We start from the raw sequence: 72,089 nt of genomic DNA on the forward strand, positions 1-72,089 counted from the left end.
ATTCGGAGTTGGGGAGCCCAAGATATCTCAAGTTGAAGTTGGACTGTCCAAAGCCTTCCAAAAGGAATCTTTCGGGTACAGTAAAGTAACTTTTGATAATTGCATTAAGGCCCCTGAAATATAAACTTCTGCTTCACTTTGTCCCCGTCTGACTGTTAATAATTATAAATAAACCCCTATAGACCATTTTCGCGCGTCGTTACGGAAATAGCCATAACTTCTTCGTTTCAATTCGGAATCAAGTGTCGTTTGAACCGTTGCGAAGCTGACTCGATGGGCTATGCATCCATACTATTAACACCTCAAAAAAGCTTTAAAACATCTCCTTGCTATCATCTCCTCCATTTTCACAATAATTCACCTAAACCCTGAAAAGCACAAGAAAGCACCGAGTAACTCTGTCCAATGTGGTAAAATGTATGCTTTATGCCCTAAGATTTCACACATAAATGTGCTCATCATATGCCATGGATGGGTCTTCTTCCGGGTCATTCTTGTTACACCCGCATCCAAAATACACCCTAATATCCTGGGCCAAATTAAATTTTTGCTGACGGGAATTGCTAGGATGCCAACGGTCAACTCCTGTGACTTGGACCATGACAGTCAAAGGGAAAGCTTAAACACGAGGATTGTATTCACACCGGGTGAGTGGACCACGCAATGGGTAAGCTTTAAACCCTAAATTCTTGGTATACATACTCCCCCTGAAGTCCTGAAAGTGCGGGTCAAAGCCCCACATCCCCTACTGTTGATTTTAGCCTTGACAAAAGAAACGGAACCACGAGCGGATCCACTGCTGGTGAATCCGTCCATGCTGTCATACTGGTTTTATGTGATTTCTTATGTGGGGCCCACGTGCCTGTGCTCCGAAAACCATGGTTAGGTCCCCGGACATGGTGGACCCCCACCCTTACCCTCTTTTGCATTTTTGGATCTTATATGTGGGCCCACAAGGCCCAAATATAATTTTAATGAGTTTTAGTATTAAAAGCCTAAACCAAACAAGACTTAAGACCTTAGCACTTGAGGTTTTAATGAGAAACCAAACGGACCTTAAGGCCCATGTTTTATTCTAAAATTACTTTAGATGTGTTTCTTGTTAAATGAATTTTTAAGCTACCCTATCCAAACAGGTCTTAAGTTACAACTAAGAGACCCTAGCCAAACAAGCCCTAGACTAAAACACATTTTGGGCCTTAAACTAAGCCAAACATACCCTAACTAATTAGACCTAAGAACCTAAACCAAACTTACCCTAAGGCCCAACTTGAATTAAAGGGATTCTTAAGTCTGAGGACCTAGGCAAACAGGCCCTAAGGCTCATTGTGGTTATATATGGGCATGAGCTCTTTAGCTCATTCCCATTTCTCCAATTGCTGAAATCGTAGAAGAGAAAAAGGAAGGAAAAGAAGAAGAAGGAAGAAGGAGGTCAAGGGGGCTCACCTAGCCTTGGGTTTTGCTTTTCCATTGGAGGTGAGTGAATCTTCCAACTCTCCCTCTCCATTTCATTATTTACTAGCTTAGGATTTTTTATTTTGAGATTGGGAGTAGCTTGGGTTCCACTTGGGACTCAATACTCTTATGTTGGGGCTTGTTCCTAGTCCCTTTGGGTGCCATTGCACACCCTTAATCCTCCCAATGGTGTGCTATACAACCCAAGCCATGAAAACCTAGGGATTTCATCCAAAAACCCAAGTTTGGGTTGAGGAATTGGGTATGGATCATAAATGCCTTGATTCATAGTGCCATTAGGGTTATTAGGACCCTAATGAACCTTGGAAGTCATCCCTATAAACCCTTGAGGCCATTGATGGCCTTGGGAACCAATTAGGATGCAATTCGGAGTTGAAAAACTCATTCCTGCTGCGAACGGACTAAGCAGTGGAATCACCATCATGCATCCTCCTGTGGATCCACCCCCTCTCGGGTGTGTCTCAGGGTTCGAACGGATGCATGAGCGGATTCACACAAGTAGATCCGTTCATGAATCTGCCCACAGTTAACAGCATGACCACTGCTCAGTGTTTTGGCCATAACTTTGTCTATACATTTTGTATCAATGCGATTCAAGTTGCCTTATAACATAGATTCAAAGGGCAACATTTTTTATGAAGAAACCGTGGATCCAATCTAAATAAAAGACCCTCAAAAGTGGCCCCAAACCTAGCTAATATGTTTTGACAGCAACTTTAGAACATAACTCTAATCTGGTGACCTCACCACATTGTGGCTACTTGTGTAAGACTTAATAAATCTTATTGGGAATTTATTACCATCTAAATTATCCCCAAACATATTAATTAATTGACCTATCGAGGTGCCAAGGTCTAACCTTAATACCTTTAAAATCCCCCTTGCTGTCCTAAGGGACTTGTGACCTCAACCTATAAATGGAAAATCCTAAGGAGAGACCAATCCATGGGATCTTCCAAGACCAATGAATGATATGAGACATTATGCCCTTAGGAAGATTTAGGATACCCTTCCCTAGCTCATGAGGCTGTTGGATCTCAAGAAGAAGGCTGGGAATCCGACTGACTTAAGGATTTTATGTTTAGAATTTCTTATCTATAATACTTGGGGCTCCTCTTGGGACCCATCCACACTTTTTAACTTTATGTTTCACGTATCCCTAGGCTACGTAACCAGTGCGGAGAGCATTTATCAAGGCAATCCATATCAAACACATCGAACGATATCCGAATTATTGTGAGTGGGCTTTGGGTGATGTTTGGGCTTGTTATATATATAATTATATATAGATCATATGATTATGCTTATGCTTGCATCCATTCTTACCATGTTGCATCTTTGCATATAAAACCATGTTGGATACGAATTGATGAAATGTGGATATGTTTACTTTGCTTCATTATATCAGGTTATGGTGCAAGAACCCCAAAAATTCTTATTATATTTATTGCTTGCCATCCTGGTCTGTATGCGCCATGTCGTGCTGGTACCCTGATACTAGATGGCAAGGTACTAAAACTCGGGTCTCGGTACCAACACGGCTCTTGGAAAAATCAAGATGAGTCAAGATCTCACTGAGATCTCGCCGAGTTGGTGCATTTTTTTTTCCAACTTGAAGCCTCAATTTTGGGTCAACACGAGATCTAGACCCGAGATCCGAGATCTTGCCGAGATATGTCAAGCTTTGTCCAGTTAGGTAAGGTATTTAAGTGGTAGGTTGGTTAAAATAATGGGTCAAAACCGATATCCAAAACGAGATCCAAGATCTCACCAAAATATTACACTTTTGAGACTCGCAGGCAGTCTCATCTCGACTTTTTCAAAAATCGAGAAACTCGACGAGATCTCGCGAGTTCTTGAACTATGGAATGGGACGTTGATGCACATGGAATACCTCTCGGGATGATAGGAATTGCATGTAGTATACCTGTGGCTAGGATTTATGCTCCCTTATGCTACGACCCTTGCCAACAGGGGTTTATGTGTTGGATAGTTTAATCACTTGTTGCCTATAGAGGTGAGAGAGACCAGACCAGGGGTAGTGATGACTATCGGGGTCTACCATTGGGTGGTCTATGACTTCTACAAGTGTAGGCTCCCACGTGATAATTGAGGTTGCACTGGGGCGATAGGTTAAGTGACCCTCAATGTCTCCCGAGTTATCATAGTAGCATATAACATGACTTAGATTGTTTGCTAGGTGAAAAATCTATTTAGCATTACATGCATCATGGACTATGTGTGATTGTATGTTTGTGTATTCCCCATCCCCTCACTGGGCTTAGTGGAGCTTACCCCCGTTGTGCAACCCTTTTTAGTTGTATGCAGGTGATGTATATTGGTGATCCTTTTGATGTGGACTGATTGGAGCCTGTGATTTTTGACTTTGATGATAGCGTACACTCACGGGCTGTGCCATTGGGGCACAATTATATCTTTTGTTACTTTGTTTATCAAGAACATTATATATATTTGGTAGTATTCTACTGTTACAGTTTCTAGTTAATCTTTTGGGTCGAGACGTAAAACATTACACTATTTATAACGTAGACTTTGAATCCTTTGTATTCGTAATGCTTCCGCTTATTTCTGATCTCTTGGAATATAATATTCCTTTACTTTTCGCACTCTGATATTACTGTAACTTAATATTAGTTTAAGACTGTGAGTTGACCACTGCGTCAAGATCCTGGTAATGGTTAGGATGTTGGTAAGCATCTTAGTCATACCCTCTTTTATAGTATTTTATCCTTGCCGGGATGGGGGCGTGACAAAGTGGTATCAGAGTCGTGATGCTCTGCACCAACCACATTCTAGGGAAGACCCTCACTCTACACAATTAGGTTCAAAATTTAAAAGCTTGCAAGACAACAAGTTTATGAGTATACAACCTAGGTAGAAGACTAGTTAGGAGTGAAAGCCGATAACATCGATAATAAACAAAGTAACAAGGCATAGTAATGAAGAAACAACTATTCAATCATAATTTCATCTGAATTTCTTGAGCTCTTACATAAATGGGAAAAGAAATAAACTACTACTACCTGAACTAAAATAATGTAAAGAGCATAAAACATAAGAAAACATAAAAGAACTATAGACCCTAAGCTTAGGATTCCATATCACTGTTACTGTCAGTCTTTGTGTTTGAATGTAGATTTTTCTGGGTGGTTGATCAGGCGATTGTATGACCTATTTGCAACTTGCACTTTAACCGTCCAAGCCAACTGTGGAATTTTCAACTAGCTTTCTTTGGCCAGTCCAATTCTAACTCATATTATATTTTTCCCATCACTTACGACTTGTCATGCATGCTTATGTGTGTAGGAACTCAATGACTTAAACTCTTCTTTTATGCTTTATTGTTTTGGCATATTTATGTTGAGGGTGACAAATGAGCAGGTACTTGAAATGGTCCGTACCTGTTCTAGTGGGAATCGTTCCCCTCCCCATAATGAGGCTGCAAACTCCTCGGGTGCTGTTCTATTAGAGATGCCTCCAGTTCAAAATGATGCGGAGGTTACCGCAATGCTGGGGAACACATTGCAAGCTATACTACAGGATCAGCGGGCTATACAACAAGAACAACACTTATTCATGCAAACCCTGAATGCCCAGCTTCAAGCAATAGCAAGGGAAAGGCAGCTAGTGCCCTCATCGCAGGTACCACCACCTATACCTCCCCCGGAACCTACTACCACTAGTGCGTAGGGCAACCCACCCCTTGCACCTGCTGCACAACCCTCCCTCATTGCTCATGATGTCTCCACTATAGTGAATGATATCATGAGAAGTTTCCTACGATGCCAAGATGAAATGTCAAAGGACATGTTCTTGAATATGCTAAAAGACCTTCAACAACGTCAAGAATTATTTATGAATGAGGTAACTACTGTACTGCAACATTAGCAGCAGCAGTTCATGGCTAGTCTGAATACACAATTTCATACTGCGCAGCGGGCACAGGCTGTGCCGGGGACTCCTCCAGTGCCCGATACACACCTTGTATCTGATAAGTCTGGGAAGGATGGACACGAGGAGGAATACATAACTTAACCAAGATCCAGAAAGAGACCTACAAGTCCACAGGAACTCGTGGGACCTAATAAGAATTTTAAAGGGGCCTACTTTGGTTCAACTCCAGTGCAGCCTGGGAGACGGAATGCAACTTCACATGACCGGTCGTCAAGATCCACCCATACCCCTCAGGCTTGTGATTCGAATATTACTTGCTACAGATGCAATGAGCGGGGGCATATGATCAGGAATTACCCATACCATAAGGCCGAGTACGTGTTGTATCTGAATGTCTTATATCCCGAGGAGTCACAGTGGGACAGTGGATCCCAAGGCAACATCTCATCATAATTCTAGAGTGGACAAAGTCACCTTCGAGCGCAGTAACAGGTATCTTATTCCTAATGCCTGGCATGCATTGTTTTCTTCACATTACTAACATGACTTTAAGATGAAGTTCATTGTGTCAGGTACCACATGTTCATACCTATTACATGCATATGCTCTATTTTTTTTTAACCTTGAACTTAATTTTTGGTTGTCGATCGTTGCTGTAGGAATCCCTTAGTGCATAGCCTACTATCGGTGAGGGACTCACCAAAGGACTTATTATGTAGTCTAATGATTAGAAGAGGGGTTGTTCTTTCTTTTCTTTTGTTTTTCTCGTGGCCTCAGTGATTGGCCCGGGCTTCTGTGGGAGATATTTATAGTGCTGAGATTGGCCCCGAATACTCTTGGGTGTGCCTATCCTTGGCCTTGTTCGACCCTGAGTACCACTTAGGAGTATTAGATGGAGATTTCGGTATCAGCCCTGAGCGATCCTTAGGAGAGTGGCTTGGATCTTGCCTGAGCCTGAGTACCACTCGAGAGTGTTAGATGGAGATTTCGGTATCAGCCCTGAGCAATCCTTGGGAGAGCGGCTTGGATCTTGCCTAAGCCTGAGTACCACTCGGGAGTATCAGATGGAGATCTCGGTATCGGCCCCCGAGCATCCTCATAAGAGCTGATTCTTAAATCTTGTCTGACCCCGAGTATTGCTTAAGATTGTTAGATGGAGATTTTGGTATTGGCCCTGGGTGTACCCCAGGAGAGCTGATTCTTAAATCTTGCCTGACCTTGAGCATCACTTAGGTGAGTCGATTGAGTTTAAGCATCGGCCCCATGCGTCCCTTTGGGAGTGCTATTCTTAGAACTCATTAGTGATCATACTGGAAGTATTGAGAGTGGTCCTGAGTGCTCTTGGCTGAGCCTATGGCACCCGTTCCACTTGGGAGTGTCATTCCTAGGACTTGTCAATAATCCTACCAAAAATGCTGGGAATGACTTGGTATATGGGCCCAGTCCATGGACCTTGTCCTGTAGGATCCCAGATGTGAGTCTAAATTCTGGAGGGGCAGTGAAAGACTATAAGGCATGTAGTGGAGAGTTAATATGGCTGTTCACCCACAGCTGAAGGATGGTTAGAAGAGGTAGTCTAGACCAGAGGTAAAGAAGCCGGTAACAGCTCTTGGGATGGAAGTCGGTGTAGGATGTTCTGTCGGGAGTTGGTCTTGTAGTCTTGTGTGGTTGAATGGCTTTGAAAACTAGAAGTGAAGGATTTGACAGAACTTTACTCAACAATAGGTATGAGTGGAGTAATGGGTCACCAATGCGTTCCCTCCATATTGGGAGTGAACAAATAGGAGATTCCATCAATATTCCAATTCATTCTAAAGTTGAGTTAAGTATTGGAGAATCAGAAGTAAGAGTCTTCAGAGCAAAAGCCTTGTAAAAAAAGGGTAGTACAGACTTATACCATACAACCCAAAACCTCAAGAATATAGTCATTAGGCGTGTTATATAGAGATAGTTAGTCGGTTGATTCTCGAGGATTATTCGAAGTCGATCTTCCCAGAGCCCTGGATATGTTGAACATAGATCAATCAAACTCGGAGAATTTTAGGCCATCGGTGTAAGGGTGTAAGGATGGATACTATTAAAGAGAGGATTTTGGACTGTTGATAGAAGGTACCGCTAGGTCATTTACAACATTAGTGGTACAATCGTCATTGATGGAGAAGATCAGAGAAGCCTGACCTACTGATGCAGCGTTACTAAAGTCGATAGATACATTCGAGAAGAGAAATAGTAGGAGTGAAGCCAAAGTGTACGGGTTGGTACTGTCACCATCCTTGATAGGTAATTATGATGTGTTCCATGTATCAATGTCAAGAGAGTACACTCCTAGCCCAACGCTTGTCTTGACTCGCAAGCCGCATTAGCTTGTTGTGGACTTGACAATGAAGAGTTATATCCCTACGGAAAGGGAGGACCTGGAGTTTGTCGTAGGGGACGATGTGTTACTTCGAGTATCGCCAACCAAATGGATGATGAGGTTTAGTAAGAATGAGAATTGAGAAGATCACTAACCAAAGGCGTAAAGGTTGGCACTACCTTTAATTGGCAAGAGTCCATGATGTATTCCATACATTGATATTGCGGAGGTACATCCCAGACTCAGCTAATGTTTCAATTTGGGAACAACCTGAATTTATTGCTGTCTTGACCTATAGTGAGGACCTAAAGAGAACCTAGGGTGCAACAAGCTCAATCTCCACAACCATACTATCTCATTATGAAGGTATCGTGGAGTAAGCATTTTGGTCAAGGAGCACCTGGGTGATGAGAAGATGAAATGCAGTCGAAGTATCCTCATCTATTCGGAACCCCAGACATGTCAAATTTCGGGGATGAAATTTCTTATAAGGTTGGGGGAATGTTACACTAGCACCCAAAATACACCCTAATATCTTGAGCCAAATTGAATTTTTACTGATGGGTGTCGCTACGATGCCAACGGTCAACTCCTGTGACCTTGGACCATGACAGTCAAAGGGAAAGCTCAAACATGAGGATTGTATTTATACCTTGATGGGCAAGTGGATCACGCAGTGGGTAAGCTTTAAACCCTAAATTCTTGGTATACATACTCCCCTTGAAGTCCTTGAAGTGAGGGTCAAAGCCCCACATCCCCTATTGTTGATTTCAGCCTTGACAGCAGGAACGGAACCATGAACGGATCCACTACTGGTGAATCCGTCCGATAATCCGTCTGTGCTGTCATGCTGGTTTTATATGTTTTCTTGTGTGGGGCCCACGTGCCTATGCTTCAGACACCGTGGTTAGGTCTCCGAACATGATGGACCCCCACCCTTACCCTCTTTTGCATTTTTTGACCTTATATGTGGGCCCACAAGGCCCAAATATAATTTTAATGAGTTTTAGTATTAAAGGCCTAAACCAAACAAGACTTAAGACCTTAACGCTTAAGGTTTTAATGAGAAACCAAACGGACCTTAAGGCCCATGTTTTATTCTAAAATTAGCTTTAGATGTGTTTCTTGTTAAATGAACTTTTAAGCTACCCTATCCAAACAGGTCTTAAGGTACAACTAAGAGACCCTAGCCAAACAAGCCCTAGAGTAAAACGCATTTTGGGCCTTAAGCAAAGCTAAACAAGCCCTAACTAATTGGACCTAAGAACCTAAACCAAACTGATCCTAAGGCCCAACTTGAATTAAAGGGATTCTTAAGTTTGAGGACCTAGGCAAAAAGGCCCTAAGGCTCATTGTGGTTATATATGGGCATGAGCTCTTTAGCTCATTCCCATTTCTCCAATTGCTGAAATCGTAGAAGAGAGAAAGGAAGGAAAAGAAGAAGAAGGAGAAGTAGAAGGAGGTCAAGGGGGCTCACCTAGCCTTGGGTTTTGCTTCTCCATTGGAGGTGAGTGGATCTTCCAACTCTCCCTCTTCATTTCATTATTTACTAGCTTGGGGTTTTGGATTTTGAGATTGGGAGTAGATTGGGTTCCACTTGGGACTCAATGCTCTTATGTTGGGGCTTGTTCCTAGTCCCTTTGGGTGCCATTCCACACCCTTAATCCCCCCAATGGTGTACTATACAACCAAAGCCATGAAAACCTAGGGATTTCATCCAAAAACCCAAGTTTGGGTTGAGGAATTGGGTATGGATCATAGATGCCTTGATTCATAGTGCCATTAGGGTTATTAGGACCCTAATGAACCTTGGAAGTCATCCCTACAAACCCTTGAGGCCATTGATGGCCTTGGGAACCAGTTAGGATGCAATTTGGAGTTGAAAAACTCATTCCTGGTACTAACGGACTAAGCGGCGGACTCACCATCGTGCATCCTCCCGTGGATACGCCCCCTCTCGGCTATCTCAGGTTCGAACGGATGCATGGGCGAATTCACACAAGTGGATCCGTTCGTGAATCCGCCTGCAGTTAACAGCATGACCACTGCTCTATGTAAATAAAAGACCCTCAAAAGTGGGCCCAAACCTAGATGATGTGTTTTGACAGCTACTTTAGAACATAACTCTAATCCGGTGACCTCGCCCACATTGTGGTTGCTTGTGTAAGACTTAATAAATCTTATTGGGAATTTATTACCACCTGAATTGTCCCCAAATATATTAATTAATTGACCTATCGAGGTGCCAAGGTCTAACCTTGATACCTTCAAAATCCCCCTTGCTGTCCTAAGGGACTTGTGACCTCAACCTAGAAATGGAAAATCCTAAGGAGAGACCAATCCATGGGATCTCCCAAGACCAACGAATGATATGAGACATTATGCCCTTAGGAAGGTTTAGGACACCCTCCCCTAGCTCATGAGGCTGTTGGATCTCAAGAAGAAGGCTGGGAATTAGATTGACTTAAGGATTTCATGTTTAGAATTACTTGTCTATAACACTTGGGGCTCCTCTTGGGACCTGTCCACACTTTCTAACTTTATGTTTCACGTATCCCTAGGCTACCTAACCAGTGCGGGAGAGCATATATCAAGGCAATCCATACCAAACACATCAAACGATATCTGAATTATTGTGAGTGGGTTTTGGGTGATGTTTGGGCTAGTTATATATATTGCATCTTGGCATATAAAACCATGTTGGATACGAATTGATGAAATGTGGATATGTTTACTTTGCTTCATTGTATTGGGTTACGGTGCCGGGTATGCCGGTATCGGAACCCTAGAAATTCTTATTATATTTATTGCTTGCCATCCTGGTCTGTATGCGCCATGCCGTGCTGGTACCTAGGTACTAGATGGAATGGGACGTTGATGCACTCGAAATACCTCTCGAGACGATAGGAATTGCATGTAGTATACATGTGGCTAGGATTTATGCTCCCTTATGCTACGACCCTTGCCAATAGGGGTTTATGTGTTGGATAGTTTAAGCACCTGTTGCCTGTGGGGGTGAGAGAGACCAGGTCAGGGGTAGTGATGACTATCTGGGTCTGCCACTAGGCGGTCTATGGCTTCTACCAGCGTAGGTTCCCACGTAATAATTGAGGTTGCACTGGGGCGATAGGTTAAGTGACCCTTAGTGTTTCCCGAGTTATCACAATAGCATATACCATGACTTAGATTATTTGCTAGGTGGAAAATCTATTTAACATTACATGCATCATGGACTATGTGTGATTATATGTTTGTGCATTCCCCATCCCCTCACTGGGCTCAGTGGAGCTTACCCCCGTTGCGCAACCCTTTTTAGTTGTATACAGGTGATGTATGTTGGTGATCCTTTTGATGTGGACTGATTGGAGCCTGTGATTTTGGACCTTGATGATAGCGTACACTCACGGGTTGTGCCATTGGGGCACAATTATATCTTTTATTATTTTGTTTATCAAGAATATTGTATATATTTGGAAGTATTCTACTGTTACAGTTTCTAGTTAATCTTTTGGGTCGAGATGTAAAACATTACACTATTTATAACGTAGATTTTGAATCCATTGAATTCGTAATGCTTCCGCTTATTTCTGATCTCTTGAAATGTAATATTCCTTTACTTTCTGCACTCTGATATTATTGTAACTTAATATTAGTTTAAGACTGTGAGTTGGCCACTGCGTCGAGATCCTAGTAGTGGTTAGGATGTTGGTAAGCATCTTAGTCATACCCCCTTTTATAGTGTTTTATCCTTGCCAGGATGGGGGTGTGACAGTTCTCGTCTATAGATACCCCCCCGATTGCCTTCTCCTAGGGCCATTGTTAGTGATGAGGAGGAGGGGGCCTCTGGTGACTCTGGTCCCAAAGGGTGTCCTGGTGTTTTTGGGGTGATGCCCCCAGCTGTAGACCCCAGTAGTAGGATGGGGCGGTTCCTTGGTGTTATGACTACTTCAGACCTGGAATCCCTACACCGGCAGTACCATATACATTCTGAGGTCATCCTCCGCGCCCCTGGGGGCGATGATCGTGCCTTCTCCCACCGAGCGAATGATGTTTGTCTTTATACGGTCTTCTTTAGTTATGGCCTTTGTTGCCCCATTCCCCTCTTCGTTGAGTTGGTCTTGGACCACTGGCACCTTACTCCCGAGCAGATATTGCCCAACTCCTAGAGAGTCATCTAGGGCTTTTATGTGTTTTTTGCCAGGATGGGGCGTGCCGCCACTGTTCCCCTGTTCCCCTGTTCTCGCACTTCTACGCATTGAGGAAGGGGGATGATGAGTGGTACCATTCGTTCATCACTCCCTCAAGGGGCCCTTCACCGACTTTTACTTCTTCGAGGGGCTCACCAACTGGGTGAAATATTGGAGGGATCAGTTTCTCTTTGCTATAATCCACCAATGGCTGCTGTGGACCACCTGGGAGCCTATCGACATCAAGAGTGTGAACCGTTCTCTCAAGCTAAACGACTCCCTCAATCAGTGCCTGGGACGCAGTAAGTTTGATGTTCGAGAGTTAGACTCGGAGGCCTTCCTGTTCCTTTAGAAGTTGAGTCCTAGTAAGATCTTTGTCCTCATGCCCGTACTTGGTACTTGTGCCTAAAGTTTTTTTTTGTTTATCTGCTGCTGACTTGTTATCTTTCTCTGTCTGTTGTTGTTGTTTAATGGACCTCCGACCGGACCTCGAGCTTTTTTGCCCCAACTCTAGGAGGAGGGCGGCTGCCCAAGCCACGCTTCCTTCGGATGCCCTTTCTGCTGGGGCAGGGGATGCCAGCGCCCCTTCAGTCCCTACTCCTCCTCCCACCATTGTTCTGGCTGTGGGCGCTAAGAGGAAGGGGGTCCCAACCCTCCTAGTATCGGGAGGAGCTCTCCGAGGGTCAAGCTTTCGTGGCTGACCCCTGCTGTTCCCTCTGTACCTGGTGCTTCTGCTTCACCCTCCTCCAGGGGCAAGGGGGTGGTCTCTTCTTTGGGTACCACTGTGGACCCGCTAGCTCCCTCTCCTCTGGTTCTTCCCTGGGATATCCAAGAGGGTGCTTCTCTTTCTGCCAATAGCAACGTTCCACGGGAGTGGTTGGACAAGGGTCGGCTTCCTTCAAACCATTCGACATTGCAAGAGATGAGCCACACGGAGCTGCTAAAGTCCTTTTACGGGGACATTGCTTCTGTAAGTCAGTACCCTCCAATTTTTATTCCTTGGTACCTTCTGATTTTTGTTCCTTGGTGCTAGTACGTTAGAGGTTTGTTGACAACAACTTTGGTTGCAGGTCCAACACCGTACTACCGAGGCGGTACTTCGTTTGAGAGATTCATCTTCCAGGATATCCAACATGCTAGGTCTCTACGGAGTTTGGAAAGGGACCTTCTGGAGTAGAAGGCCGCTCGCAAGGAGGGTGCCGCCCGGGAGAGAAGGATGGTTGAGGAGATTCAGGAGTGTAACTTTGGAGGCCCAGAGCTCGGGTTTGACTACCAGGGTTCGAGCATTGGAGGAGGAGCTCCAGACCTTGAGGCGGGATCGTGATGCTGACTTGGTCCAGGCCCGTGAGTCGACTGTGGTAGAGTTTTAGAGATCCCAAGCTTTGACAGACCTGTTCTACGAGTACAACGAGGAGGTTTTCGATATGGGGATCCATGACATAGTGGCTTATGTCCTTGGGGAGACTCCCAACTACGAATTCTCTTAGTTCCCAGGCTATGTGCCATCGGTTACTGCAGGTGCTAGGGTGGCTGTAGCTCCCCTTGAGGAGGGGGTTGCTCCCCCCGAGGAGGGCACGGCTCTTCCCCCTAAGGGTGATGTGGCTTCTCCCCCTATGGAGGATGTGACTCCCCCAGAGGAGGGTGCGGGTCTCCCTTAACTTCGTTCCCTTTTTTCTTTGATGTTGAACTTGAAACTCAGCTTTGTACTTATTGTGGCTTCTTTGACGTTATGTACTTTTTCTTGGATTTTTATGGTTGGGTCCTCGCCTCCCTTGTGTATTGCTTTTTATCGTTTCATGTGCATGACCTACAAGCCTCGATGGCATTCGTCTCGTGGTCAATAAACCCTGGTGGCCTTGTGCCTCGGTGGTCATCAGACCTTGATGGCCTTATGCCTCGGTGGTCATTAGACCTTGTGGCCTTACGCCTCGGTGGTCATCAGACCTTGTGGCCTTACGCCTCGGTGGTCATTAGACCTTGGTGGCCTTACGCCTTGGTGGCCTTACACCTCGTGGTCATTAGACCTTGGTGGCCTTACGCCTTGTGGTCATTAGACCTTGGTGGCATTCGCCTTGTGGTCATTGGACCTTGGTGGCCTTATTCCTCATGGTCAATAGGCCTTGATGCTTGAAAGTGCTCGACCGATAACTGAGAGGTAGACAAATGTAGCCCGGAACAAATTCTTAATAGTACTTCAAAACTTCAAAACATTTCAAATAATCCTTGAAAATGGAATACTACTACTACAATACAAACTACTGTGGCTGAAAGCCGTAACTACTGCTACTTCTATTGGTGGTACTTCTTCAGGTGCTCTGAGTTCCAAGCTTGATCTACCTTCCTGCCTCTTGGAGTTTTCAAGCGATATGTCCTTGGTCGTATCTGCTTGAAAGCTATGTAGGGTCCTTCCCCATTTGTCCTAGGTCTCCCTGGTGGAACCATCTCAAACCATCTCTATCTCCTCGAACTTCTCGAGCTTGTGTCAAGTATGGTGCCATGCGTTCATCCTTTGTCTCATACTCCCCATTTATTTGGTTTACCACAGGCTGGGAGTCACTTCGTACGACTAGGTGGGTAACCTGGATGGCCCTTGTAACTCGTAGTCCAGTATGTAGTTCCTCGTACTCTGCATCATTGTTAAGTGCGTGGAAACCTTTAGGGCTGATGGTCATGAATCTGGTCCTGCTCCCTGCTGCATTACTCGATCCATCCACGAACATCTCCCATGATCCTCGATCATGCTCCTCACTCGACTCGTCCACGGACATCTCCATATTGTGCTCGATCTGTTCCTCGAACATCCTGTTGGCCATTCTCTAATAGGTCGCCCCCGCGTTCTTTAGCCCGAACGGCATGACTCGGTAACAGTAGTTCTCCTTGAGGAATCCCCCAAGCTTATTTTTCTGTTCTTCACCTAGTACCGATCCAACCTATACTACCTTGGTGGGGTCGTCCTTGCTAAGGGGATATGGGACAAGGTCCTCCACTGGCCTTCCTCTTTGTTCCATTAGCTCATCTCTCTGGATGCTGATGAGGTTCTCTACACACAGTGCCATCCCCCGAGCGTTGCCATTATTTTTCTTGACGAACATCGTGTAGCACTCCCTGGCCTTCTTCTAGTCTCCGCTGATCTCACCCACTCCATTCTCTGTGGAAACTTCACCTTCAGGTGGATTGGCGAGACTATTCCCTTGAGGGCGGTTAGGGATGGTCATCCTAGAATGCCGTTGAAGGACACTATGGACCTCATAACCATAAAGTTGACCATGATCGTGGTTTGTCGAGGGTGCTCTCCGATGGTGACAGATAATTCCATTGTCCCTCTGATGGAGGCAGTGGCGCCCGAGAACCTGTGGAGATGGGTTAGTTCTGACTTAAGTTGGTCGTCGCTGAATCCAAACTGTCTATAAGCTTCTAATGAGAGCACGTCCACGAATGCCCCAGTGTCTACCAGCATCCTATGCACCGATCGATTGGCTATCTCTACCTGTACCACTAGGGCATCCTCATGTGGCAAGCTCAATCCTTCTAGGTCAACATCTGAGAAGGAGATGATCGTCTCGGTCTTGGCTACTTTGCTTGGCATCTCTGCTACTCCCACGAACCTAGCATGGGCTTTGGCTTTTCTTGTGGACTCCTACCCCGGTCCTCCCAGTATGGTAAGGATCGGGGCTCCTCTAGAGTTGCTTGGTCCCACTCCATCCTTCCTTTCCTCCGGGCAGTCTCTCACTCTCTCTCTCTCTCTCTCTCTCTCCCCCGATCTATTCCCCTTTCTTTACGCCGTGGTTCCTCTTATTGTTGGTCACGGTCCCTGCCTCCTTGGCCCAAACGGCCCTCTCGCCTTCCTCTCACAAATCTGTTTAGGCTCCCCGCCTTTACAAGTTGTTCTATCTCCCTCTTCAGTTGGATGCAGTCTTCCGTGTCATGTCTTGTGTCCTTGTGGAAGAGACAATACTTGTGTGGGTTTAGCTTCTCAGGTCCTATAAGCATGGGTCGTGGCCAATTGAGCAAGCCACAATCTTAGATTTGTATGAGGATCTATGACCTTGTGGTGTTCAGGGGAGTGTAGTTGGGGCTTCTAGCTTGATCAGTCCTCTCTGGGCAGCGCTCAGTCTTCTCTGGTTATCGATTACCTTTCTCCTGTCGGCTCTCGATCCTCGATCTCTTGCCCTCTTGACGATCCTCCGGCGTCGATCTCTTATTGTCCTGCAGTTTGGCCTCGATCACCTTCTTCCGAGCTTGTAGTACCTCGGCCATGTTGGTAAACTCATTACACCGCTCTAAAAGCTCTTTCACTGTCCTGGTCTCATGTCGTGCCAAGTCCTTGATCAAATCTAGGTCCCTGATGCCCCCAGCCAAGGTTGCATGCTGGGTTTGATTGTCTAGGTCTCGGATCTCCAGGGACTCCTTCGTGAACCTAGTGATGTATTCCCTGAGGGACTCCCTAGGGTTTTGTACCACATTCAGCAAATTGACCATGGTCTTCTTCTGCTTGACGCTACTCTGGAAGCGGGTGACAAATTGCTCGCAGAGTTCATGAATTTATTGATCTAGGTCGGAGCCTTAAAAACTATGAAGTGGTTGCACCCTTGAGGGATGTAGGGAATGGTCGGCAAGAGATCACGCCCGATCCCCCATATAGGGTCATCATCCCATTGAAGTAGTTGATGTGATCATTGAAGTCCGTGGTACCACTATAGAGTTTGAAGGTGGGTAACCTGAACTGGTAGGGGAGTGATGCTGCCATGATCTCTGCCAAGAATGGGTGTTGGCCTGGTACCGAGTGTGTTTCACCCTTCGTCTGCTTCTTTAGCCCTTCCAGCTTCTCGTCCAATTCTCAGAGTCTTTTGTCTAAGTCCTCCTCTTGTGACTGTCTGTCATGCCTGGATGCACGTTCGCTGCGAACCCACTCTTGACCCCTCCTTGATGTTCCCTCCCGCCGTGAGTTTTGACGTGATGGTGAGTGGTCACGACGTGATGAGCCTTGATGTGAACGTGATGGACTTTCTTCACGATAGGTCCGACTTCGCCTTAGTGTGTGACTTCCTCCTATTTGCCCTTGGAATACTGACTTTTTGATTGAACCATCCGGACTAGGTACCACCAACTTGTGTGTCAGTGACACCCCAAGTTCCGATTGGATTGGCAAATTCGCCATTCCCTTGGGATGATGCAAAGGGTCTCTTTGATGGTGAGTTGGACTTGCATGCCTCGCGAGTCTCTCCGATCTTTCACCCCCAGGGGGTGACCTCCTAGGGTTTGGCTCTTGTCGAGAGATGGGCTCTGTCCTTGTGGTGAAAACGACGTCACCCACTGCCTCAGATGGGCTCAAAAGAGTCTTTGGTCCTGAAGGATCTGTCACTGCAAGTCATTGATCTGACCTACAGTTGCTGGCGCATTAGGGTCAGGTACTGTCTCCACGATTACTTCGTTATTGAAGTCGATTACGTCGACGTGCTCATTCTCTGGGTTCTCCATCTCCTGGAATTCATGATCATTGGCTCTCCGACAAGAGCTCTCCGGTGGAGGTGACCCATTCCTCTCCCTCGCAGCGTTGGTGGAGGGAGCGGCCTTCTTACCCCGTGGTGCCATTGAATGCTTGAGGAAGCGAGCTAGTAGATACGTTTGGCTAGCGTCGTTCCCAAAGACGGCGCCAATCTGTTGGGTCAAGAAATCACCGGTGGGTCCTTCGGGTCCCGCAACCTGCAAAAAGGCCTTAGTGACAAGGGAGAACCAGTGTGGTTCCGGCCTAGGACTCTCCGATGCCTAAGTTAGATCTCTCTGAGCAACAAATGAATAGTTAGAATTCAAAATGGGTTAATGGGGTAGAGTACCTCAGAATTTATAGTGAAGTGTGGCGGTGTGGATAGTCCCAGTTGGTAACGAGTAGTCCTCGTAGTAGATAGGTGTTCCTCGTTAGTAGGATTTATCACTTAGTTGGTTGTTTCCCCACGAGAGGTAGAGTCCCAGTAGGGAAGATGTTCTCGGTAGATAGACATGCATGCGCCCTTGTATGTTGGATAAGATCCTTGGTGCATGAGTCCATATGAGATTATGCCTTTTGTAGATGGTACCTTCAAGTGGTGAGGTGATGTATATCTCAGCGATGATGCTAGTGGCTTGCATGTAGTACTTGATCTTGAACCTTGGGTGACCTTGTTGGTTCTTTTCCTTCTGGGCCAACGAGTGAGACTTAAAGTGGCCGGGCTTGGGTGGTCTTCCCTCTTGTGCCAGGACACGTGATGGCTCACGATTGGCTTGTATAATTTTGGTTTATAAGCCTCCATGTTGAATATCCACTCCTCCCCTTGCTAAGTGAGATCAACCCATGTAACCTAACTCTTCCTCCCCGCTAAGTGAGGTACACAATAAAGCCACTATTCATCACGTACAATCACTCCTCCTTTGTTGCTAAATGAGTACGCCATAATCAATCTCGTACACTCAGTCCTCCTCCCCCGCTAAGTGAGGTACACTATACTCCATCACGTACACCCAATCCTCCCTCAGTGAGGTTTTAAAGCCACTATTCATGCGAATCACTCCTCCTTTTCTGCGAAATGAGTCGATAATCATGCGCTAAGTGAGGTTATACTCCATCTTCCCCCCACACACACACACACACACACACACACACACACACACACACACACACACACACACACACACACAGAGGAGGTAAACCACAAACGCTATTTTACCCAGACAAGTACATACATAACATAAAGCTCAATAATTACAATTCATGCAAACATTTTCATGATTCATGATTTCTCATTTTTTCCAGTGTCACATCATTTCACATGTTAGCATTCATAAACACATTTCACTGCACATCATAACAATTCCAATCATCATAGCATCTCATTCACATACGGCACATCAACACACAATTCGAGGAGTAATTAAAGTAAATCCCACTCACCTTAATTCAACGATTTATCGTTAATAGCCGAGCAATTTGAAGTTTTGAATCACTCACCACCTATCACCAAATAATCATCAAACACGTGTCATAACATTTTAAGAAACCAATGATTTCATTCCCATTGAATATCAATATGTACACATACTGTACATCACTGTATCACAATAGAAGCACGTTTGATTGATTTCAATGGCCAAGATTTAATGATTCTAATCTGAGGCCTACCCAAAAAGTGGCAAAATTGAAGCTCTGCTGACTGTGGGTGGAGGAAAACTCGGTCCAAAAGGGCAAAAATGTCTTAAGGTTTTGTTTGTTTGATAAAAAATGAATAAAAAAGGGAAGGGGTTCAAGTTAGGGCTGCAATAGGATTGTGTTGGGTCAATCTTTATAAAAACCCTAGCCCAACCCTGAGTCCCCTTAATTGGGCCAAAGCCCGACCTAACCCTGACTCAGGGTCTGAAAAATCCAACCATAACCCACCCTCAGGGTTGGGCTAGGCTGACCCTGATTGGACCTAATCATGGGGAGGAGGAAGGAAATGCATGGATTGGACTGGGTGGAGGAGAAAATTATAAATTTTACGTAAAATAACATTATAATAAAATCTAGGGTAAATTATACATCACCCCCTATTTTTCAAACGAAACTCAGATCACCCCCCTGGTTTTTGAAAAAACTCAAATCACCCCTGGTTTAGACCCCAATATGACAGATTAGTCCCTACCATTGGTTTTTTATTGTTAAGTGATTATGCCAGCCAGTTAAATAAATTTAAATTCCTAAACTACCCTTGACTAATGTTGAAGATGAAGGATAGTATTGTAAATTTAATTCTGCTATTTTAGTACAAGGGTAAAATAGTCATTTCACACCAATAACTAACAGCAGACTAACACAGTTACTGTAGAGGGGGTGATTTACGTTTTTTCAAAAATCAGGGGGTGATCTGGGTTTCGTTTGAAAATCAGGAGGTGACGTGTAATTTACCTTAAAATCTATTATATCACTTATTATCTTCATATAGAATATATTATACACCAAAAATGTGGATCGCATTTAAAGTTTATAATATAATATTATATCAATATATATTTTATAGTATAACTTAAAACAGGGTCGGGTCGATCCGAGCCAGGCTCAGCCCCAGGCCTCAACCTTGGCCCAACCCGACCCTGACTCAGGGCCAGAAATTTCTAGCCTTGACCTGCCCTCAGGGTCAAATATCTCAGCCCAGCCAGGGCGGGTTCGGGCCGATAGCGCCAAATTTGCACCCCTAGTTCAAGCAAGGTCGACTTGGGGATCCAACGATTCTTTAAATAGGGCGGGCGGGGGGGTTTGGGAATTTTTTTCACTTGCGGTTCCCCTGCCCGGTACGGTTCCCTAGTGCCTCTAATAAAATGGGGTGGACCCCACTCGGGCAGTGTGTTCGATCAAAGGGTGGAATGGTCATTTCAGCCCCCCTCTGAGAGGAACCGCACAACCGTACCGATCAATGAAAACCCCTGGACCTTTATCCCCTCAATTTGCCTACCCCTCAATTTCCTCAATTCCATGTAATAGAGGGGGTGAAAATGACCACCCTACACCCTACCCGAACACACTGCCCAAATAGGGTCCACCTCCGTCTATTACATGGAATTGAGGAAATTGACGGGTAGGCAAATTGAGGTGATAATTTTCCTTTCGAACCCCCTATTGTTTTGTGCAGGGGTACCTTCGAAAATAAAAAACAACTAAAATCTAAAATTCTTAAAAGAAAATTCGAGGGAACAAAAAAAAAAAAAAAAAAAAAAAAAAAAAAAAAAAAAAAATAAAATAAAATTTCATCATTCTATTATTTTAAATTTAAACGAAAACGAAGAATATTTCTTAACAAAACAGAATATTCGTATTTTTATTTTCGTTTCTATCCACAACTACTAATCTTCGGCAAACATGATTCTTTATCCAGAAGAAAAAAGGAGAGCGATTGGAGTTCTTAATTTCTTACTAGACGAGTACAATTCAAGACAAAATGTAAGTGGCGACCCGCCGAACCCAATGACAGGCAAGCAGCTGCCTTGCATCGGCCACGTATATGTTCATCGTATATGCTGACTGTCTCGAAGGCTATGCCATCCCGCATCGAAGGCTATTGACTATGGTGATGACCAGCAACAACAACGGTGACAATCAACGCCTGAGATGACGACGATGGTTGTCCGCACGGACGGATGACAATGCCGTCTGGAATACCTCACCTGCGTATTCTGGTCAGAAAGGCTCCCCGTGATAGCATTCACCATGTCAAGGTTGGTATCTTAATTTGGTAGTGCAAGCTGCAAGAGCTTCTGCAGTTCTGCTTCTTCATTCTTCTTTAAGGGATTTTTTCCCCTTCTTGTTTGCGTCGTAAGATTTTAGCTTCTGCTCCCCCTGCCACCACCATCACTTCTTCATTTCTCCTAATTTTGTGTGATCAAGTTCTCATTTTTCGTGCTGTTATCAGTTTTGTCTTCCGATGGTTGTGTTTGGACGAGTTTTAGTTAGGGTTTGGAAGAAATTAACGTTCTCTTGTGTCTCATTGTGAAATTCCTCTTCTCCTGAGCTGAATTTGATAAATATTCCATGAGAGTTTGTTTGACGAGCTGCGAATCAGGTTCGGTATCTGCTGTTTTTCCACGGATATTGGGTTTAGTTCCGTGAACTTGCTTGAATTAAGTTTTCTGTTGAATTAATTTTAACCATGAACAACTGCTTTATCTCGTTGTAGTATTTATTTATATATATTTTTTATGTTTGTAATTTTCTCGCGTGTAGTACTGTAGTATGAATGTCTGTACAAATCCTTATATGCACACGTTTGGGGTATTGAACACACTCCAGACATGGTTCCTACACATCTGAGATGTGATTGAATTGTTAACAGCAGATAAGAGGTTCTTCGTTGACTGAACAGGAGATGGTGGTATTGTTTTTGGTTGCTTTGAAGAAATGAAATAATCTCTTTTACTCCAATTCCTGCTCATGTAGCTCAGAATTAGTTATATTTTAGTTTCACAGCATTTTGCTTGGTCAAAGACTAATGTGTTTGTTGGAAGTGTAGGCTTCTTTCCCTTGGCAACATTACTACGGTTGCACATTTCCTTCTAGCAAACCAGAGGACCAGCTTTGCAGAGATCAAGAAGCATGGAATACTTTTCACCCCCATTCTACCTTCCTCCATGAGCAGATCATATTCACAGTGTAGTTTTTCTAGTCAAGGGCATGTGTTGTTTAAATTATTCAAATTGAAGGAGAATTTATACAAGAGCGGTTATTCCAAGAACTTCTCTTTTGTCTCCGCAAGTGATAACATGACACACCATGCCCAACTTGCTTGGAAAAGGCTTTCGCAAATATGTTCATACGGAGGCTCCGCTTTCCCTCCAATAAGTAGGATTGCTTGTGCTGTCAGCTTGGCATTGGCCAGATCACACATGGTGGCTCCTAGCATTTTTGCCTTTATTATCGGAGAGTTGGCATGGACTCAGAGAACTTGGGCAGATGCTGAATACTTCCCAAAAGGGAACAATCTATACATTCATGCGCAAGATGGAAATGCCTATCTAACTTCATTCGTGTTCTCCATCTTGGAGGGTCTTATTTTGTTAGTGAGATTGATCTATTTGGCAATTTTGTTTTCCCCTGCAACCATTGTGGCTCCATTTGCAGATTGGTTCAGTGGTCGTTTTAGGAAAGCATGGCTTAACCTGGTCCATCGTACTCTAGAAATGGCAGGCCCAGCATTCATAAAGTGGGGTCAATGGGCAGCCACCAGACCAGATCTCTTCCCTAGCGATCTATGCACTGAGCTTGCAAAGCTTCACTCAAAAGTACCAGCACATAGCTTTGCCTACACAAAGAGGACTATTGAGAAAGCATTTGGCCGCAAGCTTCATGAAATTTTTGAAAATTTTGAGGAGGAACCTGTAGCATCTGGAAGTATTGCCCAAGTGCATCGAGCTTCTTTAAGATTTTGCTACCCTGGTCAACAGGTCAAGCCCATGGTAGTTGCTGTGAAAGTTAGACATCCTGGTGTTGGTGAAATAATTAGGCGGGATTTTGTGATTATTAATGTGATTGCCAAAATATCAAATTTCATCCCGACCTTGAAATGGTTGAGGTTGGATGAAAGTGTCCAACAATTTGCTGTTTTCATGATGTCTCAAGTTGATCTTGCGAGGGAAGCTGCTCATTTGAATCGGTTTATTTACAATTTCCGCCAATGGAAAGATGTCTCCTTTCCTAAACCTTTGTATCCACTTGTGCATCCTGCTGTCTTGGTGGAAACCTACGAGCAAGGGAAAAGTATTTCCTACTATGTTGACGAGCTTGAAGGAAATAATAGATTTAAAAGTGCACTTTCTCATATTGGGTCTCATGCACTTCTGAAGATGCTTCTGGTACAGTTTCTTATATTTTATTTTGTTGTATAGGCAATTCTTTTTTCTTTTCTTTTTCTCCCATTCCTCTGTTTCAGCTAGTAATTACTCTTGTTTTTCATCTATTCAATTTTTTTTTGTGGACACCGTAAGGCCTCATTTTCATTGGGTGATATCAAATTAATTTAGTGCTTTATATGCAATTTTGGTCTTATATTATTATTATTGTTGTCGTCGTCTCTGTCGTTGTTATTGTCGATAAATAAACCTTTGTATTTATAAATCAGGGATGCATGCCCATAAACCAATTTTAAGATCTTGCACCTAGCAACTGGTTGGACGTTAATGATGCATATCTTGTTGATAGTTTCAAAACCTGTTTGTAATTGAATGTTGACTGGCTATGAAAGGAATTCTGTTTTTCTCTATACCTATCTGACGCCATTGAGTTGGAGTAAGTTTTGAGTTGAGTTGTCATTGTCTATAATTACTAATACTATAATTTCTACCTTACTGTTGTAATATGGGTATAAGGGTAAATCTGTCCATAGGGGCATTCTTGTACTTGTACCTATTATTCACTTATTATAAATAAAGTAGTAGGGCTGTCAATGAAAGTCAATCATTCCTCCCAATCAAACATGGTATCAGAGCTGAGATCCACCTTGGGATCCCAGCCCTAGCCTCAGACCCTCCCGGTCTCGGTTTTCATCCCCGCCTCCTCCACCTTCTCTCTCTCTCTCTCTCTCTCTTGTTTTTCATCTACCGCCTCCCACTCTCTCCTTTCTCTCGTCGTCTACCTACCGCCAACTCTCAGTGGTGGTCTCTTAAACCACCGAGTGTCTCTTCTCTCCTCCCTTATTTTGGTCTCTTAGATTCACCGTGATATGATCTGAGAGACCCCTTTCCAAGCATCGATTTTTCCTTTCAGGGTTTTATCCCTGATCAATTTTTTCCAGGTTTTGTTCCTTGCTGTTGTTTTGTGATGATGATGGTTTCTTCGATCGTGGTTGCTGCTCTTCTAGATTGTGGCATGTTCTAGGTTGGTAGCCTTCCTTCTTCAACCTGTGTGAACATCTTGATTGGTAACTATGTTAGATCTTACCACCGCATCAACTGGAACTAAGGGGAAGAGTCGTGGGACTCATAATGATTTCCCCACTTTCTCTGTGAGCTCTGTTCAACTAGATGAGAGCAATTATTTGATGTGGTCGCATTCCTGTTACCTTTCCATCGATTCATGTGGATGTTGAATATATTACAGGAGAAACTGAGAAGCCTACTACAGCTGGTGCATCACAGAAGAAGTGGAGTTCTGATAATTCTTTGGCGATGTCCTTCTCATCAACTCTATGCAGCCCTAGATTGCTCGGGGTTACCTCCTGTTGGATACTGCGACCAAAATTTGAAAAGCTGCTCAAGATACATATTCCCAGGTTGGGAATGATGCACAGGTCTATGAACTCCGGAAGAAACTTCATGAGACCAAACAGAAGGACCTAACTCTGTCACAATATTATTCTGAGTTACGCAATCTGTGGCAGGAGTTAGACTTCTATGATAACTTCCAGGCTACTTACACTGTCACTGCCACTAGTTTTAAGAAGCAGGAAAATAAGTTCCGGGTGTATGATTTTTTGGCTCCTAGCATTTTTGTCTCTATTAGTTTGACTCCTATTAATTACAAGTGTGCCAGTACTTCTTGTTCTTGGATCTTAATTGTCTAAGTGGGCCTATAAGCAATCAAAAATGGGTTTTCGGAACCCTGGATCTGCATCAGTAACATATTGATCTCCAAAATAAGCCTAATCTAGTCATTCATCTTGTAAATTGTGATTCATTTGTAGGCTATGAAATCCCAAATAACGTATGGCTCCATGGATCTCGGAACAGCCTTTTCAACAATAGGTATAGATCACCTTCAATCGGAATCTTCAAAATGTTACAGTTGCCAGATGTTGACTGCAGTAGTAGAATCTGACTTGATAGGACCTGTATTTGAGTTTTAGTATGAGAGATGATTACTTTGAGAATGTTTGATAAAATATAATCTTCAATCATATTTATGATGTAGGTCAATGATGCCCCATGGTTTCCTCTTGACTTCAGGTACATAGTTTGATCAACTTAATGATTATGCACTTTGACCGTAATGATCCTGCCAAGTTATGCACCGTCACAAATGATCTATTCAACTCATTCTTAGATGACGGGTATATTTTGAAAATAATAATGTTTCCAACTAAGTGGTATGGTAATTATCAAAGCGTTTGATCTGAATCTTCCTCATAGGATATTTTTCACAACTATTGTTGATGGGATCATTACCATAGTTTGAAAACTTGTTTTGTTTCGGTGTTTCGGGTTGACCGAAATATCCGAAATTTCGGTCGAAATTTTGCATTTTTCTGTTATGTTTCGGTAGGTCATTTCGGTGGGTTTTAGGCCAAGTTAAGGCCTGAAACTTCATGGAAACCCTATTTTAGGCTATATAAACACATTCAAATGTTCAAATTACAAAAATAGTCACCCAAAGTGGTGTTTTGGATTTACACCATTGATAGGTATTATACGATCGAATCCTAATGTATAACTTAGTTAATTACACACATTGTTTAAGACTTTAAGTACTAGAGGACATAATAAATTAATGATTAATAAGCAATTTAAACAAGTAAATTGACTTGGAAGTTGGAAACATAAAGTGACTGACTCATAAGTCATAACTTAAGTCATAATATTAAGTACAATAAGTAAATAACAAGTTAAGAAGATGATATCAATATGACAATATCCCCAATAGTCCAATTCAAGTCAAGTAGTCATCTAGCGACTCAAATGTTTACAAATATTCTAATAATAATTACTCCAACGTCCAAGATCGACCTCACTCATAGTCCGATGGAGCCGACATGCATTGTTCTCTGATTGTAGGACAAATGAATGCCACGTCATAGTATGGGAAAAGAAACGAGTGTAGTCATCCATAGTAGCCATGTAAATTGCATCAACAACATGCTAAAGGTAACCTATCCTAGGATATGGGTCACGATATGACGCCTCTGGGAGCATGTACGGGTACAGCTGGTGGGTTGGGTAGGAAAAAATGTCATCTACAAAAGATGATCCACTACGTCCCTGCGAGTGGGAGTCGTACTCAAAACTGGGAATGGATGGAGAAGATATTTAATTGATCACCATACAATGTACATAACCCCTATTTTTTTTACGTTCTTGTTGTAAGAAAAGCGAATTTTTGAAGAAGAAAAATAAAAAAATAATATATATAAAGGAAAAAAATTTCGACACTGTGAGGTTGTAGATCGGCCTCCGGTGTCTAACATATATTAATTTCATCACAAACAAACAAGTATTGATCATGCTTCTTTCAAAAAAGCATTTTTAGAGAAATTGGTTTTACCTGAAATAGTGGAAAAGCTTCACAAATGTGCTAATGGTGTGTTCTCCAACGTAGATGCGGCGAAGATTTGAAGGCCGGTGCAAGAATTAGTAAGGGGAAGTTGAAGGATGAAGAACAAGGAGAAAAAAACCCAAAATACCAAAGCTTGTTAAGTCTCAGTCGAAATTTCGACCGAGACTAACGAGTTTTGGTATTTATAAAGCTACTTTTGAAAAAGGAATCTCGATATCTCACGAGATTTTGATTTTGTCTCAAGATATCGCGAGATGGTCGAAATTTCGATCGAGTTTTTGCATTTTTTGATTCGAGCTGCTGTTTTATTTCGGTCAGGTTGAGATACTCGAAATATTCGAGATCTTGACCGAGATTTCGCGAGATTTAGTACTATGATCATTACAATGATGATGTGGTGATATAGAATTGGATCAGAAAATCTTAAATCTTGTGAGCAACAAGCACAATAGAGCTACTAGTGTTTGTAAATAACAAACAAATCATAACTTCCAAGTCTCAACAAATGAGAAAAACTGAAACTGAGAGCTGCTAGTTGATTTAGATTTATCATGAAACTGAGCTTCTTTTATTAGGAATAAGTCTAGGGTTGGGTTATATACATGTTGGGCTTTTGATTCTATGGGTTTTCAATGTAATAGGCAACTTTTATGGGCCTAAACTATGAGTAATAAAGTTACATACGGGATTGGTTAGTAGATTTCATTTTATTTGGTTAGTGGTCATGTGATCACTTAAGTGATCATGTGACTATTTAATTATTATTGAAGTTGGGCTGGATTAAGACTCTATAAGTTCAACCATGTTTTGAGTCTATTTCTTTTAGTATTGGGTTAAGGATTGGGTTAGGCTTTTCCTTTTTAGTGTAGGAGTCTATTTTTGAGTCTTTTATACAAGGTTGTAAGGCGGGCAAGTATGGAACATGAATTTTGATCAATGAAAAGCTTTTTGCTGCTCTTCTTCTTCATTGAAGATTTTTGTCTTGTGTTTGATCAAGGTTGGTGGGATTGGTGTTTGATCCAATCGACACCTTGCGGTGTGAAGTCTGGGTGGATCGTTTGAAGGAATCGGTGTTTGATCCGATTGACACCTTGCGGTGTGAAGCCCGGGTGGTTCGAATTGGTTATTTGTTTTCTCAATTGCTGTTACATTCAAGTTCTGATTTCATGAGTGATTCTGCATCATCAAGCACTGTTCAAGTCTAATACATCACCCCAAGTCTGATCCAATCTTTCTTCATCCACAAGTAAGTCTAGAACTGAAAACCTGCAACTATTCTTCTTCCCTTCTAGAAGGTCACATACAAGGTGATTTTCGCGAGAATTCTGCCCAACCAAATCTAACCGTTAGAACATGTTAAAATTTTTATCGAATCTGCCTCAAACCTTAAGAGAGACTCGATCCAAATTTCATTACCATCCACTGAGACGGTTGTCTGAAATTATACTTTTACCCCTCCTATCTCTTCTAGGAAATCTCCATAACTCCAGATTTAACTATCTGATTTAGCCGTAACTTTCAGCATATATTCACCTCCATCCTACCCACACTCAACCTGAATATTAAGCCCATTCAACCACCTGATTTCCTGTTATTATAAACCCTAGATTCCATCATCTTCCACCTTTCAAAACCCAAAACCCTAATCCTAACTTGCTGCCAATTCATTCCAGCACACATTCCTCCATCAAAACTTAACATAACCATCATTGATAGACTCCCCGCACCTGCCTAGCATAACCAACACCCCAAATCATAACTTCCAAGACTCAACAAATGAGAAAAACTGAAACTGAGAGCTGCTAGTGTTTGTAGATAACATCCAAGATTCAATATAGCCGAAATTCTGAAACTGACTGGGCTTCAATTAAACTGATCCCAAGACTCCAATATATAATGAGCCACTTGAAACTTAAAAGAGAATCACTAGACTTTGGAACAATTAAGACCAATTGTAATATGTTGATTTGTCCTCCAAATAATCAGTCATTTGGGCTTTAAAATCCCATCATAGAACTGAGTATAAAAATTGGCTAAAGTTTGAGAAAGAATCAAATGAAGCCTGTTTAGTCTGGAATTTTAGGGTATGATAGTGCCCTTTTGTAAGCTTAGCACACCAAATTTTGAGCCCAAACTAATTATTGTAGGTCTTTTTTGTTTCTGCAATATCTATCAGGCTGTAGCAATTTCAGTTTCTAGAAAGCTGCCTAAATTTTGAATAACAACAACAACAACAACAACAGCAACTCAGTCTTATCCCAACTAAATGGGGTTGGCTACATGGACCCTTGCCCTTCAATCAGCTCTATTCGAGGTCATGCTTGATACAAGGCCTCAGCTATTCATTTCTTTCCTCACCACTTCTCCTAATGTCATTTGTCTGCCCCTGGCTCTTTTTGTTCGTTCAATCTGAATCAAATCACTCCTCCGTGCTGAAGCATCCAAAGGTCTCCGTTGAACATTTCTATGCCAACTCAAATGACTTTCTCGTTGCTTATCATGTATTGAAGTTACTCCCAAATCAGCTCTAATATGACCATTCCTTACTTTGTCTTTCCTAGTTTTGCCACTCATCCATCTCAACATCCTTCCTAGTTTTGCTACTCCCAAAGCTGCTTAAATTTTGTATCTTTCCGAAAATCAACCAAGCATGCAATACTTATAAAAGGCATATAGATCAACTAGTCCGAAGTTTCTGGTTGAATGTAAGCCCTTGACATGGTTTCTGCTTAATATGACCAGGCTGGAAATGTGGTTTGTGGGATGCCTGGATAGGTTCCCTACATCCCTGGAATAGCTTAAATATTAATTGAAATTTCAACCTAATTCGTGCATTATCTCTCACAATTGTTTTCAACTCATGGTGAAAAGATTTGGGGGAGTTGGCACTCGCCTATCCATGCTTAAAATTGACAGTCCAAGGAAGAGACCAAAGCAGCAGCTATTAAAATGGAGTGGCAGTGAGCACCAGTAACAGTGACATAGTAGTATTAGCAACAGAAGGAAGAAGTTCCTCCAATTCCGCAGCTCTACTCTCCTATGTAGTGCTAAGGTGGGAATGGTATATACACTCCTCACTTTCTTGTAAAAGTAGGACTTGGAAACTAATGAAACAAGGAAATCAGTAGCTAGAAATTTGAAACCAACCATGCTTACGACCATCCTATTCAGACTGTTTAAATCAAAATTTCTTTCTTGATTCTGGAAAATTACTTATAAGGCCTCAAAATCATAATTTAGAATTAAGCCCCAATTACCCAAGCCAACACTAATAATACACTTCTTTCAAATCTTTGCTATTATCCCCCTGCACTTCATTGGATCCCATGGGCTTGATAATTGTTGTGCCAAACTACAGGTTCAATGCCCATTTTACTTTGCTTCCCAAAAATGCAAATATGATCCCATCTTGGAATAAGAAGACCTTGAGTTATATGAACCACATGTTGAAGAGCTTCATGACATCGAAGAACTTCCCACACTCCCCTCAGATAAATAAAATGCTTGTGCATCATCTCGATGGGCTACCTAGCCATGCTTTGGATCGTGGCCCTTCTATTTTTGCAATGTGGAAGGATGAGGTCACCATTTCAAGATATAAATTATCTGGACTAGACAATGAGGCAGAAAATGATGGTGTCAATGGAATTAAGTATTTGAAGAATTTCATGTAACTTTGATCTTGGTTTTCATTGTGTCAGTCATGGTGTCTTGCATGTTGTCATCCTTGGGTAGATTTAGCTGTGTACTTGGTCTCATAGTTGTTCAATGCTACTAATGCCTTTGTTTATGATATCTGAATCCCAATTCCCAAACTAGCTTAGCTCATTTTAATGTTTATTGTTTTCCGCCTGACAATTAAATGAAATGTTCAAATTATAGCGCTGGAATTGAAACATTTTAAGATGTCACATTCTTTTCAGGTGGACAATTTTCTCCATGCAGACATGCATCCTGGAAATATCCTTGTCCGAGTAGGTCATAGCAAATCTTCACGCAAACCCAAGCCTCATGTCATTTTCCTTGATGTAGGCATGACTACTGAGCTTTCTAAGAATGATCGAGAGAATTTACTTGAGTTCTTTAAGTCTGTTGTCCTTCGAGATGGCCGTACGGCTGCAGAGTGCACTCTGAGATTATCAAAACAGCAGAACTGCCCGAATCCTAAGGCCTTCATTGAGGTAAAATATATAGTGATTACACCACATTGGAGTATCAGCTAATATGTTAATAGACTAATTCTATAAAACACATTATTTTTTGTCCAGATCTGAAATCCTTCCTAATTGTAGGTTGCTTTTAAGATCTTATCCTTGTTGGTATTGGCCCATAAAATCAGCTGTTACCTTATCAACTTTTGCAAAGCTTTGAGAGAGAGTTAAAGTGTATTTACTACTCTATAAGACTTTTAAATTTAATCAACGAAATCACTAAAGTTGTAGGGGTTAAAATGTATTAACTACTCTATAAGACTTGTATGTTAAGAAAATAGAAACTTCAAAATAAACTTTCTAACTCAACTTAAGACCCATCGAAAGAATAGAAACTTGGCATTCAAAAAACATATATCAAGGTCCCCAAGACTTAAATGTGCACTCAATTCAGGCATGTTCCCCCTTAATATACCCTATATTTGGTCTGTAGGATTAAGATCATTAGGTCGTTACAGATAAACAATTAAAAACAAATGCTCATATCCAAATAGCATCAAAACAAGCTTCACTCTTCATGCCCGGTTGTTTCAGTTTTGCTATTATGGTAGATGATCATACTCTTCAAGATTTTGATTAGTGATAGAGGATGTGGGGAAAGAGATAAAGATTCTATAGAAAATCTAAATTCAAAGGAGAAAATCAAGAAATTGAGATGTGTGGTAGAGAGGGAGAAATTCAGGGAAATTAATCAGAAAATAATTAAAAGAAATCAGAGGTAAAGAAAGACTAAAGAACTCAAGAAATTAATCAAAGATTCGATCAATGGCCTGAGAGCAGGTCAAGACTGGCAGATAAACCTCAAGGATTGTTCAAGATTTCTAATCAGATTGCATGGACTTTCTGAGGGAGAGAAATCATCATTTGAAGCTTTGGTCTTCCATAAATCCCTTTGAACTGAAAAAATTTGACCTTGAGTTCTGTAGATGATCAACAACTAAGTCCTGTGATGATCTATGAAGAAACCTTAAAGAACATGTGCAATAGGAAGATAGTCAGCAATGACTGAACTTTGTTATTGAAGAATTAACCTGGAAAGATGAAATCAATGGCGGCAACTTCTCATTGTCTTTACATCCTCTTATATTTCCATGTCATATGGTTCTTCATTGTCTTCGATTCTTCTATTGTCTTTATAGAATTTTTTAAACTAGAGTTGATTCAGTATCTTTGTTCCCTATGTTGTTTTCATAAGATTCCCCTGCCCCCAGTTCTTTTATTTTCTACAGATATCACCCATATTTTCATAACTTTCTTGAAGTTGTTTGAATAAACTAGACCCTGCCTCCAAATCTTGCTTAAGATTTTGAAGTCCAACGAGAATTCAGTATGATGTATAAATAACAAAATGAGCTGTTGATTCAGTTAAACTGAAATTTATTAAAGCGTTTAATCTCCAAGTTCCTTCTGGTACAAATTGATAAAAGAATGGTTTTAAGATCCCAACCTTGTATATATAGGGCTTAAAGATTCAGACTTTACCTTTATCATTTAAGGTTAGCTATTTTGTTATATGATCATGCCATTCAGTGATTACGTTAGCAGCTGAGAATATGGGAATAGAAACAAAGATTGAAATAGGAAAATTTAAAATAAAAGTAGAAAATCAAGAATTAAGGATGTGGATCGAGAGAGAAAATCAAGGAAATTAATTAGAAGACAAAAGAACCTATTAAACCTAGGTTTGAAGTAATTATATGGAGTGCAAGAAATTGATCAAAGAGTCCAGTAACCCTCTAAATAGCAGGTCCAGAACAGCAGAAAAACTCATAGATTGACCTGTAGCTGGAAATCTAATTCAAGAAGAGGAAGCTAGAACTTCAAACAACTGGTAAATAAGACCATTAACTGAGGCTAATACCAATGGAATCACCACTGTCAATCTAGAAGTATACCCTCAGGCTACCATATATTTTTCTTCCATAGCCAAAATCCTAAATTGCAGTTGTTCCTGTGGGTTGTTTGTTGAGTCTTTCTATAATCCCTACTATTAGGAAAAGAAAGACTTTTAATGTGAAATCGTTTTTAAGTTTAGATACTCCCATATGTGCTCAACCACTTCACTAAAATAAATTAGTCTATAAACTTGAGAAATAGACTAAATCATTCCTAATCAAACTAAACTTTTCTGAGATGAAAATCCCGTGACAGACCAACACCCTACTAGTATATTGGTTATAATTTTCTCAAATCTCTACAAAGCATGGATATGCACAATCTTGGTCTTGTTGAAAAGGTAACTGAATAAGATTTCAGGTGGTGCCAAAGATCATGCTAAACAGAAGTTTGAGCTTTGAAAGTAGCCTCAGGAAACAGTGATGGAAATAACCTATATTAAAACACTAAAAACGGAAAAGGCGGAAAAACCATGAATGTGACCTCCTTTGAGTTGAATTGTACTCTCCAAATAAGAACACCATCTTCTTGAAGTGTTAGTTGCTCCTGCATCACTTTATTTAAGATTAGATTGATAAATAATTGTAATTAGATAAACTCAGGGTCTAAATTTGAAAGATATATGTTAGCAGAACCGAGAATGAGAGAAACTAGCTGACTCTATAAGAGCAGCAGTCTATACCTAATGAATAACAATTAAACTACCCCAAAAGGACCACAATACCCCCACGGTATTCCGGATTACATATTCCAACGCTCCCCCTCAAGCTGGATTATACATATACTAAAAGAAGCTCTAGCTTGAACTAATTAAGGAAAATAAATGCTAACACTCCATTCTAACACTCCCCCTTAGTTGGCGCATATATGGCACTAATGCCCAACTTGAACAAAATAGGAAGAAATAGAGTTGCAGCAAATTTCAACTTGATACACTGACGGATGAATAAAGCTCCCAATCACAATAAATCTTCAAGAACTTGAAATAATTGATCTTCAAAACTTGGGCAGACTTGATCAGCAAAGTTGTAAACAATCTTCAATAGGTGTCCAGTGATGAATCTTAGATTGGTAATCTTGAAGATAAACAACTAGGGCAAGCAAGCAGCGGAAACAACTGAATCAGGTAGCGGAAATAATCAACCCAAATTTAAATCCTCAAATAGGCATACAACACCCAAATATCTTCACTACGCTTCAATACTTTAATTTCCCCCTTACGGCAAGTTCAACCTAATAACAAAAGATACCCAATGGCTATGGTGGAAAAAACTGATCTTCTATGTGTTTTGCCACAAATGTTCCTGCAAGTTCTACTTTTGCAATATCTACAAGTGTACTGTACATAATCTCCCCCTCACGTGTAGTAGTACACATGGACATAACAGAGATAATGTAAGAGATAATGGCAAAAGTATAATGTTCTAGAATTTTCCAAAGGTGCTATGGGAATGTAAAAGGAAGGAATGACAAATTATAGTATACCATAAACTTCCAAAATGGTTTGGGTAAATGCCAAAGGTATGGAGTATGGGAATTGAAGAAGCAGTGGGATAAAGAGTCATGGAGCAAGGCAGCACATCAATCTTCAACCTTCATCAATCGATCAAACTAACTTCTGAGATGGAAACTCCTGCAGAGCAGAATCGAACACCAAACTCCAATATTCAGATCTGATTTAAAGAAGGAAAAGCAGATCTGTTTGGGAATAATGGAAAGGCTCCACTCTTAAAAAACTTGATCAATCTTCAAACAAGGAAGAACCAGTGTGCAAAACTCCAATCTATAAACTCCCATATGTTGAATAGAACAGATGAAGATATCTGGGCTGAATTGATGTAATAAGCTTCTAGAAAACTTGGATCAAATCTGAAGTAGAGAACAATAATGCTTGGAGCAATCTCCCAGAGTAAGCTGAATATAAACCTATAGAAAAGCTTCACAAAACTGAATAGATTCGTAGTCGCAATCAATAACCATGGAACAACTGTTGTAATCCCAAATAGAAACTGATCTCCAAGGTAGTAGATTCGATTCTTCAATAAGGTGAAAGAACTTCAATCTCCAATATTAGGCAGACAGTCTCAAGAACAGGGCAGCGGTAGTCCTTATGAAGGCAGCATTAACATGTTAACCAGTCATGCTTATAGAAGCCAATCAACAGAACTAGCAAGTAGAAGACAATAGCTCAGTAGATCCAATAGGAATTAATGCAGCCAGCCACATAGGAATTTTTCAAAATACTTAAAGAATGAAGCTGATATTTGAATTAAATACTCCTTTGATGTTGATAAAACTCCCCTAAAAAAATCAGCAAGAGAGGACATCCCTAACCCTAAGATTGATTATAGTCAGGGTTTTTACAAAACTCTGAAAGGTGAGATCGATTGTAGGGAAGGCGGCTTCAAAAAATTGATGATGACTTGTCAAAGATTGATGATGTCTTGGAATAGATGCTGTTCTCAGCTGCTTGAATGGATCTCCAATAAGAATAACCAATCTCTTTTTGTGATTGAGACTTGATCTTCAAGAGGGAGAAACACTAAAAAAGTACAGGAAAAAAATAGGGCAACAGCTATCACATGAAATAGAACTTCTTCAAGCCATGTATTGATGAAGTAAATTGTCCCTCTTGATGGTAGAAACACCTCCAAAAAACTCCAGTAGTAGCAAGTAACCCTAACCCAAAAATCGATTTGTGTCAGGGTTTTTGTATAACCCTGAGAATAGGGATCGATTGGGGTAGGGGTCTTCAAATACTTGGAAAGAGGCTAGTCCTTATAGTAGTGGAGAATCACCCCTAAAAAATCAGCAGCAACTGAAAAGAGGAACCCTAAAATCGATTGGAGTCAGGGTTTTGAAAAACCTTGAAAAGGTGAGATCGATTGGGTGAATCAAGGCTGGAAAAGAAAGGAGAGGGGAGTAGATGGAAGAAGGTAGATAGGTGTTGGGAATGGTTGCATAGTAGCTCCAACAATGGAGGATCAGCCTTCATGAGTGAGAGGAATCTAATCTTCAAATTTTTTTGGAAAGCTCCAATATTGCAGGTATGGTTCCAGCAGTATCATTAGAATTTAGGTTATAAAAAAGGTAGATTGGGAGGAGGGCAGCAACAAAATCATTGGATTACCTCATTAGTGCTGCCCTCTTAGAAGGATGAGAACCAAAAACAAGAAGAAGGAGAAGCTGAGAGAGAGAGAAAGGAGGGAGAAAGTGAAACGATGGTGAGGGGGGTGTTCTGTAACCCTAGATCAGATTAGGAGGCTCTGATACCATGTTAGCAAAACCGAGAATGAGAGAATTAGAGAATGGTTAGTATATTATCATTGATAGGTAAGCCCTCTACTTATAATAGAGGGAAAATTACAAAGTGGACAGAAATACCCCTAACTAACTGACTCTATAAGAGCAGCAGTCTGTACCTAATGAATAACAATTAAACTACCCCAAAAGGACCAGAATACGGTATTCTGGATTACATATCCAACAATATAATTTGTACATTTTAAGGTCCTAGACCACTTGAAGCAATAGTTTTTCTTCACTTATCTTGAACTCTAAAGAATCTAGCTAGAGGTGCAACTCAAGTTGAATTTGAGTTCAATTCTGAATGAAATTGGGCAGGCTCAGGCTCACTTTGGTTCAAAATTCATCATTTCTCAACACAAGCGCACCCGAGTTGCACCCCCTAACCCATTAGTTGGTGCAAAATTTTTTTTTGTTGAACTCGTTGCTTGGTTTCGGTGAGTTTTTGACCTATTTAGGTCATGAAATTTGGTATACAGCCTATTTTGGGCCATTTAAACACAATGTCACTATCAGATTTTAAAAATTGAAGTCCTAATAGAAGTTTGACTTTGGACCCTAGGTTGGTAGGCTATGACATACACGGTTTCTAATGGGTTTAGGGAAAAATGGCTTACCTTGGAATCCTCCAATCTTCTTCAAATCACTGCAATCTTGTTGTAGATCAATGTTTCCATGAGTTTGTTGTAATCTGGCGATTTTCCGTCAAAATAAATGAGAAGATCAATTTTTGGAAGTCCACAGCTTTCCCATCGAGATGACTGAGACCTACCAAAATCTCAACTGGTCTTGGTCGAGTCGATGTCTTTTTATTTCGTATGAGGTCTCGTCTCAAACCTTTAAAAAAATGAGATATTACTGTGATCAACACCTTGCCGAGACCTTGTTCCATGCTGGGTGGAGGATCCACCAACAAGAATGACAGGAGAAGAATTTTGAACTTTTGGCATGTAAGAAAATAAATCGGACTTACCTGGTCATATGAGAGGATGCACCAGAATCAATAATCCACAGAGTAGATCAGGTGATGATAAAAAGACCAGAATTACTTGTGTGGGCTAAACTGCTAAAGTGGTTGTGGAGGCGGGAGGCAGATGACTCAAGCTATTGGAGGCTATTAAGTATCTGATTATGGTCATCTCAAGGCACAAAAACAGAGGTAGAAGCTCCAGATGTAGATTCAAGTGTTGAGTCGCCAGAAGTCACTCTCTCAGTAGAGCTATTAGTAGTGGTGGTGTTGGCCAACTCATTGGTCCAGTCTGGTTGACCATGTTTAGCCCAACATGTGTCAATGGTATGATTTGGCTTGCCACAGAAGGTAAATTGTCGAGAATATCTATCAGATTGCTGTTCACATGTACCACAACTACTTGGTTTTTTGCCATAACCTCTCCATTGGCACAACCTTTCCCAGAGAAGGTAGAACCACGTCCTCAGCCAACAACAAGAACTGAACTTTCCTTAGGAGAAGGGAAAGGGTTCAGCCCTGGATGGAGTAGATGTGCACTGAAGAGGGGAGAATGTCTCATTCAAGGAGGATACTTTCTCACCAACAAGACGTTGACATTTAACAGATTGGTGGTCAGGATGTAGCCCAGCCAAAATTTATCAACATGGAACTCAGCCCACTGAAGCTTCAACTGTTCCAGATCAGTGGTAAGAGGTTGGTGGCCTTGAGTTCGTCAATTATACCCTTAGAACTAAGTCCGGGAAATATTTTTCCCTTGAGAAAAACCTTCCTTTAAATCATTCCAGACCCCCTTGGCAGTAGTATGAAACATGACATTGGCGGTGGGCCCTCAGGAGCACCACGGCAGCATAGGCGCTGCTAAACCAGGCCTGCCAAATAAGGATGATTACTGATTTATTAAAGCTCTGACACCATGTAGCAATATCAGAAAAATTAAACCAGCAACCAAAGAGAAAGAGGAAGCGAGATGAAGAAGAAGAAGATTGAAGAAGGGAAGGTGAGACTACCAAAAGTAGTGCAGACTCGATACCCAGGGAGTCTCCCCCTTACCATATTACATGTAACCAATAAAAGTAATCAATAATCGGTACAAACACACAAGGAAAGTTATTCCTTGTCAAATACGAAAGAGAAAATAGAAACTAGAATCCCAGACAAATTAGGAAAGAAATAAAAAGAGCTAAAATAAAGGAAACAACGGATCAGCCACGATAGGGACAATCCCCCTTTCGTGGTGCACAAGAAGAAAGACTATATTACCGTGGTACACATAAAGGTGTATCCCCATGGTAATGGGTCAAAGCTTTAACAATTACAAACTTTCTAAAGAGTGAAGAAAACAAGCAAGTTCCAATGGACCCCTTTGCCGATCCTAGATTCGTAGTACCACATTGAGTTCCTGGCAGGATCAAAACCACTAGCAGATTATTATTGCTGCCGAAGCAAGTTATCCTTTGACTTTTACACAAATGCTGGCCATTTTCACAAAGATATAGGAGTGGTTTGGCCATATATCACAAAAACTGATACTGTTAAGGAAGTTTCCCTCTTTGGAGTCGAAACTAGGGTAGAAATTTTGACCAAATTTCGACCGAGACTTGGTAAGATCTAGGTATCACACCTGGTTCATTTTGACTTTCGTCGAAACTGAATTTTTTTTTGAAATTTCTGTCATTTCAACCAATGTTTCGAACATTGTTTACCAGTGCAAAAGAAGTAGCAGTTCTCGTTTGGCCATCTATGTAATCTTCTAAAATGTTTTGGTATTTCAACAGGAGGTGGAGAAGACATTCAGTTTCTGGGCTACCCCAGAAGGTGATATTTTCCATCCTGCTGAGTGCATGCAGCAGTTACTTGAGCAAGTTCGACGTCATAAAGTCAGCATTGATGGCAATGTTTGTACAGTGATGGTTACAACTTTGGTTCTTGAGGTAAGATACCCTACTCTGTTTTGTTTGTACTGTCATTTCATGCAATACACATTACATTCCTTTGAAATGCTGAATAAATCTAACCCGCCTCCCCAACCCCCACCCCATGCCAAAAAAAAAAAAAAAAATGTTGAATAAATCAGCCTTAGTCAGCTGCTGTTCCCACCCCTTTGTTGGACTTTGGCCTTACTAAGCCATATGCAACTCAAGTGCATGTCTTGGGAATGGACCAAGATGGGTATTTTTTTTGGGAAGAGGGATTGGATCCCTGGTCTCAGGGGGTTACCGCACCCAAGGACTATCAGAAGATGAACTGGAATCTTCAACATGCAGGCTGGTTTTTTTTGTCAGTGTAAGCCTGGTGGTAACAGTGAACGAATAATCCATTTTCTTACAAACCTTATGTCCTGACTACAGCCATCCAATGTTTTTTTTGGGTGAATAGAAATTTTTGGGTGAATACAGCCATCTAATGTTAGATGCCACATATGCAATGTTTGCCGGCATCCAACTTTCCTTCTGGTTTTGATGCTTGATAAGTATCATGTGGGGCCTGTTTTACAACATGCCAAATGTCAATCATGCCATTTATATGGGAGTAAAATGGTAAATTCATTTTGGTGGTTGGAGTGTGGCATTTACATTTCTTGTTTTCCTTCTTTTCTGTCTCTAATTTCTTGATGGGACAAAGCCATTCCTTAAATTTGATGTGTAACTGATGTGGTAGTGCTTCTGTGGACCAGCACACAAATGATACGAAGCCTAGGATGAGAACCGGGTCCAAATTTCGTTCATTCTTGTAGGATATTTAGGGGTTTATTTATTTAGTTGGGTATCTTGTAATCTTTATTTTTATAGAAAGTAGAATATGTAGACAATCTTGGTATAATCACTCTCTTCTTCCTTTTTCTCCCTTCCCTTGTGGCATCGTTGCTGCTCCTATTTTCCTCCTATTCTTCCTTTTTTTCTTCTATCTCCCATATTCTCTCTCTTTTCTTTAACTATTGCAAGTACTGGACTGAAGAATCAGCAAGGCTTTGTTCTGTTCAGGGTGACAGTTGCGGCCCATAAACTTCGTCATTGATTCATTAGGCTTGATATTTTGGGTGTAAGAACCCCTGGTATAGGCAGCCAAAGCGCCCCCAAGTTTCAGCTCTTAAGTCCCCTTCTACTGTGGGATACTCCTCTGAGTCCATACCTGAACCTGCAACTATCTCTGGTTCCGGTTTCAGAGATTTAAAACTAAATATCAGGTCGCTGGTTTGTGGGATTGTGGATTGGAATCAAGTGGCCTTTGGATTATCTACCTATTCTTAAAACCGTGGCTTGACTGGAGCCTTGTGTGAAGGGCTGCATCCATTGCAAGCTGAACTCCATTACCACCCTCTTTTATTCCATCGAAGGTTGTAGTTGTACAACACCAACAAACAACAACTAACTCAGCCTTATCCTAACTTAATGGGGTCGGCTACATGGATCCAAACAAACAAAGTAGGTAAAAAAATGAAGAGATGGAAAAAGAGGTTGGGAAATAAGATGAGAAGTGAAAAAATGCACAATGACAAATGAACGATGGGAATAAGAGAGAAGTGAAATATAAAAATGACAAATAAAGTAGGAGGAAAGAGGCATAGCCCAACAAGTCAGGAGAATCTCAGCTAGATAGGGTCTGCTACATGGATCCTTGCCCTCCAATAGGCTCTATCCAAAATCATACATGGTACAAGACCTAGACTATGCATGTCCTTCCTCACAACTTCTCCTATGGTCATTTTAGGTCTGCCCCTCGCTCTTTTAGCTCCTTCAATCAGAAACATATCACTCCTTACTAGGGTGGTCCCTAGATCTCCGTTGAACATGACCATACCACCTCAAACGACTTTCTCAGAGCTTGTCATTGATTGGAGCTACTCCCAAGTCAGTTCTAATACGATCATTCCTTACTTTATCCTTCCTTGTTTTTCCACACATCCATCTTAACATCCTCATCTCTGCCGCATATATCTTCTCGATATGACACTTCTTAACTGCCCGACATTCTGCCCCATACATCATAGTCGGTCGTACAACAGTCTTATAGAACTTTCCTTTAAGGTCTACAGGAATGCGTCGGCCACACAGCACTCCAGGTGCACCTCTCCACTTCATGCATCCCACTTTAATTCGCTGTGACACATCATCTTCTATGTCACCTTCTTTATTTATGATTGACCCCAAATCTCTAAAATAGTCACTTTACGGTATCTCTCTTTCGTCAATTCACACCATGTCAGTATCCATCATAGTGTGACTAAAATTACACATCATATACTCCGTCTTCGTTCTATTAATATTAAAACCTCTTGTTTCCAAGGTTGATCTCCATAGATCTAACTTAGCATTAATCCTTGCTTTTGTCTCATCCACCAAAACAATATCATCGGAGAAGAGCATACACCATGGGACCTCGTCTTGAATGCTCTTGGTTAAGTCATCCATGATTAGCGCAAAAATATTAGGGCTTAAGGCTGATTCTTGATGTAGCCCAATCGTAATTGGAAATTCCTTGCCTTGACCTCCAACAGATCTCATACTAGTCACCACGTTCTCATACATAACTTTTATTACATCCTCATATTTACTCGAAACCCTTCTCTTTACTAGAACATGTCGGATTAAATCTCTAGGGACTCGGTCATAGGCTTTTTCTAGGTCAGTAAAGACCATCTGGAGATTCTTCTTGCTAATTCTATGTTTCCATGAGTTTCCTCAATAAGTAGATAGCTTCCATCGTGATCTACTTGACATAAAGCCAAAATGGTTCACTGAGCTATGGGTCTCTCTTCTCAAACGGGCTTCAATAACCTTCTCCCAAAGTTTCATAGTGTGACTCATAAGCTTTATGCTTCTTAAGAGAGGAACCCGACCAAGAACTTGCACCCGAATAGGATCATAGTCATCATTAAGGCCAGCCAGAAAATCATACACCCGAAACTGGTCCACATAAGAATGATAGGCAGTAATGTCGGCAGTAGTAGTAGGCTGAACACGAGCATAATGATCCAATTGCTGCCATAAGCACTTGAGGGCAGCATAGTATTTAGTGACAGATAATTCCTTTTGAGTAGTGTTTTGGAGCATCTTCCTGATCTCATAAACCTGAGCACTACTTTTTGACCAACCATAGGTTCCCTTGACTGCAGTCCATATCTGAGTAGCAGTGTCAAGGAGGAGATACTGGCTAGAAAGGTCAGTGTGCATAGAATTCAGATCAAAAGACATTACCATAGCATCGTTGGCAGCCCATTTAGTACGGGCAGCACCTTCCTCAGTAGGCTGTTTGGTGGTGCCAATAAGATGGCCAGTGAGTCCCCTACCAGCCACGGTTAAGGATAGAGATCTGGCCCAAATTAAATAATTCGTACCATCAAGCTTGATTGTCACAGCATATGGAAGAAAATCAGACCTAGTCTGACCATCGCTGTCAGAAGTAGCCGTGGTAACATCAAAGTCCGGCATCATGATGAGAAGTAGCAACAAAACCAGATGAAGCAGCAGAAAATAGGGTATGAGACCCCTCTTGGCAGCAGCAACACAAGCAGCCCTAACCCCAAATCGATAAGTTGCAGGGTTTTTTTCAAAACCCTGAGAGAGGTGATCAATTAGGGTTAGGGGTCTTCAAAAAAACTGAAAGAGGCTGAAACTGCTGTTGAGTACCTTGTGTGGTGTGATAGACACACCCTCCAAAAATCAGCAATATCTGAAACCTAAAACCCCAAAATCGATAGTCAGGGTTTTGAAAAAAACCCCTGAAAGTAAGATCGATTGAGGGAAGAGAGCTTCAACGCTGAATGCAGGGCTGCAGTAGATGCTGTCCAATGGTGCGATATAGAAACCTTCAAAGGGGAACAATCAAACTCTGATAAGAAGTAGGTCTGATCTTCAAAGAGAGGGCTTCAAAAAATCATAGAGAAGAGCAGGGCAGCAGCTATCGCAGATGAGTAACCAAACCTATATTACATGAATTGAGGTATGTAGAGGGCAGCAGCTAGATCATTTGATCACCTCATCAGAGCTGCCCTTAAACAAAGAGAGAAAACCCGAAAAAAGGAGGAAGGATGGGAGGAAGAAGATGGAGAGGGAAGAAAACGATGGAGGGAAAGGAGGGGGGAAGTTTTGTAACCTAGATCAGAGAAAGTGGCTCTGATACCATGTTAACAAAACCCAAAATATGGAATTGCTTGGATGATCAATGTGATCAGCCCAAGACCTATATTTATAATAAGTGAAATAATACGATGAGACAATAATACCCCTGCCATAGCCGACATAGCTAGGCAGTGTATAATAACAAAATAAAACACCCAAAAAGACCAGAATACCCCCACGGTATTCTGGTGTACATTATTCAACATCTACTTATCACCACATTTGGGCATCGGTGTGGCGCATCGCTTACGGGGGATGCCCTAAAAATGAGTACAGAAAGACATGAGATCGAGAAAAGAAATCAAACAACAAAAGGATCCATGCAAAAAGGAGATTAGTAGAATATATTAAAGTGCTGGCTGCCGACCTGACACACCACTATAATAAGAAAATAAATATAAATAATAGAAAAAAGTAGACACAAATGGGTAGGACGGAGACACACCTAATGCATTAAACGGCACCCTCAATAGAGATAGAGGTGGATACTCATGCAAAGTAAGGTACACAGGTGGTAGAAAAGTATAAAGAAATGGGTAAAAAGGAGAGGAAACACCTAGGGCATTAAAAGACACTCTCAAAAGGTACAATATGGTGCATAATCAAGCTAACCAAGGCACAAAGTCGGTAAAGCAAAGCTTACAAATAAAGATGATAAAGTAAACAATTTGTACAGATTAGCGTCTATATGAGGCAGGTGTAACAACAACATATATAAAATGCTATCATGGTCAAACAAAATGAAACATCAACAAATATAAATGGATTCAAGCACTTTAAACTAGAGTGTATTAGGGATTGGCAAAATAACAGGCAAAAATTAATTAGTGGAAGAAGAACTAGGATTGAAACAGTATGGAAAGGAAAGGTTTGAAACAAAAAGCAGTATAAAAAAAGATGTAGAGATGAAAACAGATAATCAGCACCAGGATATAGGGAGTCAAACTGCGTGACAACAAATTAATGATCCCACATAAGATGAAAGGGTTTATGATAATAACACAACACCATAGTTGTCATGGTGTCGCCATGACGCCACAGTGGCATTATATCGGTGGAGATGGGTGCATATCTACCAATGATATGGGTGAGTCAAGAATGTCGACCGATATGGCCTCCATGGCGCCGCCATGGATGCCATACCACGACATATGGCCATATCGGGCGAATTTCTTGCTTCAGATTATAAAACTTGAGTTTTTAATAATTAATTTTTTTTAACCATTTAAGAGTTAATGCTTTTTCCTTAAAGTGTATTGGAGGTGTAACTTTTCAGTTACACCTGCAATACACATTAGCATAAAAAAGCGTTAAAACACTGATACACTATACCGTAACTCTTTAAGTTAGGAAAAATAGAAATGTAAATAGAGAGTCTTCTTTGGCTCGGCACTTCGAAGGTGTCGGCGACGCAGTTCTTCGAACCCCTCTTCAGCGGTTCTCAGCCTCCTTCCTCGGCTCCGGCAAGTACTCCCAGTTCCAGCAACCTCTTCAAGCAGGTAAGTAAAGTGCCTTTTTGTTTAGTTTTTTTTTTTTTTTTTTTTAAATTTGGTTCTTCTTCTTCTTCTTCTCCTCCTAGTCCTCCAGCGACTATTCTCAGTCCCGACGACTGTTTTTTTTTTTTTCTTGTATGAGTGTAATATACATTAGTGTATATTACACTTTCATGAATTAAACCATAGTAGTACACTTTCATGTTGATGTTTGATGTTATAAGGTATATATTATAGCATACTAAATGATATTTTGTTAAAAAACTATTTATCCACCCGTGTCCCCCTTTGGATAGTCCGCCGTGTTAAAAGCTCCTGTATGATATACATATTGTTTCCTCCCTTTCCTACAAGGTCGGCCTTTTAGAGGAAGCGGTTTCTATATATTTAAAGTACGGAAAATAAAAAATAAAACATGGTCGCCATGATCGCCCACGGGCGACTTGTCGACATATCGATTAGACACCCCTCCACCAACTTGGATCGCCGTGACGTCGTGACAACTATGCACAACACGAAGACAATAAGTAGATGAAACAAGAGCCAAAATCAGTTTGGATAAAACAGCATATAGCAGATAGCAAACTAACAACGTACTGTGTAGCAAGAGAGAAAGGAATATGGCAAGGTTGTAGTAGTACTGTGTTCATTAAATTTACAGAAAATCTCATGCCCTTTCAAGTTGTTTCTGTTTATTCCTAAGACCATTTTTGTTTCCTTTCTACTCCTTTTCTTTCAATTCTAATTACGGTCAGTCCCATCTGGTGTGTACTTTTCCCAAACGGGTCCTGGGCTTACTAGAAATTACAAAACTGCCACTAACCTCATTATTTGAGTTTCTATTATTTGGGGGACCCATAGTGACCTAGAAGCAGGGTTTGGGGAACCCGGGTTGCATTCGTAACGATCATACCATAACAGTAAAGTACTAACATACTATAGTGAGTATAACATCAGGAATCTGCGAACACAAGTAATTCAAAGTTCTTGCCAATATAACTTAAACTATATGATATAGTTTAAGCCGTTCTCTGCTTGGAATCTCCTAGTTCTGCTGGAGGATTTTCACCAAACTTCAGGAGATCATATGTATTTTAGTTGATGTAGTGTGAGTGAGTTTCATATAAACTGTTTGCTCCCACCTTTTTGGCCAAGGATGGGCTGAGAAGTATGGCCACTTGGCAGAGCGCAAGAGGTGCGGCTGGATAAGGATCAACCAACAACACATGGATGGTCGGTAATCTTAGGAAGGGCCCACCATGCCTAGGGGTAATCTAAAAGAAGGGGCACGTGACAGGGCGAGTTACTCCACAAAGAAATCGTGTGACACATGGCGGTAAAATAGCTGGGTTATGGATTCATGACGGTTGTGGCAACTGCCAAGTAGAGGTTTTCATGGGCTCCATCTATAAAGACAAGAGTCTTTATGAGAGTAGACACTCAATAACACACGAAAAACACACATGGGCTCCATCTATAAAGACAAGAGTCTTTATGAGAGTAGACACTCAATAACACACGAAAAACACACAGCTTGATTTCTTCTTTTACATTTCTCTTTCAGTCATTTTCCAGTTTATTTTATTCAAAGATGTACGCTTTCGTCATTGGATCGCTCATTGTACGGAGTCAGGGTTTTGTCCGCTGCTCAGTAACGGTTTGATCTAATGCGCAGTTTGTGCGTTGAAGCATCTGATTTCTTTGTTTAATTGTTATTTTAGCTTATTTTTCCATTCATCTTTCCTTTATTGCGTTTTATCTTCTTTGCATTACGTATTGTCATTGTCTCGATTGCGTTTATGCTCTTAGTTTAACCCAAAAGTCCTTAGACTCAGGCACGAGGGAACCCAATCCCCTGATTAGAAGTCAGATAAGGCATATTAGTCTCGTTTGAGCCTGCGTTAAAGGTTCTGGCACACCTGCACCTACATTCACTGCATATTTGTGCCATCCTGTAAAGGTGTTGGAAAAATCACTAACATAAACAGAAATATTCTGCCATTGAATGTCCCTTTTGATTTTGGTTGTTTGTGCCACTTAACTTTTTGGTCCCATATCAGTGATTTCTCTGAAGTTTCTTTGCAAGGTTGAAAAGGGAGAGATCTCTCTCCATGGTCCATGTTTATAGGCTCTGTCCATGTGCATTGTTTTTCAGCCACTTTACAACCCAACTGGCAGTGGAACTTACTCTGTCGACCTATTGTCCACATCAACCTCTAGTCATTTGGCAAGTTTCAGAGCAGGAGTAATTAAAGCATTAAAAAATTCAAAGTTTTGAATAGCAGTACCTGGCAAATATATATTGGATTTGTAACTATAAATAAATACGTGATCAAAAAGATTTTGGTGAATCTGCTTAAGGTGCTATATTTACATGACATGTTCCTGTTTTGATGGATGGTAGGCTCTGTTTGTCATGGTGAAGGATTGAATTGAACATTAAAGATTCTCAAGTTTCAAAACTTTTGACTTTTCCCTCTTTTTATAGGGCTGGCAGAGGAAGCTTGATCCGAAATACAATGTGTTGCACACATTACAGGAACTGCTATTCAAAACTGACTGGGCAGAATCTCTCTTTTACACAATTGAAGGGCTCATGGCCCCGTAAACAATTTTGATAGTGAAAAAAAGTAAGAAGATACATTTCCCACTCTACAGGTTTAACATTTTATGCCTCTGTTTCTGTCAGTTTAGCTATGCCTTCTGCATATTTTGATTTGTTATTGTGACTTAATCTTCATATCACAAACAATAATAGTAAAGAAGGGGCAGCAGCAGAAAGAAATGAATTGTTGAATTCCCCCCTCCCCCGTTTTTTTCTGATTTGTAGATGTGCATTTCAATTTTCTTTTGATTTCTGATTGTAACTGGATAGAAAACTAATAACCAGACACCAAGATAGAAGAAGAGAGCAAAGAGAGAAGAGAGAAGGAGACGATAGAGAGAGAGAGAACTGAACCCAGCAATAGATTCAGTATGAATTCTATCACTGGTAGTGCCCTTTATTTATATCGCAATAAGGAATTACAAATAGAGTAGGAAACAGACTATAGAAAGTACTAGAAAAGTAAATCAATCCAACTACTAACAGCTGAGACTTGCTATCTCAGAATAGGACAATCTTCTACCCAAAAAAAAGAAAAAAGAAAAAGAGTAGGACAATCTCACAGTGGGGACTCTCCCCCATCGTGAGTACTAACCAAGTAACTCTTAAGTTGTCCAATAGGGGACCACAACTCCTATAGGACAGTACTTTAACACTCCACTTCAATTTGGAGCATACAAATCTCCCATGCCCAGCGTGGAACAACGCTTCAGAAAAGCATTGCCAAAGAGAGCCTTGCTAAAAATATCAGCTAACTGATCAGCAAAATACGTGAATGGAGTAACAATCAAGCTTCTTTAAAACAGCATTCCGCACAAAATGGCAATCAACTTCAATATGTTTCGTCCTTTCATGAAACACAGGATTACTAGCAATATAGATGACAACTTGATTATCACACAACATCTTCATGGGTTGATCAACCAGAAAACTCAACTCTTGAAGAAGAGATCTTAACTACATCAACTCAGTAGTGATATGAGCCATAGCAAGATACTCTGGTTTAGCTCTGGAGCGAGCTACAATAGTTTGCTTCTTGCTGTGCCACTAAACAAGGTTACTACCCACAAAGGTACAGTAACCTGTGGTACACCTCCTATCCCCATCAGCACCGGCTCAATCCGCATCGAAAAACTGTACTAGATCAACATTCTGATGCAGTTTGTAATTCAGTCCATTTCCTGGAACTCCCTTTAGGTATCTTAAGATATGACAAGCCGTCTCCCAGTGAATTTGCTTCAGTGACTGCATAAACTGGCTGATCACACCTACTGCGAAGGAAGTGTTAGGACGAGTAATACTTAAATATATAAACTTCTCAACAAGTCTTTTGTAACACTGAGGATCTTCAAACACCTCACCCTCATTTGTGCCAAACTTCTGATGATGATCTATAGGAGTTTTCAATGGTTTACAGCCAAGCATGCCACTTTCTATCAAAAGATCCAACCATACTTCCGCTGGGATAGACTAATCCCTCTCTTGCTATGGATAACTTTGATGCCAAGAAAGTAGTTGAGAGAACCCAAGTCTTTCATTTGATAGTATTGATATAGAAAAGACTTGACTTCTACAATACTAGATGTATCATTACTAGATACAAAATATCATCTACATAAGCTACTAGTACCACCACCTTTGGACCGTAGCGACAATAAAAAATTGAGTGATCAGAGTAACACTATGAAAATCCACACTTAGTGACAATGGAGCTGAATTTTTCAAATCAAGCTCTAGGGGACTGCTTCAATCCATAATTAGTTTTTTTTGTAGTTTGCAAACTTTGTGGGAATTCTCCCCTTGATATAACACCTTCGCTACCGTTTCACCTAAAAGCTCGAACTATTAGGGATGGGCAGCATGAAGGTATACATCAACACTCACGCATGGTCCTTGCATGTGGAGCTCACGCGGCACTGAGGGAGAAGAAATGTCGGGAAAAATCTTCCGATGCACTTCCCAGGAGTCGAACACTTGACCTCCCTACTCTGATACCATGTTCGCTATCATGTTACCTAAAAGCTCAAAATGTTAGGGAAGGGCAGCGTCAATGTATACATTAGTACACCTCTTGTAAATCACTGTACAAGAATGTATTCTTGATATCTAGTTGGGTGGTGTCACTGACCTTGGGTTAGCTCCATTTGTTCTTTGTGTGATCGTTTTATAAAACTGATCAATTTTTTTTTAGGGGTGTTTTTATGGGTTCTTGGGTGACTTGAGAGAGATGTCTTCTGTCCATATACTGTTGTCATCATCGTCCGGGGGGGAGGTGGTGGTGACAAAATTCATTGTCTACACCAATATGTTTCAATAGTGTGATTGGGTTTGCCACAGGAGGTACATGGTCTGAGAGGTCTATTACTTTGTTGGCCACCTGTAATTCAATTACCATGTCCACAAACACTCCACGAGCCATGCCCCCTCCCAGGGAGGTTAGATCTGTGGCAACGGCCAGCAATAAAGGCAGAGTTCTCCTTAGGAGGAGTGATATCTGTCTGAGAAGTAGTAGTAATTCGTTGTAGACGTGCAAAGGACTTATTGGGAGAGGGTACCTTCTACCAACAAGAACTTGACTTTTTACTAACTGAAAGTTAGGGTTTAGTCCAGCCATAAACTATGCCACAAAAAAATTCCTCTCTAAAGTTGCTATTCCAAATTTGTGGTGAGAGGCTGATGGATATTGAGTTCTTCACGAATACCAATAAAAGAATTAAAGTATTCATTCAATGACTTGTGTCCCTGGTTGAAAAATGAACAGTTTGTCATAAAGATCATAGACACGGGAAATATTCTTCTCATGGGAGAAGGCTCTCTTCAAGTCATCCCATACTCCTTTAGCAGTGGGATGAAATATGACATTGGCAGTAATGGACTGATCCATGCTGTTCCATAAACATAAGTACCGTATCATTCTCCTGCATCCATTCATCGTAAGCCTAGAGCTTGGACGGGTCCTTGGAATCAACAGAAGGAGGGTCAGACAAAAGATACTTCAATTTACCCTTGGCAATAATGTATACCTTGGAAGCCTGAGACCATAGAAGATTGCTACCCATTCCATTGAGTTTAATAGTTGTGATTTGGATATTCACATTATCGGAAGGGTGCTTGGGGTCGGCCATTATATAAACAACTTAATGAACAACCGATAAGAAAAACAGAGAGCAATGGGGATCACAAAAAAAAAGATTGAAACTAATAATCAGCACTTATGAAGGGTGAGGGACCAGAATGAGGTACCAATTAGCAATATACCAGTGACCTATGTCATAAGAGAGGTCAACAATCAACCAGAGGGAGACTTAGGCTACGTTTGGTAACGGTCTGAATAAAGAACACCCGTTCTTGATTAGAAACGTTCTTTTGCGTTCTTGGTCTAGAACGGCTTTCTGAGACCGAAAATGATTGTTTGGTAACGGTCTCAAGAACGCCGTTCAGAACGAAAATGGTGTTTGGTAAAACCTGTTCTTTCCTATTTGATATTAATTACAATAATGCCATTTCTTTGTCAATTATACCAAAAAATAGACTTGTAAAATCCTTTTCACTTACCAACCTTAGCATAAAATTAAAATATCTCATTAACATAACCAAAGTAAGTATAAAAATATGTCAAATTTCAAAGATGCCATTAAAATTGGGTTCTTGTATGGATTAGTGGCATGACTGACTATGCTATGAACAATTGAATAAAGGGGGCCTTGGTGGACTCGAACCACCATCCTCTTGGAACATGCTCATGTTCCAAGTGCTCTACCAATTTGAGCTAAAGACCCATCAAGTTGTCAATGAATTAACACAATAGATTAAACCAAATTATATTCTCCATTCTTTTTTTGAATTAATTTGCAATGAATGAATTTTAGTGGCCCAAGAAGCACCAAAAGAAATCACTCAACGAAGCTGTGGAAAGGGAAAGTGTTTTTACCCCCATCAAGTTGATGAGAGAACCACCAGGTAAGGCGATGGCAAAGACCCCCTCCTTCATTGATATCTCACATAATTCAGCTATATAGTCCGCCAAATCAGTGGCAAGTTCCTCCACATCTTCATGAACTCTCAACTCCCTTCCCTCCTTGGGACCCCGGACATTGCCATTGTTCTTGAGAGTCTATGAATCAAAAGCTGATCCTGCAGTGTGGAAAACAAAAATGTTTACCTGAAAAAAATCTAGTTAAGAAAATTTTATAGTCTGAAATCAAAGGCAAATAAGAATCAAAACCAGTCTTCGAACAAATGTAGCAGAAAAGTTGATGATTGTTACATAGTTAAAGAAATGCTAGAAAGGGTAAAACTTTAAAACCACCACTGGATTTATTGAAATAGAGAAAGAGACAGTCATAGTCTTTCGACCCACAAAATGAAACCAAATTGAAAAGGCTTATTCCACAAACTCAAAATAAGATAAACCCCTAAGAGTAAGAGAGAGAGAGAGAGAGACAGAGAGATTGGCTTTTAGTATCAATTTGGTAATGGAGAAGGAACTAAAAATATAACTTGAACAGTATTCACTTTTTGTATCAATTTGGTAATGGAGAAGAAATTAAAATGTAAGTTGAACAGTATTCAAATAAGTAAGTTGAATTTGGAATATAAAAGGTGCCCACTAGTAGCAGAGTCTAATAGGTCTACTTCCCAGTTTTTTCTGGGTACAACCTTGTCATGAAGTGGTGCATACTCCTGCAAATAGCAATAAAAAACAGCAACAAATCATTCCCTGCCACTTCTTGCAACTTTTCTTCTTAACAGAATCCAATAATTTAACAACCAACTCTAACGTAAATTTATATATATATTATTTGCCACACTATGAAATAATGATATTTACTTTTGAAAGAAGAGAAAGAATGTCTTCATCTTACTTCCATTTTCTTGATCAGCTCTTCTGCTGTATATGCTGAGACTACAATCTGTCTTGTTGAATCCTCTATAAAACCTTCCTCCACTCCTTTGAAAGTGCAAGTAAGTTGTCATAATATTTTATCAACATTCAACAAGCCCACCTGTCTCAAATTTCAGAGGAAGAGAGATTGAGAACCCAGTTGCCAAATTCAGTGCAAGAAACATAAGAGGAAAGTAACTTGGATTAAAGGGCGCCCCATCTTACTGGTTTATCATGAATTCCTAGTTGAGACCATGTTATCATCTCCAACAGTTCTTCCATAGTACCATAACCACCTAAACAGGTTTAAAAAGCAAGACATGAATATGGAACCAAGACATGAAAAGCAAACCAGCAAAGTGAAAACTAATACCCAAGAACATGACAACCACCATTAGGAATAGAAGTGCAGTACAAACCAATAACTTGAAAGAGGGTTAAAACCAACTTACTACAAATTAAGACTGTGCAAAGAAATCAGAAACAAAGCCCAAGAAAAATAGGTCAGGATTACAAATTAAATCTCAGGAAAAAAGATTGGAGCTTTTAGTAACTAATAAAACGACCTGATGGATAAGAGAAACACCCACTACCATGATACAATCCAAAAAAAGAAGAAAAAACCATTTCCCTATGGAACACAGCAGAGTATCAAAATTGATCGATATCATAAATAGAAGAAAAAAAGGAATAGTTGCCTGAACAAATACATAATCTGAAAAAGAAAACCCAATTAATTCGTTCATTCTATAAAATAACCTTATAGCAATTGAAAGCTCTGTGAAACCAACCAGATCAAGAAAATGAAAACGGAAGATCGACATAATATGAAGCAAAATCCTAATTATAAGCTTAAACAGAGAGCGAACGCGGGACGTAAATAGAGAGAAAACTGACTGCGAAAATTTTGAAGATGAGAACGGCCAAATCTGGCAACTGGAGTGAGATTAGATATTTCACGGCTTTCACCCTCAACACCTCAATAGGCAGCACCTCCAACGGATTCAAATATACCTTCCGAAGCCCTCTGTTTATGCACTAGAAACTCAGCTGAAAATCCCAATTAATCCAGTACAATCAGTGATGCAGAATCGGTAGGGAGAGGGAGAGGGCAAGCGAAATAGATGCTAGGAGAAAGACCTCAACTAGGGTTTCAGTAGGTTCGCACACAGGGAGAAGGAGAGAGTGAGACAGAGAAAGGGAAAGAGCAAGAGAGAGGTGCAGAGAGTGCGAGAGATAGAGAGGGAGAGAGAGAAACAGAGAGAGGGAAACAATGTTACCAGAGCATGCGAGAGATAGAGAGGGAGAGAGAGCGAGAGAGAGTGAGAGATCTCACCTAGGGTTGCAGAGCAAGCCCTTCGTCGTCTCCCAAATTCGTGGTAGCAGAGCGAGAGAGATGTGAGTTTCGTGATTTCTTTAAAAAAATCACGGGTTTGTGACTTTAGTCCGTTGCTCGTTCGTTCTTTGTTCTTTGCAGACCGTCTCTAAGACGGTCTGTAAAGAACGTTCTTTTGGTGCTCAAGACCTCCGGTTAGTTCTAAAAAAACGAAAAAAACGAACCGCAAAGCCAAACACTTTTTCATGTTTTTTTGTTCTTTTTGAACAAAAGAATTGTTCAGAACAGCTAAGAACGTTACCAAACACACTCTTAGCAAATTAAAAGTGTTAATACATGATTACTGCCAGCTGTAAATTTGAGAACTCCCAATATCAAACATCAGTAGGTCTGATGATCTTCAAACGGTGATTGAAGAACCCTTCATAGGTGAGAATAAATCCCCAAACCTCAGCCCAATCATCAGGTCAATGAAAAATTAATTTTAGATTCTTTAGATCTGCAAAACACCATGAAAACAAAGTATCACAAACTTGAGGAGGAAGATGACTGCCCTCAATCAACCAGATAAATCATACATGCAATAAAATCAGCAAATCAGGGACCCTAGTTCTTCATCATCATAAACTAGGGCCCAATCTTCAAATAGTTGAGCATAGGTTGCCGCAAGACCTTAAACCAGAAACAAATAGTAGACCCTCAAAACAGGGATTGCTAAATTCTGTTGAATCTTCAACTTTTGGTGTTGGGATAAGTGCTGATACCTCTGTGAGTATAAGATAAATGCCAGAGGAGAAGAACTGCTAAATTCTGTTGAATCTCAGAATCAAGGAAGTACATGTTAGAAACTCAAATCATGTATCAGGCATTGAAATCTAACTTGCTTCTATGTTCTCAAGTGAAGGTAATGAGGAAATAAAATGGACAGAAGGAATATTTTATCGTTGTGGAAATTCCAAATAATATCAGAACGAACTTTGATATGCTTGTACTGTTATGCTACATTTCCACAATCCATTTATCTAAATGCCATGATCTTATTTATTCAGGGAGGAAGATAGTGTTGTAAGAGCATCTGTAACCCAATTTGATGGCTTCCTAAAAGCCTTAGATGATAGGTTTCAGAAATCCAGAATCGGAGTGAAGTAAAGAACTGAAATTAAGGAGTAAAATTAATAACATTCAAACAAACACACACTGGGTGGTAAAATGACCACCCAGCTGTTGGACAAGTGTGTGTCCATCAAACCCGATTCTGTCAGGTTCAACCTGGTTCACCTTTGTATTGAACATTTATACATTTTAGTTTAATATTGTCACATGCGATATAAACTTTTTGAGCATTATGTGTCCATAAGTTATACTTAAAATGGTAGTCACGACTAGGGTTTGGGTTGGGCACCCTTATCATATGGTCGTCGCATTAGGTATGCCTAAACATGTGATGTCAGGGTACGAATGCGAGTGCTCACATGTTTGATGTGTGCATTGGCGAAGAATCTACTTTGTCGATTCCCTCATGTATTCTTGCCGGATGTAGGAAGGGATAGACATGTGTCACCGACATACGTGCACTGAGGGAACCCTGTCCTTGTAAAGTGTGATCGCATTCTTTGGTTCATCAATGACTGAGACTCAAGCGAGTCAAAGTCGGTGTTCTGGGAATGCGTGAACACTTTGTGAGTAAATGAGTTATCCAACACGGTCACCATTGCCCGATTGGGGAACACCAAGATAGAGACTGTCTGTGCATGGTCGGATCAGAATCTGGATCTAGTACCGTTTTGGAAATGGTTTTGCAAAATTTATTTTACATAAAATGATAGATTATTTATAGTTATTTCAAATAAAGTGTTTTATCGAGTTTTACGGGACCCGATCGGATGCACAGACGCTCTTATATGGACATGTACTATGGATTGGGGTTTGGCAGTACATGTGTACATGCCCTAGATTCCATAATGATGGTGTTGATTAGTGGGGGGGTTGTATATGATAAATTGTTATCATATAGGGAGTTATTTGGAATTTGCTAATTTAATTGGCTCTTTATTTAATTAATGGATTTGGTGCTAATTATAATTATCCATTAATAATTAAATAAAGAATCTAATTAATACTTTCCCTATTAGATTCTGCTTCTTCACTTGTGTAGCACTTTCAGTTTAAACAGAACTGCCAGACTGAGAGAGAGAGAGAGTCAGACTCTCACTAGGGCTCTATTAAATCTATCTAGGATTTAATTAAACCCTATTATTATAAATAGGGGCAAAAAAATGTAGAAGAAAAAGCTCTCCACGTTTTTGGAGCAGACACTCTCTCTCCTACGTTTTTGGTTTCTCTCTCTCCCTCTTGTGACCTCTCTTCTTCTTCTTGCTTCTCTCACCTGTGTTTGAGAGTTAGGGTTTGTGAAACCCTAAATCTGTGCTGAGGAGTTTGAGGGCATCTAGGATTGGTGTGTAGAACCTTGGTAGCACCATTGGAGGTTCAGATCTGTTTGCTTGGAGAGCTCATTGGAGGAAGAACCACTGTCTATTGGAGGAGCAACACTTGAGGCTCACCAGGTTAGCAGTTCTTTATTAATTCCTTCTGTTCATTGATTGTTAATACTTATGGGATGCGAAAGAAACTCGAATCGAAAAGAAACTCGAATCGATTAATTTTCGCTGCGCATTCGAGTATGGGATGGATCCCTCTTGCCATGTGATGGACTAGAGACGAATTTCTCCGTCCCTATTGTGATAATTAATTTTATGGAATGCAATAGGGAAGGAGAAACCTTAATAGGGATGCACCAGCGTTCTCATAGGCGACCATGGAAAACCCTAAAATTAAAATGGGGCACCCATGGGACACCATGGGCTAACTCAGGGCGTGCAAAACCCTAAAGATAAATATCTTGGTCTTCCTAGGGAACCATGGTTTGATCCCTGGACCGTTGTTTGACCAACTGTGTGGTATCAGAGCCACCTTTCCCACCCATGAATATTAGATAATTAATGGTTAATATGATTATCATGAGTGGGATGCAAGTTGGCATATGGATGGTTAGGATATGGTTGTTGTAACAACCTTCCCATGTGCACATGGGTAGTTACAATGTTGTTAGTGTAACAACCTACCCATGTGATGATGGATTTGATTTGTTTTGTTTATTCCAATTATTGAAGCATGTATCCAATTAGGTTGTGATTACTAATTTTTATTTTAAAATTTTTTAATCATGTTCTATATGTGGGGGGGGGGGGGGGGGGGGAGCGCACGCTGCCAAGCCTCTGTGCACGCCCTTCCCCATGAACCTACCCTTGTGTGCATCCCCTTGCGGGCTGCTGTGGGCCTGCAGGCTGCTGTCCGTGGGTCTTGTGCCTATGGGCTACACAGGGAGTGCTTGCAGCCTGCGTAAGTGGACTGCATGCACCCCCATTGTTTTCCCTCCAGTTTAACAATAAAATAAAAAATAAATAAAAATAAAAAAGATTTTTTAAAACATAATTTTATTATTTTGTTTTGTTTTTGGAGGATGATGATGGGTGAAGAGATTCCCTCTTTACCCACTTGCAATTAAAATGCGATTTTAATTTTATGGGCTTGGATACATGTTATCACATGCGATGTGGTGGTTCAATAATTGAAGGAATCCATGTTTTAATTTTTGGTTCACTTGCTTCAATGCCCATGCATGAAATTATATTATGATGTGATTATAGGAATGACATTCTAATAAATGGATGGATTGTTTATGTATGTGATACATGGGGTTATGGGTGGATGTGATGCTTCTCTCTCTTTCTCTCTCTCTCCTTTTTTTTTTTATAAACAAATGTACTCCACCCCATGGGCAGCCCAAATGGTGGGTTGGTTTCTCCATGCGGGGTTTCTTTATTATTATGGAAAGGAAAGTGTATAGATTTTTTCTAGGTTTTCATTATAATTTTAGAGGAGTTAGGACTCCCAGGGCATGTAGATGGTGATCCACATGTGGCGCTCAAAGCTTATGGAGATGCAAGTCACCTACTTTGAAGACGTGATTGGGCGGAGGAGATGATCGAGGCGTGGCATCCATGGCATGATAAATGCACCCAAATTTATTAGTTTTATTTTTATTGGGAGGGTTCTTTAATTGCTTCTGCTAAAAATGCCGCCATCCCATAATCATTTTTTAATTAATGTTGATTAATTATGTTGTTTAAATCTATCCATGTATGTGAGAGTTAATTAATCCCTCTTTATTCACAATACATGTATGATATGGACTAGTCTTAATCGGTAGACATGTCCATGGCCTTCTATTGAAGATAAATGTAGAAAGTGTGTGACATGACCCCGCATAAGCCGACAGGACATTGCCAGGAGCTCTGTCATACATTTATCTATATTTACCTCTATCTAGATACGTTAGGGTATGGATAGTGAGAGGGCACTGCAACAGTGGGCCATCTTTCATGATTTCATGATTCTAACTAATGCAATAGGTAAGTACATGACTTGGGTGTATGTCAGCCGACAGGATCTGGACATGACACCCAGGTGGCCGAAAATATTGGAAGCCCATCAGGCGGACAGCTTAGTTCACACTACCATGGTGTGTATAATAACTCCCGATAGGGTAAGTTATGCATGCAAGGGTTGTAGGTATCCAATTCATCTTTTGGGTTATGAGGGAAATCCAAATCATGAAAGACCATTGATGTGTGTGTGCTCAATTTATTATTTTCAATGGTCATTAATTAGCATGTGGTTATTTACTTGTGCATGTGTAGATTAATATACGATGGTTGTCGTTAATTTCAACCTGTTAACACTCATTAGCGAATAGAAACTTAATGGTACAAACTATGTCGATTGGTACCGGAGCATTAAGTTGCTCCTGACTGCTGAAGGACTATAGACAGTTCTAGATGAACAAGTTCATCCTCAACCCGACCCGAACGATTTTGAGGCAAATGAAGAGATGCAAGAGTTCCTCATGAGGGATTCCAAGGCATCACTCTATATCTTAGGATCGTTGAAAAGTCGATTGTAGACTCGATCAAGGATATACGCACTACCTGGGGTAAAATGGATAAGCTTTTTGAATTGTTCAACAGCGTTGACACACGCACATTCGATGCGGTGAGTCAAATCTATAGCTCCAAGATGTCCTAGGGGACTCGGTGATGGATCATGTAATAAAAATGATCAATCTGTTTGAAAAATTGAAATCCATGAGGACCGATTTCACCTGCGATACAAGACCGATGTGATCTTAGTGTCACTCACTTCGCCTACTCACCTTTTAGGATGTCCTACAAGATGTTCGAGAAGGAGATGGAGCTCACCGAGCTTGCTAATGCAATCGGTAGAGGTAAGCGTCCTTGAAAAAGGACAAGGCTGAGGTCAATGCAACTGAGGCAAAGCCTTCTTCAAATGGGAAGAAGAAGAAAAAAGAAAGTAAGGGTAAGACCCTGAAAGTCAAGGGTGGGAAGTCTGGCAATAAAGGCAAAGGCAAGTGCTTCTATTGCAAGAAGGAGGGTCACTGGAAAAAAAACTGTCGTGCTTACCTGGCAACTTTAAAAGACAAGAAGCCGGATGAAACAGAGGCTGCTAAAGAAGGTACATGTGATGTTCATGTTCTTTATGAGTCTAATTTGTCTTTTGAACCCGACTAATTCTTGGTTGGTGGATAGTGGATCCACTGTTCACATTTGCAATGATTTACAGGGGTTCAAGGAGACAAGGAACCTGGAAAGAAATGAAGTACGTCTTCGGATGGGCACTGGACCTGAGACCATGGCGTTGGCTGTGGGAACTTTTATTTTAAATTTTAGTTCTGCTAGTTTAGTTTTAAAGGATTGCTATTATGTACTCTCTTTCAAGAGGAAGATAATTTCAGTTTCAAAACTTATTTTGGATAGATATAGTTTTTTCTTTAATTCTAAATTGATTATTCATTTTAATAATTCCTTTGTGGCATCCGGATATATGCAAAGTGGTTTGTATTTTCTAGATTGCCCTATTAGAACGAATGTTGTTTCAAATGTTGATTTGAAACGGAAATCAGCTCCAGTGAACTCAACATATCTATGGCATCTAAGATTGGGTCACATTAATGTGGACAGAATCAGTAGATTGGTGAGGGATGGGCCTTTAGAGAGTCTGAGGGTGGAACCATTCCCCACCTGTGAGTCATGCCTTCAGGGCAAAATGACCAAGAAACCCTTTAGCAATAAAGGTGCTAGAGCCACAGATCTGTTGGAGTTGATACACAGGACGTGTGTGGACCCATAAACATACAAGCAAGATATGGGTATGAGTACTTTATCACGTTCACCGATGATTACTCTAGATATGGTTACATATATTTGATGCGTAGGAAATCAGAAGCCTTTGATAAATTCAAAGAATTTCAAGCCGAGGTCGAAAGACAGCTTGATAAACGCGTCAAGTCCTTACGATCCGATCGTGGAGGGGAGTATCTATCGGATGAGTTTAAAGAACATCTCATATCCCAAGAGATAGTTAGTCAGCTAACTAATCCAGGCACACCACAACAAAATGGTGTATTCGAACGACGCAATCGGACCCTATTGGATATGGTCAGGACGATGCTCACTTATAGTGAGCTGCCTCTTTCTTTCTGGGGGTACACTTTAGAAACAGCGATATATATCTTAAATAGGGTTCCATCTAAGTCTGTAGCCAAGACACCCTTTGAGTTGTGGAAAGGCCGAAAGCCCAGTATTCAACACCTTAGGGTATGGGGTTGCATAGCACATGTGCGAAAGCAAATGATGACAAGTTAGAATCTAGGACTTCGAGATGCTATTTCTTAGGCTACCCTAAAGGCACGATAGGCTATTATTTCTATGACCCAGTTGACCAAAGGGTCATTGTAAGTAAACATGTCACATTTTTGGAGGAAAAAATGATGACCCAGAGGTCCGAACCAGTAGTCATAAAAGAGCTATCAGATAGCTTAGAAACATCACTTTCAGAAGTGAAACCAATTGACATACCCGTTGAAATACCAACACCTGAGGAACCTCGACGCAGTGGGAGGACTATTAGACCACCCACCAGGCTAACTCTTCTAACCGAAGAGGAAACAGTGGAAGAGTTCCACATGGTATCGGTTGAATCGGATGATGATCCGATGACATACTCTGAGGCTCTAAAGGATGTTGATGCCACTAGGTGGCTGGAAGCAATGCGCTCTGAAATTGATTCAATGCATTCCAACAAGGTCTGGACTCTAGTCGATCCACCACTTGGCGTCAAGCCAATTGGATGCAAATGGATCTTCAAGAGGAAGAAGGGCGCAGATGAAAAGGTCGAAAGATTCAAAGCGAGACTGGTAGCAAAGGGCTATACCTAGAAAGAGGGTACAGACTGAGGAAACCTTTTCACCAGTAGCGATGATGAAATCCATCAGAATTTTATTGGCTATCGTAGCACACTTTGATTGTGAGATCTGACAGATGGATGTGCAGACTGCATTTCTAAATGGGTTCCTTCAAGAGGAAATCTACATGGAATAGCCAAAGGGGTTCTCTTCCTTGGTGGAAGAAAGAAAGGTGTGCAAATTGCAGAGGTCCATTTATGGGCTGAAGCAGGCTTCCAGGAGCTGGAACATCAAGTTTGATCAATCAATCAAATCGTTTGGTTTTGATCAAAACATGGATGAACCATGCGTTTACAAGAAGATCAGTGGGAGGGCAGTATGTCTTCTTGTTTTATACATAGATGACATATTATTGATTGGTAACGATGTAGAATTCCTTTAATTAGTAAAACAGTGGTTATCCACAACATTTTCGATGAAAGACCTTGGTGAAGCTAGCTATATCCTTGGGATCAAACTCGTAAGAGGTCGCCAGAAAAAGATGCTAGGCTTGTCACAGGCTACCTATATAGACAAAGTCCTGGCCGATTTAGTATGGAGAACTCTAAGAGAGGAAGTGTTCCCTTCGGACATGGAGTCGATCTTTCAGATCTCAATGTCCTCGGTCTCGCACGGACATTGAAGAGATGAAGAGGATTCCCTATGCCTCAGAGAGGGAGTCTTATGTACGCCATGTTGTGTATGAGGCCGGATATTTGCTATACAGTAGGCATGGTAAGTCATTATCAATCTAACCTTGGACGCGAGCATTGGAGTGCTGTCAAGAATATCCCCAAGTACTTGAGAAGGACTAAGGAATATTTTTTGGTTTTTGGATCTGATCAGTTGTCAGTATTGGGATACACAGATTCAGATTTTCAAACTGACAAGGATGATAGAAAATCCACGTCCGGGATGGTATATCTAATGGGTGGAGGTGCCATTGTGTGGCGGAGTGCGAAACAAAAGTCTATAGCCGATTCTACTATCGAAGCAGAATACCTTGCAGCTTGTGATGCAGCAAAAGAAGGTGTTTGGCTGAGGAAATTTCTATTACATTTGGAGGTAGTCCCTGATCTTGTCAAGGGCCCTATTCCCCTGTTATGTGACAACAGAGGGGCCATTGCACAAGCTAAGGAGCCTAGGGCTCATCAGAGGAACAAGCACGTGCAGCGGAAGTATCACCTCATCAGAGAGATTATCTAGCAGAGTGACGTGAGTATCTCCAAAGTGGACACAACTGAAAATGTGTCTGATGCCATGACAAAGGGTTTCTCACCAGGAGTGTTTGAGAAACACATGGAGGGCATGGGTTTAAAATGTATAGGGAATTGGCTTTGATGTACAAGTGGGAGATTGTTGGACAAGTGTGTGTCCATCAAACCCGATTCGGTCAGGTTCAACCCGGTTCACCTTTGTATTGAACATTTATACATTTTAGTTTAATATTGTCACATGCGATATAAACTTTTTGAGCATTGTGTCTGTAAGTTATACTTAAAATGGTAGTCACGACTAGGGCTTGGGCTGGGCACCCTTATCATATGGTCGTCGCATTGGGTATGCCTAGACATGTGATGTCAGGGTACGAATGCGAGTGCTCACATGTTTGTTGTGTGCATTGACGAAGAATCTACTTTGTCGATTCCCTCATGTATTACTGCCGGATGTAGGAAGGGATAGACATGTGTCACCGACACTCACATACTGAGGGAACCCTTCACACGCAAAGTGTGATCGCATTCTTTGGTTCATCAATGACTGAGACTCAAGCGAGTCAAAGTCGGTGTTCTGGGAATACGTGAACACTTTTTGAGTGAAGGAGTTATCCAACACGGTCACCACTGCCCGATTGGGGAACACCAAGATAGAGACTGTCTGTGCATGGTCGGATCAGAATATGGATCCAATATCGTTTTGGAAATGGTTTTGCAAAATTTATTTTACATAAAATGATAGATTATTTATAGTTATTTCAAATAAAGTGTTTTATCGAGTTTTGCGGGACCCGATCGGATGCACAGATGCTCTTATATGGACATGTACTATGGATTGGGGTTTGGTAGTACATGTGTACATGTCCTAGATTCCATAATGATGGTGTTGATTAGTGGGGGGGGGTTGTATATGATAAATTGTTATCATATAGGGAGTTATTTGGAATTTGCTAATTTAATTGGCTCTTTATTTAATTAATGGATTTGGTGCTAATTATAATTATCCATTAATAATTAAATAAAGAATCTAATTAATATTTTCCCTATTAGATTCTGCTTCTTCACCTGTGTAGCACTTTCAGTTTAAACAGAACTGCCAGACTGAGAGAGACAGAGTCAGACTCTCACTAGGGCTCTATTAAATCTATCTAGGATTTAATTAAACCCTATTATTATAAATAGGGGACCAAAAAATGCAGAGGAAAAAGCTCTCCACGTTTTTGGAGCAGACACTCTCTCTCCTACGTTTTTGGTTTCTCTCTCTCCCTCTTGTGATATCTCTTCTTCTTCTTGCTTCTCTCACTTGTGTTTGAGAGTTAGGGTTTGTGAAACCCTAGATCTGTGCTGAGGAGTTTGAGGGCATCTAGGATTGGCATATAGAACCTTGGTAGCACCATTGGAGGTTCAGATCTGTTTGTTTGGAGCGCTCATTGGAGGAAGAACCACTGTCTATTGGAGGAGCAACACTTGAGGCTCACCAGGTTAGCAGTTCTTTATTAATTCCTTCTGTTCATTGATTATTAATATTTATGGGATGCGAAAGAAACTCGAATCGATTAATTTCCACTGCGCATTCGAGTATGGGATGGATCCCTCTTGCCATGTGATGGACTAGAGACGAATTTCTCCGTCCCTATTGTGATAATTAATTTTATGGAATGCAATAGGGAAGGAGAAACCTTAGTAGGGATGCACCAGGGTTCCCATGGGTGACCATGGGAAATCCTAAAATTAAAATGGGGCACCCATAGGACACCATGGGCTAACCCAGGGCATGCAAAACCCTAAAGATAAATATCTTGGTCTTCCTAGGGAACCATGGTTTGATCCCTGGACCGTTGTTTGACCAACACCAGCCCCTATGGCCATTGCCCGTGCATGCATGCACTGTCATTGGCCCATGCAGTGGCACATGAACTACGAGACCAGGCAGTGACCCCTCTCTGAAAAAACAGAGAAAGTTTTGTGTGGGGAGTGTGTCTTGCACCTAGACACAGGGAGTGAAATGACCACCCCACCCCATTGAAAGGTTGTAATGATTGTCTGTTGATGTCGCACACGATCCCTCACAGAGAACTATTGCCCAAAGGAAATACCAAAGCCCAATTTCTTTTTGAGAGTGTCAGAAGAATGCATAACGATTCTGAAATTTTATAAAGTATTGGGAAAAAAATTGCAGCACGATGGACAAATGCAACAGATTAATCTAATCCGTTGATTATATATTATGAGATCCTAACCGTTCAGGATACTTACCCCATAACCGGTTAAGAGTCTTCCCTTAACCAGTTATCGAGCAGACAAATAAAAAAAACACACAAAACTATTGAAAAATCTATTGCGTCTCTTTTGTGTTGGATTTTGGGAAAACCCTCTTTCCGGCGAACTCCTCCTCTCCTACGACCGTAAACTCCTCGTTATAGAACATCGAAGAAATCTCTGCTGGTGGTGGGAAATACCCTTATTTTCGGTGATTCTTCTACCTTCTCCAACCATTTCAATGTCGATATATTAAGGTTAGAATCTTTCCTCTGTTTCTCTCTCTCTATCTCACTCTCGAAATGAGGGATATTGGGTCTACTCGCTGCACGAAGAAACAAATCTGCAACCAGCGATTGGGGGAACATGCTATTGAGAGAAACAAAGAAGGGTTATTTCACTTAAAAACCCTAAAAAAAATTAGAGATAGAGAGTGAGAATAGCAAATGGAGGATACTGGATACATGCTAGTGAGACCTCTCGATCTCTGCCAACGGCGGTTAGAATCAATCAAATGGATGATATTGGGTCTATTAGGTATTCCCACCCCCAAATAAATCTACAACCACCACCTCTGAAGAACCAGGATTTTAGGTCTTCTCGCCGCTCGAAGAAAACTTCCGCCAAAGGGGGAAGAACTCTGCAACCACCACCTCTATACAGAGATTTCAGTCTACTGACTACATTACACGAAGAAACCTTCCGGCGAATGCAGAACGTCTTCTGGCGAAACCAGAACGAAGGTGTCAAAATTTTTTTTAAGGGAAGAAGAAAGTACTTTTCATAATCAGAGATGGGAGGAGGTACCGAAAACCTTAGGATAATCACTACAAATACTACCAACAGTTAAGATTTCATTCATAAGGTTAAGATTTTATTCATAAGAAATCAACGGCTAACATTAATCCGTTGCGTTTGATGAAAATAAAGGTCGACATACTGATGCTAAGAGATGGATTTCGGAGCTGCATTTTTATATTTCATGTGCGAGAGGAATTTCTGTGCTGATTTCTTGGCTGGGCTTCTACGCTCCTGCCAAGAAATCCATTTCAGTATTGACTGCTTACCGCTGACTCTTACCAAGCTGATAAGGGATGATGCCAGTGGGAAACGGTTCTGCAGGATGTAAAGGATTTTTAATCCCCTATTATTATAAAATTCTCCCATTCACCAAAAAAATGGTCACTCTAAAGTTTTTCCAATTCGAGTGGCAACTGGAACACCATGATCACACTTTTGGTCCTGTACGGTGTCAATTACCAAAGAATAGCGGCGTTACGCTTTTTAATTTCATATACTATTTTTTTGGTTAAAATTTTCATATCTATTCCATGAAATTAAAAGGAGAGGGGGAAAAAGGATAAAAGTGACTTAAAATAAAGATAAAGTCTTTATCAAAAAGCAAGCTCGAAACACCCAGCCTCTCTTTCAAATAAATTGAATCAATTAGTCAAGCTTTCTCTCTACGCGTTCGCGCGTGTGTGGTGGAAACCAGTTTACATTTTCCAAAATAAGCTTTTTGCTAGAATGATTGTACTTGATCGGCCCCTTGTACTTGTCTTCTTAAATCCCAACGTTATATTGCTCGTGACTTTGTCATTGCTTCTACTGTGCCTGATGGGTTCAAGCGTAATTCCAATGTGGGTGTCTTCCCAGTCTCCATTCTTTTTCCCTTTTTTCTTTTTTTTTTTTTTTTTTTTTTTTTTTAAACTCATACGTCTGTAGTCTGTAGTCTGTACCCCTTTTTTTGTCGTTACTTGTCCTTCTTAAACAAGAATATATATATAATGAGAAGAGACAGTAAGCAATTAACTAGAGATTATTGTTTGATCATTCTTTATTAGTGCGGGGCTTTGTAGATGCACAGAGTATGTTGTTGTTCTTTAAATTATCATGACAAATATAAAGAAATGAGAACTCTCTCCCCAGCCCTTTTCTTTCTTTCTTTGGTCCATATGTTCTAAAGTTGTTACTTTTGCTGTTACCCAGGAGCCAGGACTCTTGCCTGTGTTGTATTCTGTATATAGGTACTTGTTGCGTCAAGAACTGAAGGGGGGCATGCCGTTCTTGCAAGGAAGAAGACAGCAATAGAGGATTGGGCAAAGCCGATTTGGTCACTCCGATGCCTAAGTCAGAACTCTCTAGCAACAAATGATAATAATTGAAATTAGATGATCATAGGAGGTTACCTAGTTATTTATAGGTGATTGAGAGAGTCCTACAGGGTGTGACGTGACTTAATAGGAAAGGGAATCTTCCTGGCACGAGTTTAGGTGGTTTAGAGACTTTTCAGGGCTGGGGATAAGCTTTCTAGCCCATCACGCCACGTCAAGCTTAGATTGGTGCACTGATTTAGGGTTGTTAAGGCCTTCCTGTTGATGAACACATTTATGTGTGAAATCTTAGGGCATAAAGCATACATTTTACCACACTGGACAAAGTTACTCGGTACTTTCTAGTGCTTTTCAGGTTTTTGGGCTGTTTATTGCTATTCTGGACTATCGGGGGCTACATCTTCAAATTTACACATAAAGTTGCCCGATGTTTTTACATGGTTGTGTTCAGAGTAAAATTTTGAGCAAGATGGACGTGATGGAATTCAATTTCGCATCCTTTTAGGCCTCCATGCAAGCAATTATCGTTTTCGAGCCGTAAAAGAATAATGGGTGAGAAATGAGCCGAAACGCAAGTCCGGGCCAGTCTAAATTTTTGGAGAGTTATATTTGGCCTCAAGGAAGACAATTATGATCAAGGGTTGAGATCATCTCAAGCATTTACCCTCTTATTGCATTTTTCACTATTGGAGGAGAGAGAAAAGCCACATAGGACCTACACCTAATCACATGTGACCAAGGGTAGGATGAGAATAATTCTCAATGAAGCAACCAAGGACAAAGGGGGAATTTCATATTCAAATTAGAAGTTTGACTAGAAAGTGGGCTGCAAGCAAGGATCGACCAAGTGGGATTTGCGTAAGAAAGAAAGGAGAAATAGTAGGAGAGAGAGGAGGTAAAAGAAAAAAAAAAAAAAAAAGAAGAGATAATCCATCCCACTCACACGTCTCTTTCCCTCTTTCCTAAACTTCCTAAACTCTCTCCCACTCACGGCCTCTCTCTCCCTCTTTCCTAATCTATCTCTCTTCCATCTCAATTCCCACTCACAGTCTCACCCATCTCTCTTACGTTTCTCTCTTATTTCCTATTCCCTCCACTAAATTCTTTCCTTTTCTCTTATGCCACCTCACCTTCCCACCTCTAATCCCTAACTAACTCCCATATCCCTAACTCCCTTCTACGTGCCTAACATCTCCCATTTCTTTATTTTTTTTATTTATTCTTTTCTATTTTATCTCTTTCTCTTTTTCTTCCCTCCCTCCTAAAATCTCTCCTTTCACATAAGGCTCCACGATTTTTAGAGGACATGATGGGTATTGTATTATTTGTTGAGTAGAATCCTAGTCATCATTTTCTCTCTCCTCTAACTTTCCAAGGGCACTTTTGAAATTTTACTATGGATAGATTGCTTTTGGAGAAGATTCTCTCATCCTTGGAAGGTTGAAAAGTCAAAGATGCCTTGATCTCATTGCTTCGAGAAGACACCTACAAAGATAAGGAAGCACAAGTTAGAATTAGAAAGTTATTTTTTTTGAAAAATAGAAGGTTTATGTAGCTAGGATTCTTATCTCTCTTAGTTTCTATTTTTTTATTTTTTCTTAGGGATCCAGTCTTATTGTAAAGGAAAGAGAGATAAGGGAATATTGCTTTTTGGATTTCTCTCTCCCACACTCTCTCCCCTCCATGTTTTTTAGAAGGAGAGAGGCCCCAAAACCGTGGAGCCCCTCTCCCTCTTCTCCCTTCTCCCTCCTCCCTCCTCCCCCCTATAAATACCCCATGCCTTCTCTTGTATACTTGTTCAATTCTTAGTGAAATTTCTCTTCTTCTCCTTCTAATTTGTGATTTTTGGCTTTCTAGTTCTTAGTTTTGATTTTATGAGCTTAGTTTAATGGTTGTAATAGGTTTAATTCATGCTTTAATTTATTTATGTCTTCAATTTGGTTGTAATAATTTAATTCTAGTTTAGTTTTAAAGCTTTCTAGTCTAGGCTTCTAATTCTAGTGAGAAGAGTTAGAGACTTGGAAGAGGAAGCCATGCAAGGATTAATCAAGTGTTCAAGCTTCATCAAATTACATTCATGCACTTTCAACTTTGGTAGAAGGGAGTATCAAGTTCTTATTTTTATTTTTATGTTCTTCTTCTTCTTAATCTCTTTCTTCTTCTATTAGTTTTATTTTATTAGTATTCTCATCTCCATTAATCCCTCCACTCTATTAGGAATTTTCATTCTCATTCTCTATTTCTCTAATTCAATCATGCTTTTAGGATTTTATTTTTTAGTTACTATTATTATCATGCATTATGGTAGGATTTTAATTTAATTATTTTTATTTTAATTTCAGATTTGGTAACGCCATTTCAAATGTGAGAAGTACGCAATTTCAATTCGGTTCAAACCCCTTTGGGTTTTACATCTCTAATCTCTTAGTCTCATTCTCCCTCTCTAATCTCTTTTTGGTTTTTTTTTTTTTTTTTTTTTTTTTTTTTTTTTTTTGTGGTTGTGATGTATGGCTGCAATTTATTCCTTCAAATTCACGTTAGTATTGATAGGTTAGATGCTTATGTGTTAGGATGCCAATTAAATTCGTTATATGCGTAATTTCGATAGATGCTTGTGAGTTAGGACGCATTAATTTAATTATCATTAGTTTAGTCCATCACTTGAATTAATTTGGTTCACTTTGCATTGCTTTTAAGTGAGTAAAATAGAGTGGCGTACATCTCCTTGAGTTTGACCCGTAGCTACAATTGATCCGTACGCCTGCGGTTATTATTTTGTGCAAACATCCGCGCTATTTTCGGGTTGTGATTCCATCACACAATCCGGATTCGGTGTCGGGGCAAGGTCGGCCCTTCATAGGGTCGCTGTCCTCTCCGAGTCGGTCATTCCTCGTCTCGTCCTCGGTGGTCGGCCCCTCTCAGGATCGGGTCGCTACCTGCCCTAAGTCGGTCCACCTCACCTCATCCCTAGTGGGACAAGCTACCGTGGGAACGCCTCGTCCTTGCTCACATGGGGTTCCACATGTCAGTACCCTATTGGGTGCCGGTCCTATGATGTATCACGAGCCCCCCACTCCTTCGGACGCTCGCATTTGGAGGAAGTTGAATCGCCTTCATATGGGCTACCCCTCTGCTAGGTCCCTTGCTTCGAGGCTGTCATTAAGACGTGACGGTTAAGCGTTACATGACGGTTCACATCTTGAGCGACGTGTGGCTTTGAGTCATCATGGCGTCTCGGGTAGGGCTATCGATGCTCGCCCTCCGCCGTTGATGCCTTTCATGCTTGACCGTTGGATCCTGACGATCCTCCTTCTCCTGGTTCCTATAAATTGCCAATCCCATCCTCCCATTTCTTCTCCTATTTCTTTCGGGTTTCCTGTTGCTTCTTGCTTCCTTGTCTTCTTGCTTTCAGCTCATTCCTTCGTTCGTCTTGCTCGTACTTTGCATGCCCAGTCGCTTTCCATTTGCAAGTTTCCAGTCTCCCTTTTGAGCCAGTAATTTTTTTTCTTTTTCTTCTTCCCTCTGCGATGTCTTCTGGTTCTTCTTCCCCGGGGCCCATCCCCCTTCTCTCCTGATGTTGTTGGGATGAGTGGGGATTCTGACCCTGAAGTGAGTTCCAAGAGGACTCACGACGACCAGCCTGTGTTGTTTGGGACCTTAGGTCTAAGAAGTTCGTGGCCCAGTATGGCCATCTGGCTAGTTCTTCTCACAATTTGCCAAGGAGAGGCAACCTTAGAGATGTCCAGGCCCTTGAAGAGCGGACCGCTAAGGATGACCCTGCTCATGATGAGGAGGAGGAGACCCAAAAGGCAGATGAGGCCGACGTTGGGGAGGATGATGCTAATGAGTCCGATTCCGATGTTGGCGATGACGGTGGGCCTGCCAGGGGGGACGAACTCTTACGAGAGCGTCCTGAATGATAGGGCTCTGGTGACCCTGCGCAACCGGTATCGTATCCCCAAAGAGATCCGGATGCATGTCCCAGCCTCGGGGGAAAGGGCTTGCCACTTCCACGAGGGTAAAGTGTGCCTGTACTCGGACGCGTTTACCTGCGGCCTTCGGCTCCCACCCAGAACTTTGTGGTGGACCTTCTCAACCATTTCACGCTCTCCCCAGGACGGTAGGTCACGAACTCTTGGTGGCAGATCTTCAGGTTCTTCCTGTATTTTACCCAACTCGGCCGAGAGGCGACTACCGCACTCTTCGCCCATTCTTTATGCTGAAGATGATAGCTGGGAGGTGGTACTACCTTTCACTTCGCCTCCTGAAGGGGTCACTGACGTCCGTCCAAATGATCAGCCACATGCCGCAGTCGGCGAAGAAGTGGAAGTACCGGTTTTTCTTTGCTAGGATCCCTTTCGAATGGAATGGAGGGTGATTCATCTCAGGGCCATGAACCGCCTGCCTGAGCTCAGCCCCTACGACCAGGCATCCCTCAGTGTGTGCCTGGCCAATGAACCCTTCGACGTTCGTCAGTTGAAAAGGAAGGACTTGCTGGCCCGCTATGGCTTGAGCTCGGCCCAGGGTGAGTGTTCGCAGTCCAGAAAAACGCCCATTTCTTGTTTATGTTTTGTTTAGTTTTTAACCTGTATTTATCTGACTTTCAGTGGATGTTCAATTGTACTGGAAGGCTTTCAGGGCCGACGCCACATCCTAAAAGAAGAAGCTGGCGGAGGAGCGGGCCAACCGTGAGAAGGCCGCCGCTGGAGTGAGCACTGCAGGGGGTCTGTACAGGCCCCGCCCCAAGACCCGGGGCATGCTCCTAGACTCGCTCCTCCGGCTTCGGCTGAGGAGAGCCGTAAGAGGAAGGGGCTCGCTCCTCCAGAAGAGCAGCTCCCCAAGAAGGGTGCCTACGTCGCGGGCACTATTAGGGAGGTGATCCCCCTTGGGGGCAAGGCCGGGAGCAAAGGGAAGGCCCTTGCCAGGAAGAGGCCTAGCCTGGTCCCCAGGTGGGAAATTTTTGAGGGCGACTCAGCCTTCGAAGACCCATAGGTAGCGCGGGAGTGGTTGGAGCAGGGACTCCTCCTTGAAGACCGTACTGCCGTCGGGAACATGACCGACGAGCATCTTGTGACGTCCATCAACCCGAACATGGCCTTGGTAAGGCTTCCGTGTCTTCCCCCCTCTGTCTTTCCTTTGTTCTCCTCATATTTTGTTCTAAAGTCATATGGTCGTTCTTTCAGGTTGTTGCAAAGGTTGTTGATCCGATCTAGCGACTGGAGAAGTATCACAACAAATACCACGAGGAGGTTAAAGTCCACAAGGCGACTGAGGCTCAGGTGCTGGACCTCTCCAAGGACTACTCCTCACTGGATGCCAAGGTCTGGGACTATGAGGGGACGTTCAAGGCTCTGACCGAGGGGAAGGACACCCTGGAGGACGAGGTCGCAGTAGATCAAGGCCCTGGAGAAGGAGGTGGAGGAGCTTTGTGCGAGTCAAGGCACGATTCAGGCCCAGGCTGTGGTGGATTTCAAGAAATCTGTCGAGCTCATGGAGTACATCAAGGAGAAGTCACAAGATGCATACGATTACGGTGTCAGCGACACCATTGAGTTCGTCCTTAGTGAGGACCCCAAGTTTAAATTCGACAAATTTGACGCGTACGTGCCTCCTCCGGCGAAGT

General features: G+C 41.4%; 1 protein-coding gene and 1 long non-coding RNA gene across 2 annotated transcripts; both read left to right on the top strand.

Moving 5' to 3' along the window:
- The first annotated feature begins 20,977 nt into the window (after nucleotides 1-20,977).
- Nucleotides 20,978-47,421, top strand: LOC122647400 (probable serine/threonine-protein kinase abkC). Its single transcript, XM_043840818.1, has 5 exons — nucleotides 20,978-21,153; nucleotides 21,945-23,283; nucleotides 30,619-30,876; nucleotides 38,854-39,009; nucleotides 47,179-47,421. Exons 1-5 carry the CDS (start codon nucleotides 21,146-21,148, stop codon nucleotides 47,296-47,298), a joined length of 1,881 nt encoding a protein of 626 aa, XP_043696753.1. The 5' UTR covers nucleotides 20,978-21,145; the 3' UTR covers nucleotides 47,299-47,421.
- On the top strand, nucleotides 40,111-45,450 carry LOC122647415. Its single transcript, XR_006330880.1, has 3 exons — nucleotides 40,111-40,415; nucleotides 42,234-42,237; nucleotides 45,329-45,450. It is a non-coding gene; the product is annotated as an uncharacterized LOC122647415 (long non-coding RNA).
- Nucleotides 47,422-72,089: the final 24,668 nt, after the last annotated feature.

The sequence above is a fragment of the Telopea speciosissima genome, chromosome 1 (genome assembly GCF_018873765.1).
Source record: "Telopea speciosissima isolate NSW1024214 ecotype Mountain lineage chromosome 1, Tspe_v1, whole genome shotgun sequence".
NCBI lineage: Eukaryota > Viridiplantae > Streptophyta > Magnoliopsida > Proteales > Proteaceae > Telopea > Telopea speciosissima.

Excerpts from the sequence above, each read along its gene's own strand:
- LOC122647400 (XM_043840818.1), top strand. Across the intron at positions 23,284-30,618 it reads CACTTCTGAAGATGCTTCTG|GTGGACAATTTTCTCCATGC; the intron begins GTACAGTTTCTT and ends CATTCTTTTCAG. Across the intron at positions 30,877-38,853 it reads ATCCTAAGGCCTTCATTGAG|GAGGTGGAGAAGACATTCAG; the intron begins GTAAAATATATA and ends GTATTTCAACAG.